Source organism: Arachis stenosperma, chromosome 4 (assembly GCF_014773155.1).
Source record: "Arachis stenosperma cultivar V10309 chromosome 4, arast.V10309.gnm1.PFL2, whole genome shotgun sequence".
NCBI classification, from domain to species: Eukaryota; Viridiplantae; Streptophyta; class Magnoliopsida; order Fabales; family Fabaceae; genus Arachis; species Arachis stenosperma.
Genome location: NC_080380.1, coordinates 146,266,831 through 146,335,312, shown reverse-complemented (window position 1 = coordinate 146,335,312; position 68,482 = coordinate 146,266,831). Strand labels below are relative to the sequence as shown.

At 37.0% G+C, this 68,482-nt stretch overlaps 12 protein-coding genes across 23 annotated transcripts; 4 read left to right on the top strand and 8 right to left on the bottom strand.

Moving 5' to 3' along the window:
* The first annotated feature begins 9,746 nt into the window (after window positions 1-9,746).
* On the top strand, window positions 9,747-11,652 carry LOC130976200 (uncharacterized). The gene is made up of 2 exons (XM_057900985.1): window positions 9,747-10,169; window positions 10,428-11,652. The coding sequence occupies exons 1-2, from the start codon at window positions 9,813-9,815 to the stop codon at window positions 11,226-11,228; spliced, it is 1,158 nt and encodes a 385-aa protein (XP_057756968.1). The 5' UTR covers window positions 9,747-9,812; the 3' UTR covers window positions 11,229-11,652.
* Window positions 11,653-11,842: 190 nt separating this feature from the next.
* On the bottom strand, window positions 11,843-15,805 carry LOC130976199 (uncharacterized). 4 transcript variants are annotated; one of them, XR_009084631.1, is made up of 6 exons: window positions 15,620-15,805; window positions 14,793-15,458; window positions 13,699-14,727; window positions 13,073-13,601; window positions 12,205-12,689; window positions 11,845-12,102 (listed from the first exon to the last, which is right to left on the bottom strand). XR_009084631.1 is itself a non-coding variant. In XM_057900984.1 (4 exons), exons 2-4 carry the CDS (start codon window positions 15,430-15,432, stop codon window positions 13,243-13,245), a joined length of 2,028 nt encoding a protein of 675 aa, XP_057756967.1. In that variant the 5' UTR covers window positions 15,433-15,458; window positions 15,620-15,805; the 3' UTR covers window positions 12,924-13,242. The 4 variants fall into 4 exon arrangements, 1 of the variants encoding a protein (XP_057756967.1); XR_009084632.1 differs by having other exon boundaries at window positions 11,843-12,689; window positions 13,699-14,676; XR_009084630.1 differs by having other exon boundaries at window positions 11,844-12,689.
* A 504-nt stretch (window positions 15,806-16,309) lies between these two features.
* On the bottom strand, window positions 16,310-17,315 carry LOC130975848 (receptor-like protein kinase FERONIA). Its single transcript, XM_057900576.1, has 2 exons — window positions 16,904-17,315; window positions 16,310-16,761 (listed from the first exon to the last, which is right to left on the bottom strand). Exons 1-2 carry the CDS (start codon window positions 17,313-17,315, stop codon window positions 16,310-16,312), a joined length of 864 nt encoding a protein of 287 aa, XP_057756559.1.
* Window positions 17,316-27,621: 10,306 nt separating this feature from the next.
* On the bottom strand, window positions 27,622-28,743 carry LOC130973734 (receptor-like protein kinase ANXUR2). Its single transcript, XM_057898380.1, has 2 exons — window positions 28,332-28,743; window positions 27,622-28,207 (listed from the first exon to the last, which is right to left on the bottom strand). The coding sequence occupies exons 1-2, from the start codon at window positions 28,741-28,743 to the stop codon at window positions 27,846-27,848; spliced, it is 774 nt and encodes a 257-aa protein (XP_057754363.1). The 3' UTR covers window positions 27,622-27,845.
* Window positions 28,744-28,765: 22 nt separating this feature from the next.
* On the bottom strand, window positions 28,766-31,350 carry LOC130973733 (receptor-like protein kinase FERONIA). 4 transcript variants are annotated; one of them, XM_057898377.1, is made up of 3 exons: window positions 31,238-31,350; window positions 30,322-31,003; window positions 28,766-29,415 (listed from the first exon to the last, which is right to left on the bottom strand). In XM_057898377.1, the coding sequence occupies exons 2-3, from the start codon at window positions 30,983-30,985 to the stop codon at window positions 28,802-28,804; spliced, it is 1,278 nt and encodes a 425-aa protein (XP_057754360.1). In that variant the 5' UTR covers window positions 30,986-31,003; window positions 31,238-31,350; the 3' UTR covers window positions 28,766-28,801. The 4 variants fall into 4 exon arrangements, with proteins under 4 accessions (XP_057754360.1, XP_057754362.1, XP_057754361.1 ...); XM_057898379.1 differs by having other exon boundaries at window positions 30,322-30,946; window positions 31,238-31,329; XM_057898378.1 differs by lacking the exon at window positions 31,238-31,350 and having other exon boundaries at window positions 28,766-29,325; window positions 30,322-31,226.
* Window positions 31,351-31,933: 583 nt separating this feature from the next.
* LOC130976879 (putative disease resistance protein At1g50180) lies at window positions 31,934-36,001 on the top strand. Of its 4 annotated transcripts, XM_057901832.1 has the most exons (4): window positions 31,940-32,072; window positions 32,460-33,519; window positions 33,915-35,728; window positions 35,864-36,001. In XM_057901832.1, exons 2-3 carry the CDS (start codon window positions 32,520-32,522, stop codon window positions 35,690-35,692), a joined length of 2,778 nt encoding a protein of 925 aa, XP_057757815.1. In that variant the 5' UTR covers window positions 31,940-32,072; window positions 32,460-32,519; the 3' UTR covers window positions 35,693-35,728; window positions 35,864-36,001. The 4 variants fall into 4 exon arrangements, with proteins under 4 accessions (XP_057757817.1, XP_057757815.1, XP_057757816.1 ...); XM_057901834.1 differs by having other exon boundaries at window positions 31,934-32,072; window positions 32,503-33,519; window positions 33,915-36,001; XM_057901833.1 differs by having other exon boundaries at window positions 32,510-33,519; window positions 33,915-36,001.
* Window positions 36,002-36,090: 89 nt separating this feature from the next.
* On the bottom strand, window positions 36,091-37,314 carry LOC130976885 (receptor-like protein kinase FERONIA). The gene has a single exon (XM_057901842.1). It carries the CDS (start codon window positions 37,296-37,298, stop codon window positions 36,285-36,287), a length of 1,014 nt encoding a protein of 337 aa, XP_057757825.1. The 5' UTR covers window positions 37,299-37,314; the 3' UTR covers window positions 36,091-36,284.
* Window positions 37,315-37,525: 211 nt separating this feature from the next.
* Window positions 37,526-38,760, bottom strand: LOC130976884 (receptor-like protein kinase FERONIA). The gene has a single exon (XM_057901841.1). The coding sequence runs from the start codon at window positions 38,632-38,634 to the stop codon at window positions 37,555-37,557; it is 1,080 nt and encodes a 359-aa protein (XP_057757824.1). The 5' UTR covers window positions 38,635-38,760; the 3' UTR covers window positions 37,526-37,554.
* Window positions 38,761-38,774: 14 nt separating this feature from the next.
* Window positions 38,775-40,399, bottom strand: LOC130976886 (receptor-like protein kinase FERONIA). Its single transcript, XM_057901843.1, has one exon. The coding sequence runs from the start codon at window positions 40,121-40,123 to the stop codon at window positions 39,152-39,154; it is 972 nt and encodes a 323-aa protein (XP_057757826.1). The 5' UTR covers window positions 40,124-40,399; the 3' UTR covers window positions 38,775-39,151.
* Window positions 40,400-40,496: 97 nt separating this feature from the next.
* On the top strand, window positions 40,497-43,380 carry LOC130976882 (receptor-like protein kinase ANXUR2). The gene is made up of 4 exons (XM_057901836.1): window positions 40,497-40,858; window positions 41,593-41,629; window positions 41,772-42,371; window positions 42,455-43,380. The coding sequence occupies exons 1-4, from the start codon at window positions 40,784-40,786 to the stop codon at window positions 42,877-42,879; spliced, it is 1,137 nt and encodes a 378-aa protein (XP_057757819.1). The 5' UTR covers window positions 40,497-40,783; the 3' UTR covers window positions 42,880-43,380.
* Window positions 42,764-46,409, top strand: LOC130976883 (PI-PLC X domain-containing protein At5g67130). Of its 3 annotated transcripts, none has more exons than XM_057901839.1 (8): window positions 42,764-42,916; window positions 43,991-44,113; window positions 44,889-45,026; window positions 45,118-45,216; window positions 45,340-45,643; window positions 45,729-45,952; window positions 46,045-46,131; window positions 46,217-46,409. In XM_057901839.1, the coding sequence occupies exons 1-8, from the start codon at window positions 42,851-42,853 to the stop codon at window positions 46,250-46,252; spliced, it is 1,077 nt and encodes a 358-aa protein (XP_057757822.1). In that variant the 5' UTR covers window positions 42,764-42,850; the 3' UTR covers window positions 46,253-46,409. The 3 variants fall into 3 exon arrangements, with proteins under 3 accessions (XP_057757822.1, XP_057757823.1, XP_057757820.1); XM_057901840.1 differs by lacking the exon at window positions 42,764-42,916 and adding an exon at window positions 43,448-43,472 and having other exon boundaries at window positions 44,067-44,113; XM_057901837.1 differs by lacking the exon at window positions 42,764-42,916 and adding an exon at window positions 43,483-43,882.
* Window positions 46,368-48,540, bottom strand: LOC130976881 (receptor-like protein kinase FERONIA). Its single transcript, XM_057901835.1, has 2 exons — window positions 48,159-48,540; window positions 46,368-48,062 (listed from the first exon to the last, which is right to left on the bottom strand). The coding sequence occupies exons 1-2, from the start codon at window positions 48,502-48,504 to the stop codon at window positions 46,612-46,614; spliced, it is 1,797 nt and encodes a 598-aa protein (XP_057757818.1). The 5' UTR covers window positions 48,505-48,540; the 3' UTR covers window positions 46,368-46,611.
* Window positions 48,541-68,482: the final 19,942 nt, after the last annotated feature.

Here is a 68,482-nt window from a genome sequence, read left to right as displayed (position 1 = left end):
GTCCATCGAAACGAAGCTAATTAGATTCTAGTAGTAGCACTGATTGCCACTGATGCCTTCTTAGCCGTGTCGTGAAAGTCCTTTGCTCAAGTGCTCAAGGAAAGCCTTGAAGGCTTGGGTCAAATATTTGCTTTCTTTCTTAGGCGCCTGCTTTCCGATAGACGAGTTCATTGAGCAATGGCGCACAAATCAATAAGAGTTGATGCTTTAACTAGACTACTCCTTTTCTGGAAACCCTATTTTGATTTTGTATCGTCCATGGAACGCTTTCCTCTTTTTTCGTCCGGCGGCGAAAGCAATAGCAGGAGTTCCGGCAGAGGGTTAGGACCCGGATAGAGAGGGATCTAGGGCATCCGTTTTAAGTCGGCCCAGTGCTTAAGCTTAAGATCAGCAGCAAAGGAAAGTTGAAGAATGATCTTCCATCGGCCTTTCTTTTCCCCTGATCTTAAGCTTAAGCACTGCCCAGTCGCTCGTTTGATGCCAGCAAACCACTTAATCTTGTCACGGGAAACAGGGGCCTTCGTCTGGTAGGACTCTAGACCTACCAAGGGTTACTGGTTTCCAATCTTCATAACGGGTACCGACTTATCCATGCTCAAATCCCTAGAGGAACCCAATACTCATTTTGCAGGCATGGATGGTTCCTCACCACGTGCGTGATGCCGATCGAGAAAGGTTTCGCTCTTTTAGAAAGAAAAAAAATGGACCGCCCTTGATCTGATCTGGGCGGGATCTAAAGCAGCATTCCTACCAAGGGTTACTGGTTTCCAACCTTCATAACAGGTACCGACTTATCCATGCTCAAATCCCTAGAGGAACCCAATACTCATTTTGCAGGCATGGATGGTTCCTCACCCAGTTACATGCCATTTTTCATGTAAAAAAGGCCAAGAACAGAGGAGAAGATACCCTCGCTGGACCAGGACGAGGCTGCTACTCTATCGACGCCTGTATGCGGACACAACTCTTCTTTTGGTGGTTGCTCATGAAGATGAGACAAAGCTTGCTGTCAATATCAGAAATGACCTCTTTGAGATGTGAGGTCCCTTTCTTTTAGACCAAGACATACCCGATGATAAGCAATGAATTAAGGATCCACAATGCCATGATAGAGTCTTCGCGTTCATACAAGAGAGACTCCGTAGGCGGATGAAGAGCCAGGAGCGGGAGCCCCAACTAGAATAGGTGAATTATTAACCAACTATTCAGACAAAGAACCCGTGGTCGCTTAGGTCACGAACCGCAAGCAAGACTATTTCGAAGCAAACAGTTGCCTTTCCACTACGGGTTTCCTTCAGCCGGTCAGTTGTTTCGGAGTAGGGAGGGAAGGAGTGTCGAGTATTTGATTCGTCCCTCAATCGGTCAAGCCAGTTCCTTTCCTTTAGCTACTTTTTCTTGCCATCATTGTGATGGACTTGTAGCTTGTCCTCTCCTTGCTTTGGTAGCTCCATATTGCTTTCATGGAAGCCATTGTTTCCTGTGTATTAACCGAAGAGAGGAGGAAAGAGATGAGAGAGAAGAGAGAGGATGAAGAAAAGCAATAAAGTGAGTTTGAATAAATTAATCAAAATGAGTTGCTTTTACTTCCCTTTGCTTTGAGTAGTGTATAATCATAATGATTCCCATCAAATCAAAGTCAATTTCTCTCTCATAGTTCCAAAGCTAGCATATTAAATTTGAAATCCATTCTTAGCAAGCAATGGAATCCGTTGGAAGCTTCATGGATTCGGGTAATGCATGGAAGCATTAATAATTTTGGGCTTGGTTGCAATAAGAATTATTCTTGGCCCAAATAAAAGCATTTGCTTTCCTGATGCATATTGGATTCGGATCACACAAGTTGGTTATACACCAACAATACATTTTTTGGGCTTGCAAGTATAAGACTGGCCCAAACCAAATCAGCTTTAATAAAAACCATTTGTATTAATGCTGAATAATCTTTAATCAAACTGGGCTTGCTGCATGTTTTTTATTTTTGGCCCAATTAATATCCTGCATTACAAAATTATTAGTTAGCATATAATTTATGAAGATTGAACTAATAATTTTGCAATTAAATATTTTTTAATAATGTTTGTTCATCACAAAAATTAATTTGGAGTTTTCCAAACTCATCAATCTTTACTCTTCTAATTTTACTTGTTGATTTCTGATTTTGCTCTCTTTTACTTTCATGAACCCTTGTTGGATGTTAATTTTCTTTTAATGAAATTTCATGTTTCCATGTCCTTTTTATGTTTATCTTAATTGCTATTGTTGATTTCTTGCTTGTGTTAGTTATAAGTTTCATTAATTCTTGCATTTTGTGATGTTTACTTTTATTGCACACTAGGTGTTTGATAGAATGTTTTCACTAGTTTTTGGGTAGTTTTCTTGACTCTTGGCATAGGCTAAGGGAATTGAGTGACCTTGAGTCATTGGGTCTCATTGAATTGGTGATTTGAGAACCCTATGTGGTCAATTTGATAACCATTGACTCTAGCCTACTACTAAGTTAATTAGTAGCTAGGTTAGGACTTATGGATTGATGTTGATCAAGCCTATTTGACGTACTTAATGTATTGAGGTAGACATTATACTTACTTCAAGCATAGGAGTAGACTAAATGGGTTGGTCCCTCATAATTATCAATGTATGGTTTGTAGACAAGGATGGTGATCTCAATTACCTATGTCTAGTCAAGAATTCTTTCCTTTATTTTATTAGTTCTTGTTATTTACTTTCTTGTTATTATATTTTCTTGCCAATTGAAAATCAAACTCCCTTGTTCTTCATAGCCAATAATTGATCACTTTATTGCAATTCCTTGTGAGACGATCCGAGATTTAAATATTTCGGTTAAATTTTCATTGGGATTTGTACTTGTGACAACCAAAAACAAATTAAAATTTGATTTGAGCATTACTAGTTGGTTGGAACTATACTATCAACGGAATTATTTTGAATGAATTTTCTAACCATACAAAAATACTCTTTCACTCACCTTCCTTACTTTTAGCATTAGCATCACTCTCATTTACAGCATCTTTGACAGCTTTTGCAATAGCTGCTAACTCATCAGCCTTTTATTTTTTTACTATTTTACAACCTCGTGTTGTGTGACCAACATCTCCACATGTTCTACAAGTGAATTTGTCATATTTTCTCTTCAATTTAGTTGCAGTGCGCTCTTGACTTCCCCGAACAGGTGCCTCACGTGCATATTTTTTTCTTGCATAATGTGATGGCCTTCCATGGGGTTTGCTCCTTACGGGTGGTAAGCAATGGAGGTATTGTAAAGTTTCCCACAACTCTTGGCCTCTTACCGTTGATATGGTACTCATAAGTCTTGTTGTATGTTCTCATTGTTAGCCATGCATGGACATAATTTTCGGGCCTACCATTCATGACTGAAATTGTAGCCATTATATGATGATAAGGTAGCCCTAACAAATAACAAAATTGAGTAATTAAGTGTTTAGGATAGGTATGCTACCATGCAATTACACACAAGAAAACAAAATATTACTTACCCGATAACTGCCAAGACCTGCAGCTACATATTTGGTTTCCCAAATCAACCACCACGTTATATGGTTCATCATGCACTTCAAACATGACCTCAGCTGCATCTTCAGACCACATTGGTGTATGATACCTGCTGTAATACTTTTCCTTCGCAAGTCTATTTTGTTGAATCGGAGGTAAGTGTCCCACATCGCTCGAGAGTTTCAATTTGTTCCTTGCCATACTAGTCATGGCATACCTTCTAACTTCCTCCAGTAAAGTCAAGACAGGCTTGCATCTGTATGGTTTGATGGTAGCATTGAACACCTCACACATGTTGTTACACACATTGTCAACCTTTGGAAAGTTCTTGTAGTGAGTCCTGGTCCATGCCTGCTTTGAAAATTTGTCTAAATACACCTACGCCTTCTCATTCACCCTCTTTATTGACTGCATATGTCCATTGAATGCCTGGACAGTCATTGCTCTAACACACTTCCATAGCAAGCTCTTCAAGTGTGAGTTCTTCCATTGTTTCTACAAGTTTTGCCACAGGTGCCACACACAAAAGCGGTGATGCGCGCGTGGCATAACCTCATGCAATGCCGGGATCAGACTCTACAAGTTAACAAAATAGTCATTTAATATATGTTACATTCACTGATAACACAGACAACTTAATTTAGAATAGTCCTTCAATTTTTTGTTATTATTACAAAATAGTCCTTCGAATTGTGTTCATTAATTCAAAATGGTCCTTAAATTCATATATCGTGCTTCTAATTGAACCATATAGATTACCTTCTACATGTCAAAGATGAAGCACCAACCATGCTTTGTCTAGTCTCCAATATCTTCATGCAAGAGCTCCAAGAACCACTTCTAGTTGTCTTTGTTATCAACATGAACAATAGCTCATGCAATTGGGTATACATGATTCACGTCTTGACCCATGACGCACAACAGCCAACCTCCATAATAGAATAGGTCTTCAAAAAAGCACCATCTAGTCCTACCAAGAGTCTACAGCCACCTACAAAACCTTTCTTGCATCGATCCAAACAGACATAAAACCTTTCAAATACACCGTCTCCATTAGGCATCGTACTAATACCTAACTTGATAGTTGAACCCAGATTAGATCTCAACTGCTCCTCTGTATAATCTCTGAGTTTAGCATATTCTGCAGCTTTATCACCCCTCACTATCTTCTTTGCATCACCCAAAGCTCTTGTAATTGTAGTCCTAGACAATTGTATTCCAGTTTTTGCCTTTAAGTAATTAAAAATCTCACAGTGTCTAAATGTGGAGAGCTTCTTAACATTATTAACAAGTATATCAGTTACCCAAGACCTAGTTGCACATCTATTCTTGAAAGTTCTCCATATGTATGGTCATAAAGTCTTAATTTTCCAACATTCATTCTTTTTGTTATAAGAACAAAACATCATTCAGGGACAATCTTCATTCTTGCATATCATCCTACATCTAGTAGTATCATTTTTCTTGTACCTAACACTCCTACCCTCTTGCAATGTATAATTTCTAACCCCTTTCTTAAAAGCACCCCTAGTGGTAATTCCATACCTAGCTCTAACCTTACATGTCCAAATTTGGTAGCATCATTGAAAATGGGATTCACAACTGGGTCTACATCGTCTTTAGAGTCTAATGGAGTCCTTCAGTTCATCAGATTTTTAACTATCATAAAAAAAGATACTGCCATACAGATTCATGCATTACATCATCGAAAAAAAAAAGAATAAAATTAGTAATTATATTTAAATGGAATTAATTATAATAAAAAATATAATTTACATACATTACAAGTTTTCTTCTTCTTCATCATCATCTACCTCCTTTTCATAATCAGATGCATCCATTGAAGAGGGACGGAGAACATCTTCATCACCAGAAGCCTTTTTCTTACCTTTATCATTGTCATTGTCAGCCTTCTTTTTTCTCCTATTGCTGGAAGGACCAACATCATCATTGTTGTCATTGCTTGAGTCCACACACCCAAGTGGCATGTGTGGTTTATATAAACTTTCCTCTACAGACTCATAAGAATCAAATGAGCTATCAACATTCAAGTGAACTGACTCCTTGTTTATTTGTTTTCTCCAGCCTTGTGATCATGTGATATACCTTCTAGAAATTTTTGTAGATGTGTTAAATTTAAAGTTAATAGCCTTGGCTTACTTCTTTGATGTACTATATTTTTTGGTTTGTGCATTGTTGTTGGGGGGTTGGGTTGAGAGAGAATTTTGTGAGATATGACTTTGGAAGTAATGGGATTTGGTTGGGATAGAGATTTATGAGACTTGGCCTATGAACAAGGTTTGGAGACATTTATCTTGAGGGCAGTGGATTTTGGTGGAGTGGACTTGGAGGCAATGGGTTGGGAGGCAGTGGGCTTTAGGGCAGTGGGCTGAGAGGCAGTGGGCTTGGGGTAGTGAGCATGGGGCAGTGAGCAGTGGATAGTGGGCTTAGGGCAGTGGATTTCAGTTCAACTGGATAAAGGTAATTGGTTCTTCAAGTTGGCTTAATATTATGCTGGTTTCTTTTGCAGCTTCAACACCTACTACTCTAACTTCTTCCATTCCTTCCATTCCAACCTTCTGGCTTATAGCATGATCATCATCATCATCTTCAGTCTCAGACAACTCCATTATATCAATTATATCAGGAACCGAATGTCCGTGCTCAAAATAGATGTGGATGACATTGTTATTCTCATGGTAGTGCCTAATCATATTAACATGGCCCTGGTCCACTTGCAATCTCCCAAGAACAAATTACAACCCATCTTTAGGGTCCAAAAACCAATATGCTTCAGCCTTGTCATATCCCAATTCCCTATAATAACTTGTTACCGCAAACACGTCAACATAGTCTTCATCGACTCCAACTCATTCATCATACAAGTCAGATGTGTAGATAACACTTCCACCAGGATATGTCTCAAACTTTCCACCATGGTGGAAAACAAGTTTCAATTGATCAGGCATATGAAGTTTACAGCACAATACAAAAACAGAGAGCATTAGTCATTTTGTAGCAAAACAACCATGTTGCATAGAACAAGAAATCAACACTATATTTATAATAAGAACGCATACATTTACTTCCTAATGATTATAACTTAAACCACACTATGATTACAAGGTTCATATTAAAAACCCTAAACCCTAACATTTGCGCCACTAACAACCACAGCATTCTAAACCACTCATTTACGTATACAGTGACTCATTCACATATAAGTACCAAAAACCCTCAACGGAATACAAAAAATGGAAGAGAAGGATCAACATGAATCCTTACCTCTCATCGTCGACAGTGTGCGAAGTTGATACTTCGTCAATAAGTCCTCCACAGACCGGAGAAAATAGATTTCAAGGATGATCGTCGGCGAAAAATGTGAGTGGGAAGTATGGGAGAACGAATGGACAGAGATGAAGAGAATGCTTTTTTGAGGTTTTGGTGGGAAACGTTGAAAATGAAGGGGACCAGTGGGAATTGTTTATTCAAAGGGGAGAAGATGTTGAACGACGTCGTTTCACACACTTAGAACATCCCTTTCCCTCAACGACGTCGTTAAATGGAATGCCCACATGGTAGTTCACACTCCACATCATCAATATTTAGACGTCAGTTCTCCGAAGAACTAACGGAGATGCACTTTTTTAAATTTTAGAGATTTAATTGGTCATTTTTAAAAGTTAAGGACTAAATTGAGTAGCGATTTAAATTTCAGGAACCATTTTGAACATTTATTCTATCTCTAGATTTTCTGCCATAATAGTAGTTTCTTGTCCCTATTGTAAATTTTATTATTATTATTATTATTATTATTATTATTATTATTATTATTATTGCAACTTTCTACTTAGTTGTTTCTATGAATTTATTTTTGAATGGATTATTTAACTATAAATTAATCTTATACAAATGTGATAGTGTAAAAGATTTATTAAATGATTATAATCTAAAGAAAGGCTCTCAAATACTATGAGAAAAACATTTGTTTCACAAAGTAATGTCTAATCAGAAATATCCTTAAAATAAATCAAACAAGTATTAATATTAAATCATAACATTAAACTCTATGTTACAAATAAATACTCTTATTTAATATTTACATATTTTTTGACACTTACTAACAAAATTATATCCTTAAAAAAAATCAGACTCACCAACATTAGTATCATCTGATAAACATCTATTATCAATAAATACACTGGAAAGGAAAAAACCAAAACACATCCAACAACCAACAATGAAAACAAATGGATCAACAAATTGCAGCAACAAAGAAAAAGAAGAACTAACACAATCAACAGTACAAATTAAATGACAAGCATATTTTACTTTAATCATTTAAGCAGAGGAAAACAAAATAAACATCATCAACAAGTAGCAACTCAACAAAAAAAATATATAAAAATAAAAAATAAAAAATAAAAAGCTATATTCAATAATTTTTTTAAATTTACTACTTAATATATTACAACCTTTGACAATTTCAAATATATTTATACATGATTAAATAAAAAATTCAATACTACATTATTTATTGCAATTACTTGATTAAATTCTTCATATGAATATATAATATTTTATTTATAAAATTTCATAAAATCTAATAAAAAATAATATATAAAAATTATAATTCAAATTCTTTGCGCATGGCTTGCGGCTCAAAATCTAATTCCTTAATTAGGGTTCGTTTGGAAAGCTTTAAAAGTAATTTTTTTGAGCTTTTAACTTATAAAAAGTAGTAGTATTGATGTCTGGTGCAATTTTCAAAATTAAATTGCGGCTTTTTAAGAAGCTATTTAAAAACTTATAGAGAAGTTAAAAAAATGACTTCTCTTATAATACTACTATTTTTTACCATATTTTTATAAAATAAGTATTTTTAGAATTAAAAATCAAAAAACAAAATAACTTATTTATAAGTTACTTTTAATATAGTCATTTATTATTTAAACTATTTTTTTAAAAAGAATTTAATTAAGTTGTTTATTCAAACTGGACATTAGTCATTTAGATTGCAATAAAATTAGCATTTATTTTGCAATTGGGATAACAATATCTATAACAATGTGCCCACCATGTTTTGTAACGATAATTGTGTTGTATATTGTTGTTATAATCATTATTATTATTATCATAAAAAATTTTCTAATGACTTAAAAAATTTAAATCTTTTAAAGTAAAAAAATAATAAAATAATAAAATAATAAAATAAAAATTAACCACTATTAATTTTATAATTTTAATAAAATATATATTTTATTTATTATTTTAATTTAGAAATAATTAACATTTTATTTTATTATTTTATTAATTTTGTCACTATAAAAAATTTTATTCAATTTTAAAAAGAAAGATTGAATAAATAAACATTTTTAATAGTTATAAAAACACTTTAAATTCTATTTTTTTTAATTCTAATTTCTCTCCACTTTTACTCTCATTTAGGTTAAAAACACTCGAAAATTAAAATAAGTATTTTTTTCTCCAGTCATTTAATTTTAGAGCTTCATTTTCTTATTTTGGTGGTCAATTATGAGTTTTTTTTTTAATTGACAAAGTGAGAAAATAAATATTTAATTATATTTAAATGAAAATAATAGGACTCACATAGTTATATATAATAAAAATTATAAATTTAATAATAATAAACTTTTTATTTTATTATTTTACTAAATTTTTTTATTTTATAAAATCCAAATTTATATATTCTTTCAAAATTTTTTACGTTTAGCATCATTTTAATTTAGACCAAACATACTTTTCAAAGCTCAATTCTACATTTCTGCTAGTAGCATATTTTTCAAGTACATTTTTTTTCTTTTTAGATTAGTTTTAGAGCATTATTTTTTTTATGGTCGATTATGAGTTTTGTTTTAATTGTAGATTTTTTTTTCTTTCCTTATTTCAATCACAATTGTAATAAGTTTCTTTTAGTTATGTATAATTGCAATAAATATATTGTATTTTTGTAAAATTATGAATATAGTTTGAAAGCTTTTTAGGAATAAAAATCATACAGATTTTATTTTTGGACATGTCTTTTATGTAACTAACAAATATTTTTTTTATCTAAATAAAATTAAAAATATTTTTAATATCTAGAAAAAAATATTACTTTTTTAAAAAATAAAAAATTAAGGTTTTTTTTTTTTTTCAATAGTCCATTCAAAACTGACTCTTCCCTTCCCTTCTGTGGAGAAAATCACAAAAGTGACAAAACCTCTGGCCCTAGCACTCCTCAATTTCAAAGCACTGCATTCCATTCCAAGCAATCAAGCATGGATAAGAAGAAGGAGCAGAAGCACACGGGGAACAAACTAAAACAGCAATCGACCATGGAGAAGAAGAAGAAGCAACAGCAGAATGAGAATAGCAAGAGCATTCACGACATTCTTCCTCTTGAGCTGATTCACAGAATCCTACTGAGGGTTCCGCTCAAACATCTTGCTCGTCTGAAGTGCGTCTCGAAGTTTTGGAACACTCTCATTTCCGATCCCGACTTTGCGAAATCGCATGTTCACCTCTCTGCCGCACCCACCCATGTATGCCTCTTCATAGATGACTACTCCAAGGCTTGCTCCGTTGACATTGACGCAGTATTTCACGACTACAATTCTGCTACTGCAGTAAAAGAGGTATCTCTCCCTTTCAAGATGAAAACACGTTATGATTTTGAAGTTATGTGCTCCTGCAGAGGGCTTGTTCTCTTACACCGAGCCCCGCAATTTTTTGTCGTATGGAATCCAGTGACTGGATCCAGCAAAAGAGTATCCTACTCTCACATTGTTTCTCGTAGTCATCGCAAGTGGTTTATGTTTCCCTATAGTGCGATTTTGTATGGTTTTGGTTACGATGCCTCACAGGATGACTACTTAGTTGTTGTAGCTTCTCAGGATAAGAATGGCCATGAGCACTTTGATTGCCTGTCTTTGAGAACCAATTCATGGATTAATCTTGATTTTGCACTCTCCAAACCCTTGGGTAGGAGCAACTGGAAATCTCGTGGGTTCTTCTTGAATGGCGCTATTCATTGGTCGTCCTGCACTCTTAATGTTGGAGTTTATAGTATTCTTATATTTGATTTGAAGGAAAGGAGTTTCTCAACTATATCTATGCCTGAACAAGTGATGGGTTATCTCAATCCCACTCATCTTGTCCTACTAGGAGGGTGCCTGGCCTTGTATTCTTATGATCGCGATAAAACTAACATATGGGTGATGAAAGAATACAAAGTGCATTCATCTTGGACTTTCTATCAGATTTCTCGGGGACGGTCTGCGCCTCTATGCTTATCCAATGGTAGTGACATTGTTGCACTAGATTCTATTTTGAAATCTATAGATCTCTACTTAAGGTTTGCCAAATATAATGTCAGAGGAGAGCTCCTCCGACTCAAATGTTTTGATTATAGTGATCTGGAACATTTTAAAGATCGTTCTCGTCGGTTGTCTCAGTATGGCACAAACTACATTGTATACACAGAGAGTCTCGTGCCAGTCCCTAGTGAGAATGTAAGGAATAAAGATGAAAAACGGTACGTGAATGAAGGTCATGCAGAATCAGCACTAACAAGTGAGAGGGAAAAGGTTGTTATTGGGAATGGACAGCTGTCAAACGATCCTTCAATTCAAGAAATCAGGAGAAGCACGAGAGGGAGGGTCATTAATAGAACCCTGGATGACTTTGCGTGGTAACTATGCAGTGGTAACCTCACTCCCTTCTGAAATTCCCCCTCTGCTCTCCTTTCTTCTTCTCAAATTCTTCCCTCTCTTTAGTCTAATTTTCTCTCTAAAGCCAACTCTATTACTGTTACACTGAATTTGCTTTCTAAATTACTACGGAATATTTGTGTTTGCCACCTGAATTCTTCATTGTTCATAGAGCATGTGCTCCTAGGTCTTTCTTTCATGGTAGGTTAATTGAACCACGTTAAATTTTCTATTATCACCTTATCTTTTGTTCTATCTGGTAATGAAACCTTGTAGCATGTTGATATAATTGCTATAGTGGTGTAAATTTTACATTTATATATATGTATGGCTTTCAACTTTATTTTATTAAGGTACTTCCTAGTTTATTTAATTTCTGATGCTAATATTGCAGTACTTTTAATGTAAATCACTGTACAATTGCAATTATAAATTCACAAACGAAAGTGGATAATTCATTGAACTAAGACCTGATTAAACTTTATTCTAAGCAGAGCTTTAGTTTGCGTTGATTTCTGGGACATTGATCGTTGAAGCAAAATGCAGGTTAACGTTGCAAAGCAAAAGTTAATAACCTGTACTAGCAATAAGTTCTTCGTATTCTTTCTTTGCTTAATCTATTTGATATGTTACATATTGATCGATAGATCACCACAAATCAAGTGCAACAGGATACGCCTCATTTAGTGCAAACCTATGTTAGATCTATAAGTACTGTGTTTTTAGAGCGAGAATAAAGAAAAGAAAACAGAGCAGCCATAAAACCTATTGATTTGGTGAGTGTAGCTGTTGAAGTCTAATGATTGGAGTAAAAAAATATCCAGCACTATCTGGGTAGTGATTCATGATCATTATATGGCTGTTGACAATAACAAGGGGTAATGGATGATAAGGTATAGCGAGCAGCATTCGTTATAATATCAGCTTGTTGCTGCAACGAGAGAGCATGCTCAAGCAATACCTCTACTTCCCCCATTGTTGGTCGCTCATCTGCTTCGTACTCCAAGCAACATTGTATGACACTAGTGAATACTTGCCAACATTCTGGCGCAATCTTTCCTTTCAGAATTGGATCTAGTGTCTCCTCAAGAATGTGCTCTTCATGTTGAATTAAGTAGTTCAACACATTATGGCAAGTTTTGGCATCATATTCTTATCCAAAAGAATATTAATTGGATTTATGTCACGATGAAAGATAGCCAGCTTAACTCCAGAGTGAAGGTAGTGTAGAGCATGTGCTACTCCGATGCAGATGTCTAGTCTTTTCTTCCATTATTAGTTTCTGGTCAAAGTTGTTGGTTGACTTTCTAAGATCATGAAAGGAAAAGGGATGGCATAGCTCTTCTATAACTGTTGGATATTGTTTCTTAGATGAACAACTTGCATTCCCCTTCTTCCAATCACCAAAGCATAAACATTTCAGAACCATTATGACAATTTGAGACACTGTCAATCATGTACAGATAGATTAGACTAATGGTTATTTCTGTTCTATTGGGACTCACACACATGTCAATTTTCTAAAATCTAATATAGATTCTGCTTTGTGAAATCAGTTATAGAAATAATAAGGGAATAAAGCTTTAGTTTCACTGAGATTCCACAAACACCTTGCTTTTTATTCTATTATTCATCTTTCAAATAAAATATTATCAAATCATTGATCATTAAAGTGGTGCCCAGAACATTACTATTATCTTTTACCTTCATTAATGAAGCATAAGAGAAAGGGGATTCTTTTTAAGCTCAGAATTCATTAATGGTTAAAAAGATTCAACATAAATGAACTTAATTTGATGAATAAATAACTTGTGAAAATGGAAAATAACCTGAAGGTGGTGGCAGAAATATCAAAGAAGGGTGTTCTTCTGTGAGAGGTGAAATTACCAAAAAGGATAGAACCATATAAGCGGTTCACATTATTCATATTATTATATACTATTTAGCTTATAAAATTTACTTTTTCAATTCTCAATCCCTTCTCACACTTGCAATGTTCTTAATAATATATGCTTCCACCAACCGGAGGATCAAAGATCACAGATAACAAGTTGTAATCACCACTTGTGCTGGAATCTGCCTCCTCTTGCAGTGCCAGAGCTTGTTGAAGTTGAGTTTTCACTTCATTCATTGTTGGTCTCTCATTTGCTTCATACTTCAAACAGCATTTTGTGATATTCAAGAATACTTCCAAACACTGTGGTGCAATCTTTCCCTCTAGATTGAGATAAATAACCCCTTCAACAATTGGTAGCTTGTTTGTTAATACAACTTTTAAGAGAACTATACCAAACGAATAAACATCACATTTATCTGTGAAATCATGTCCTTGTAACAACTCCGGAGCAGCATAATCTTCTGTAATAAGCCATAGAATTGGTGAGTGGTTAACAACAACAAATGATTAAATAAGTATTTTTGCTTTGAGAAGATAAAAATGAAAATAGAAAGTCACCTGCATGAATTTTCTTGGACCAGGGGAGCCCAAAATCTGAGAGTTTGGGCAACATATCATAATCCAAAAGGATGTTGCTGAGTTTTATGTTATGGTGAAAAATAGATGCTGTGTGAAGGTAGCTCAATCCTTCTGCTACTCCAATGCATATTTCTAGTCTTTTCTTCCATGTTAGAGCTTCTTCATTCCAATTTAAGTGATAATGGAGAGATCCATTGGGAATATACATGTATACAAGAATCTTCTCATCAAGTTCATCACAGAATCCAAAAAGAGAGACCAAATTAGGATGGCGAAGTTGGGAAATATTCTCAATATCTTTTAAATTCCACTGTATATCACTATCACATATAGATAACCAATCCAACTTCTTAATTGCAATTGAATGATAAGTAGCTCCATTTAGTAAGATACGACCTCTGTATACTGTACCAAAGCTTCCTCTACCGATGACTCTGCGTTCAAAGTCGAAGGTTGTTCGCCTAAGATCGGCAAGCAAAAACTGATGGAATATCAGCTCTTCTAAATGAATATCATGCATACAAATGACTTCACCTAAGTTTATAATGGTGGTGGATGATAAAGAATAACAACCATTGTTCTTTTTGATATCTGCTTGTGCCTGCAATAACAAAGCATACTCAAGCAACACCTCTACTTCACCCATTGTTGGTCGTTCATCAGGTTCATGCATCAAACATCTTTTTGTAACATCCATGAATACTTCCCAGCACTCTGGTACAATCTTTCCCCTGAGGGTTGGATCAATGATCTCTTCGATTGGGAATCGCTGCATAAAGGCTATTACATTCCATGGTTGAACTTGATCATCAATGAACTTTTCTAAGTATTTGATTTCACTCTTCCCCTCCAAATGTTGGTTACCTAACATGTTGGCCTTGTTAAGAAACAAATCCTTCTCCTTCATGCATACCATTACAAGTAGAACCATACCAAAGGAGTAAACGTCACATTTATCTGTAACGGTCAGGCGTTGGAAACACTCAGGAGCTAAGTATCCAAATGTACCTATAAATAAGAGTATTAGTTGAATTATTTAATTACATGTTTGCAGTAAGCTATTAATGAATTACCTGCAACATAATCTACTGCAATTGGTTTTGGCTTGGAAGTAGATAGTGGTCCCTGCAATGAAAGCCCAAAGTCTGAGACCTTAGGCACCATATTGCTATCCAAAAGGATGTTACTAGGTTTTATGTCACAATGAAAGATAGAGCGCTTGGCTCCAGCGTGAAGGTAGTGTAGTCCACGCGCCACTCCTATACATATCTCTAGCCTTGTCTGCCATGATAGTGGTTTCTTGTCCCTATTGTATAGGTGATCATGAAGAGAGCCATTGCACATGAACTCATACACAATAATCTTTTTCTTTTCATGGTTGCAAAATCCTACAAGAGAGATCAAATTAGGATGATGAAACTGGCATAGCAACTCAATTTCCTTCATGAACTCAAGGAAATGCTGGTTGGAGTTGCAACACTTGAGCTTTAATGCAATTGTATGGTCTGATCCACCATTGTGTTTGAGACATCCTTTGTATACGGTGCTAAAACCTCCTTTTCCAACTATTAATTTCTGGTTGAAGTTGTCGGTTGATCTTTTAAGATCTTCCAGGGAAAATTGATGGCATAACAATTCTATAACCGTTGAAGAGTGCTTCTTGGATGAGCTTGTCTTCTTTGAAACAGGAAAGCTTATACACTTGAGAAGCATGATTCCAATTTGAGATACCTGTTTGGCTATCAAACACAAAAAAAGATCCTACTGACATTTTATCCCGATTTTCACAGCTAATCACCTCTATGGAATGAATTATGAAGCAAAGACCAAAATTTGTGAACCAATATCATAAGTTACCAATTTTTTCTATTTTTTTTTTGAAATAGGAAAAGTCAAATACCTGAATACTGATCTGCTGAAGATGAAAGCAGAGACAAAATTTCAGAACTTTCTCAATTGTTGTAATCAGTAATCTACTACTCCATCTCAATGGTTCTTCTAAGGTAGTTCCTTATCTTGTTAGATTCTCATTCAATAAGAGAGCTAAAAAGTTGAGTTCTTTTGTTTGGTTTCCAATTCCATTATGATTCCCTTGATTGACTGCAATTGTGCTACTGTCATTTTCTTCACTTATTATGGGTTGGGTGTTGACCTTGTCATGATGAACTCTCCTAATAAAAAATGAGAATGAAACAGGACCTTCCGAATTACAAGTTTTCTTGTATTTACTTTTTTATTTATCTATTTACTTTTCCAAAATCCACTTAAACTGTTGCTGTTTTCCTTAGACATATATACCCAAGTAACTTTCACCTTAAATCTTCATTGGTTTACATTTGCAAGTATTTACTTGGAAAAAATGAAATTATGGGATAAGATAAGAGCACATACAGTTACATGAAACTAACATAAGCACAAACTTTAACTCTTGTTTTCTGTTTCTTAATCTGCTACATGAACAGCCACTTCAGTGACCATGGGATTGAAACAAGTTATTGATTTTAGAACTACATCTGCCAAACATATCTTCTGAAAATTCAGACAAACCACTCAACTAAGGAAATCATATTTTTTACCAGAATTATAGCAGTTAATTCTTGGCATCAGCTTCCTCTTGCAATTTTAGTGCATGTTCAAGTTCCATCTCCACTTCTCCCATGTCTGGCCTCTCCCTTCCATCCATAAGCAAGCATCTCTTAGTGATGTCAACAAATGTTTTCCAACAATCTGGATCAATCTTAGACTTAAAAATTGCATCAACAATTTCATTTGCAGATGACCTCAGTGACTGACTAAAGCCTTGAAAGTGAAAGTATTCTCTGTTAATCTCGCGTTCCGACTTTGCACTCACAACTTCTAATAGAACTATGCCGAATGAAAATACATCTGATTTTTCAGTGAACATATTTGTTGCTGCATAATCCGGATCAAGATACCCTATTGTTCCCTTCACATCTGACTCCACCCTTGTCAAATGACTTTGAAGTACTAAGTGCTCCCCTTTTGGATAATAATAGGCTTGAAACTTTTGGTTCCCAATTACTATCCAAAAGAATGAGACGTGTATTAATGTTCCGGTGGATAATAGTGTACTTGGCTCCTGTGTGAAGATAGTGCAGTGCACGCGCCACTCCTATGCAAATTTAAAGCCTCCCCTTCCATGTAAGTGGATCGATGTTCCCACGATGAAGATGATCACGAATGGAACCATTAGACATGTAATCATATACAAGAACCAACTCGGTTCCTTCAATGCAGAATCCACATAAGGAGATGAGATTGGGGTGTTGCAGCTGAGAAAGCTGGACAACCTCATTCTTCAAGCTGGAAAGACCAAAAACTGAATCCTTCTTGCACCGTTTGATGGCAACTGGTGTAGAACTGTTTTCCAGATAACCTTTGTAGACATTGCCAAAGGAGCCTTCTCCAACTTTAAAAGAATTATGGAAGTTATTTGTTGCTGATTGCATCTCTGAAAGTGAAAACTGACGGCAGAGTTCACTTATAATGGATGATGGTTGTTCTTCTAAGATACGTGTTCCTCTATCACCAGAAGAAGATTGGAAGCAGCAAGAAAAACCAGATAGAAAACCCATTTGTGCTGTGTTTGAGTGATATTGAAATGCCTTCTGTACTGTATAGGCAGTAACTTAGTTTGCACCAACAGACAGAAAGTAACAAAGTTTATTGAAACAATGTTAAGTAATTAATTAGAATGGAGTTGATAGAATTATATATGCAGAAAATTTTGATGATGATGTCAATAGAATATAGCTATGATATCAAAATATAACAGGAATTTTTCTGATCTCCTCCTTTTCATGGTTCACATGCGCATACATGTAGGTTGTTCATATGTTTCAACTGATGTGAGAGTGAGACAAGTCTATATAATAATAATAATAATAATATAAAGGAGTAGAAGTAACTATATGTGAAGATGTAGGTTTTCTATATTTGAAGATGAATGCAGAAGCAATTCAGACCTTTCTACTTTGGCTGAGTGCAGAATACTTGAGCTAAAAAAAATTAAAGATCAGCTTTGTGCTAATAATTGAGTCAAATAGTTGTTTTAATTGTAGTGGCAATTGCAGGTTTGCAACCTCCATTTTGTTAACTTTAGTCTTTCAATCTCTCTTAGCCGCTAGTTATGTTATTATACCATAGATGAAGTTGTATAATACGTTGAAATAGGTGTATTCTAAATTACAAATTTTAAAATTTAAAATTAAAATCGTGACTTACGATTTTGTATTTTTTTATCCTATATGAAATTGTGATTTACGATTTCCGTTTATCTTCTATTATTTTTTTATCTTATTTAAAATCGTTATTAATAATTTCTTTTTATCTTATATCATTGTATTATATCAAAATATCATAATATTAACAAAAACACCAATAACAATCCAATATAAATTTTTTTTACCTCTTTTAGTAAACAAATATTTACGCATTTAATTTCAGTAAATATAGATATTCTGGTAAAAGTCGGTTAATATATTTAACATCTCCCTCACACTAAAATTTGCAAATTCAGTTTCATATAGGTTTGAGTTTTGTTTAACTCCAAAACTATATTTATAAATTATAACATAAAAACCAGTACATATCTATTTATAACATATAAACCAAAACTATATTCATAACATGTAAAAATTCAAGATAATAGAAAAAAAATAAAAATCCAACGAGTATCCAATATCTATTTATTTATAACATATAAACCAATTTACTCTACATATAAGTTATCTTTTCCTTATTAATAATGTCACATTAGTAGTTTTAATAACTTGACAAAAGATAAGAATTAACCAATCATTTTTTTGTAAAAATTTTTAAAAAATAAAAAAAGCTCTTATCTATATTATTTAATTAAAACATAAAGTACTAATTAAATGCAATAAACATGTACATTAAAAATGTCATAATAATAATTATAAAAAATTTTATTTATAAATATTTAAATTCTATAATTTATACATGTTATAATTTTTTATTATTCTTCATTTTTTAATCTCTCATACCAATATATCATGATTATGAAATTAATTCATAATTTTATATTATATTTTTTATGTTTTCCATTTTTATTTATTTTTTTTTAACTTTTTCTTAAATTATTTGCAAACCAAAAACACCATAAAAGAAGATAAAATATGACAACTAAAACAAATATAAAAATAAAATAAAAAATAAAAATATAATTTTGTACAACTCTAATATAAAAAATTTAGGTCTTTGTTAAAAAAAATTCAAATTCTCAAAACAATAAATTATATTCAAATTTCTCAAATATATACTCTCCCAAGAAAAAAGTTTTGTAATAATTTAAAAAAATAATTAAAAAATAAGTATTTTTTTTCCAATATCCAATTCAAAAGTGACTCTTCCCTTCCCTTGGACCTTGGTATTCTGTTTTGAACGCAATTTCAAATCGCGGGGCTGAGTGAATTGCGGAAAGCACTGCGTTCCATTCAAGCATGGATAAGAAGAAGCAGAAGCACACAACAGGGAACAAACCAAAACAGCAATCGACCATGGAGAAGAAGAAGCAACAGCAGCAGAATGAGAATCACAAGAGCAAGAGCATTCACGATATTCTCCCTCTTAATCTGATTCACAGAATCTTATTTAGGGTTCCGCTCAAACAACTCGGTCGCCTCAAGTGCGTTTCGAAGTTTTGGAACACTCTCATTTCCGATCCACACTTTGAGGAATCGCATCTTCACCTCCCTGCTGTACCCACCCATGTATGGCTTGTGGGTGTTCCACCGAGGTGAACTGATGTTTGATTTTCATACTGGCTACCAGGCTTCTGAAGGTAGCATCGGTGAATTGGGTTCCATTATCCGTGGTGATGGAATAAGGTATCCCATATCTTGTGATGATATTTTTGTAGAGGAACCTCCGACTTCTTTGAGCGGTGATGGTGGCCAATGGTTCTGCTTCTATCCACTTTGTGAAATAATCTATTCCCACGATCAGGTATTTGACTTGTCCTGGCGCTTAGGGAAAAGGACCCAACAAGTCCATTCCCCATTTTGCAAAAGGCCATGGAGAAGTGATACTGATAAGCTCTTCTGGTGGAGCCACGTGAAAATTTGCATGCATCTGGCATGGTTGACACTTTTTCACGAATTCTGTGGCATCTTTCTGCAAGGTTGGCCAATAGAATCCAGCTCGGATTACTTTCCTGGCTAGTGACCTTGCTTCGAGATGGTTTTCGCAAATTCCACTATGTACTTCCTCCAACACCTCGGCAGTTCTCGAGGTCGGTACACACTTTAATAGTGGTGTTGATATCCCCCTTCTGTAGAGAATATGTCTTACCAAGGTGTAGTGTTGTGCTTCCCTTCGGATCTTTTTAGCCTCTTTCTCCTCTTCAGGGAGGATGTCGAATTTCATGTATTCGACTAAGGGGTTCATCCATCCGAGGTTTAAACCGACTACTTCAAGTACTTCTTGTTTGTCTTCTACTTTTACTACTGAGGGTTCCTGGAGGGTTTCTTGGATCAGGCTTCTGTTGTTCCCTCCTGGTTTGGTACTTGCTAACTTGGATAGGGCATCCGCTCTGCTGTTTAGATCCCGAGTTATGTGTTTGACCTCGGTTTCTGCAAAGCGCCCAAGGTGTTCCAAAGTTTTCTCCAAGTACCTCTTCATATTAGGGTCTTTTGCCTGATATTCTCCACTTATTTGGGAGGTCACCACTTGTGAGTCGCTGTATATCATCACCTTTGTAGCACCGACTTCTTCTGCTAGCTTCAATCCAGCAATCAAGGCTTCATATTCTGCCTGATTATTTGAAGCTGGGAATTCAAATTTTAAGGAAACTTCTATCTGGGTTCCTCTTTCATCTACCAATATTATGCCTACGCCGCTTCCTGTTTTGTTGGAGGATCCGTCTACATAGAGTTCCCATGTAGTTGGTTTTTCCTCTTGATCCCCTGCGTATTCTGCAACGAAGTCGGCGAGGCATTGGGCTTTGATCGCGGTCCGAGTTTCATATCTTAAGTCGAACTCGGAGAGCTCTATTGCCCATTGGACCATTCTCCCTGCAACATCCGTCTTTTGGAGGATTTGCTTCATGGGTTGGTTTGTACGGACTCTTATTGTATGAGCCTGAAAGTAGGGTCATAGCCTTCGTGAGGCTATTACTAAGGAGTAGGCAAACTTTTCTAGTTTGTGGTACCTTAGTTCAGGGCCTTGTAGAACTTTACTGATGAAGTAAACTGGATGTTGTCCGACCTCGTCTTCTCTTATTAAGGCCGATGAGACAGCCTTGTCCGCCACGGATAAGTACAGGATGAGGTCTTTTCCAGATACTGGTCGGGTTAGAATAGGAGGTTGGCTTAAAAACTTTTTGAACTCCTGGAACGCCTCCTCGCATTCAGGAGTCCATTCGAATTGGCATCCCTTTCTTAGTAAGGAGAATAGTGGGAGGGATTTCAGTGCCGACCCTGCCAAAAATCTGGAGAGGGCTGCAAGTCGGCCATTCAGCTGCTGGACTTCTCTCAAACAAGTCGGACTTTTCATTTCTAGGATGGCTCTACACTTGTCGGGATTGGCTTCGATCCCTCTTTGTGTTAGCATAAACCCTAGAAATTTCCCTGCTTCCACTACGAAGGCGCACTTTGCGGGATTTAGTCTCATCCCGTGCAGCCTTATGGTGTCAAAGACTTGAGAGAGGTCTGTCAAGAGGTTGACTTTTTTCTTGGTCTTTACCAGCATGTCGTCGACGTGTACTTCCATCAGACTCCCCAGGTGAGGGGAAAACACTCTATTCATCAACCTTTGATATGTGGCTCCTGCATTCTTCAATCCGAATGGCATGACCACGTAGCAGAAATTAGCTCTGGGTGTGATGAATGATGTTTTCTCCTGGTCGGGCTTATACATCGGGATTTGATTATATCCCGAGTAGGCGTCCATATTGGTACCCCGAGCTGGAGTCCACTAGGGTATCAATACTTGGTAGGGGATAAGGGTCCTTGGGACATGCTTTATTTAAGTCGGTATAGTCGACACACATTCTCCATTTGCCATTCTGTTTTTTGAGTAGCACTACATTGGCTAGCCATGTTGGGTACTTGACTTCTCTGATGAAGCCAGCTTCCAGGAGTGCCTGTACTTGTTCTTCTACTATTAGGGCTCGTTCTGGGCCGAGCTTGCGTCTTCTTTGCTGTATAGGTCGGGATCTCGGATAAACCGAGAGTTTGTGGGACATGAGCTCGGGGTCTATCCCAGGCATGTCTGAGGCTTTCCAGGCAAAGAGGTCGGAGTTATCTCTTAGGAGCTTAGTCAATCCTTGTTTTAGGGTTTCCCCTAGGTTGGCTCCTATATGAGTATTTTTCCCTTCCTCTTTACCGACCTGTATCTCCTCGGTTTTTCCTCCCGGTTGTGGTCGTAGCTCTTCTCTGGCCCTTGCGCCACTGAGCTCTATCGTATGAACTTCTCTGCCCTTTCCTCTCAGATTTAGGCTTTCATTGTAGCATTTCCTCGCCAATTTCTGGTCTCCCTTTACCGTAGCTATTCCCGCTGAGGTCGGGAATTTCATGCAGAGGTGGGGAGTGGATACCACTGCTCCGAGTCGATTGAGGGTAGCTCTGCCGATTAAGGCATTATATGCTGACCCCACATCAATGACTATGAAGTCTATACTCAGAGTCTTCGATTTTTCCCCTTTCCCAAAAGTGGTGTGAAGGGGCAAAAATCCTAGCGGTTTTATTGGCGTGTCCCCTAATCCGTATAGGGTGTCGGGGTAGGCTCTTAATTCTTTCTCATCCAACCCTAGTTTATCAAAAGCGGGCTTAAAAAGGATGTCCGCTGAGCTTCCTTGGTCTACTAGGGTTCTGTGGAGATGGGCATTGGCTAGGATCATAGTTATTACCACTGGATCATCATGTCCAGGGATTATTCCTTGCCCATCTTCTTTAGTAAACGAAATGGTAGGGAGGTCGGATGACTCTTCCCCGACCTGGTAGACTCTTTTGAGATGTCTTTTGCGAGAGGATTTGGTAAGTCCCCCTCCCGCGAACCCTCCTGAGATCATATGGATATGTCTCTCTGGTGTCTGCAGTGGTGGGTCTCTTCTATCCATATCGTCTCGCTTTCTCTTCCCATGACCGTCCGACCTTTCTATGAGATATCTATCAAGCCGACCTTCTCTAGCCAGCTTTTCTATCACATTTTTAAGGTCGTAACAGTCGTTTGTGGAGTGACCATATATTTTATGGTACTCGCAATAATCGTTGCGGCTTCCCCCTTTTTTATTTTTAATGGGTCTAGGGGGTGGTAGTCTTTCAGTGTTACAAATCTCTCTGTATACATCCACTATAGAGACTTTTAGGGGAGTATAAGAGTGATATTTTCTTGGCCTCTCGAGACCGAGTTCTTCCTTTTTCTTGGTTTCCCTTTCCCTCTCTTTTGTTGAGGGAGGGGGCCCAGGTCGCCAACTCAGGTCTCTTAATTTGGCGTTTTCCTCCATGTTGATGTACTTTTCAGCTCTTTCCTGTACATCACTTAGAGAAACGGGGTGTCTTTTAGATATGGATTGCGAGAAGGGACCTTCTCTGAGTCCATTGACTAACCCCATTATGACTGCCTCTGTGGGCAGGTCTTGAATTTCCAAACATGCTTTATTGAACCTTTCCATATAGGCTCGTAAAGATTTTCCGACCTCCTGTTTTATTCCCAGAGGCTCGGTGCATGTTTCACCTTGTCCTTCTGGATCGAGAACCCCATCAAAAACTTCCTTGAGAGGTCTTCAAAGCTAGTAACCGACCTCGGGGGGAGGCTATCGAACCACTTCATCGCTGCTTTCGATAAAGTGGTCGGGAAGGCTTTGCATCGCGTAGCGTCGGAAGCGTCAGCTAAGTACATCCGACTTTTGAAGTTGCTTAGGTGATGCTTTGGGTCCGTGGTTCCGTCATAAAGGTCCATATCAGGGCTTTTGAAGTTCCTTGGAACCTTTGCCCTCATTATGTCCTCGCTGAAAGGATCCTCCCCACCTAAGGGTGGCTCTTCTTGTTCGTCCCGGGAGTTGCGACCTTTGAGGGAGGATTCTAACTTTAAGAGTTTTCTTTCTAACTCTTTTCGTCGTTTCATCTCCTCTTTCAGGCTCTTTTCAGTTTTCTTTTGTCGCTCCCGCTCTTGTTCTAACTGTTCCAGGCGGCTGTGGACTAATCCCATGAGTTCAGCTACATGGGGTGGTCCTTCTTTTTCGAACTCGCGCCCTTCTGAGGAGTTCACCTTCGGGTTCTTTACTCCGGAGGTGCCTTCCCTGTGCTGATTATCAATTTCTTGGTGGAGGGTGAAGTCCACATCATTATTGCCTGTGTCCAGATTCTCTTGCTCAGAATCTGTCTCCACATGGCCTTCTTCGTGGGATCTGTCCGTCATCGATGGATGATCTCTCGGGTCCCCGGCAACGGCGCCAATGTTACGGTAGGTAACCGGAGATTAATAGAATGGATGGCGCTAGTTAGCCCAATCGCCTGTGGATGGTAGTCTCCGAGCTGGTTTGCACGCTGGAGCCTCCTTCCGACTTGTGTACGTGAGTGAATGGGGGGTGGTACCTGCAAAGACACTCCGATGCCTAAGTTAGCAAGGATGTGAGCAGGTCTAGAGAGTATTGGGCTTAGAGATACCTGAGGGGAGTCAGTGTATTTATAGTGGTGAGCCAATAACCACTGTTGGAGTAGTGCCATATTTTTAGGATACTAACCGTCCCACTATCTTAGGGAGGTTAAGATATGGCTCGATGAAGTAGTTAGAGAGATTTTAGGGGCAGTTACTCATTTGAATGAGTGCTTATCTGCCAGCTATCCTCTGTTCCGACTTCTTTGGAGTAGGTCGGGTTTAACACCAACTTCTTAGTACGAAGGTTGGCGTTCAGCAAGGCTCAATCCTCTGGACTAGGCCTTTTATTTGGACCTGGGCCTTTATTATTGGGCCAGGGTATGAACAATACTATTTTTTTAGAACGTAGTTTTTTTACTTGGCGATCAGTTATAGTCAATGGTTCCTCTTCAAATGATAAATCCTCCTTAGCTTTAACTCTATGGCTTGTGGTGCAAACACATAAAATGAGTCAGGAAGATATTTGTGCAACATTGATATGTGAAATACTGGATGGATCATGCACAACTTAAGCGGCAATGTCAAGTGATAAACAACTGTACCTATTCTATCCAATATCTCAAATAAACCCATGTGATGAAGATTAAGCTTGCCTCTTTTTCCAAACCTCATCATTCCTTTCATATAGACAACACCTTAAGAAATACTTGATTACCCACTGAAAACTCTAAGTTACGCCTTCCATTATTAACATAAGCCTTCTGCCTACTTTGAACTGCTAATAAACATTCTTTCATTAAGCGAACCTTCTCAATTGCATCTCGTACCAAATTTGGCCCCAAAAGTTTAACCTCACCAATCTTAAACTACCCAATAGGTGACCTACATCTTCTTTTATAAAGAGTTTCAAATGGTGCTATCTGAATGCTGGCTTGATAACTATTACTATAAGAGAATTCAATAAAAGGTAGATAGCTATTCCAATTCCTACTAAAATTTAGAACACAACGTCTTAACATGTCTTCCAATATTTGAATCGTTCTCTCTGATTGTCCATCGGTTTGAGGGTAAAAAGTTGTGCTAAGATCCAGACGAGTTCCTAAGGTTCTCTGAAATAATGGACACTGGAATTTCATGTAGCTTAACTATCTCATTAACATAAAGTTGAGCATACCGAGCTGTACTAAAAGTTGTTTTTACGGGAAGAAAGTTGACTGGTTTCGTCATTCTATCCACAATTACTGAAATTGAATCAAAACTCTTAAAGCTATGAGATAAACATGTTACAAAATCTATCGTAATTCTTTTCCACTTCCATTCAAGTATTTCAATTTATTGTAATAACCCAACAGGCTTTTGATGTTCACCTTTAACCTGTTGGCAAGTTAAGTAATAAGAAACAAAAACTCCCATATCTTTCTTCATGCCTTCCCACTAAAACAGTTGTTTCAAATCTTGATATATCTTGTTGGAGTCTAATGTGTACTTAGAATTGTGAGCCTCCTCCAAAATAACTTTCTTCAAGTCGTAGTTATCTAGCAGACATAAGCGGCGACCACAACATAAAACATCTTGATCAAGAGAAAGTATGAGTTCTTTTCACTACGAACATCTTCTATAGGCTTTCTTAACTTCGAGCCATCACTTTGTGCATCTTTGATCTATTTTATCAGGGAAGATTGAGCTCGAACATGTGCTAAGAAAACTCTTAATTCTCCAAGGTTAAATTAGATTCTACCAGCCTTCGATTGGTGGACTTCTTCAACAATTGGTCTCTTTGCAAGAGTGATATGAACTATGTTATCCATAGATTTTCTACTAAGGGTATCTGCTACAACATTTGTCTTTCCAGGATAATATAAAATGGTACAATCATAATCTTTTAGCAACTCTATCCATCTCTGTTGCATCAAATTCAAATCTTTGTTGGAATATATACTTCAAACTCTTGTGGTCGATATAGATCTCACAGGTCTCACTATAAAGGTAGTGTCTCCAAATTTTCAAAGCAAAAACGACTGCTTCCATTTTCAAGGCATGAGTTGGATAATTCTGCTCATGCTTCTTAAGTTGTCGCGAGGTATCGGCAATAGCTTGCCCATGCTACATAAATACGCAACCAAGTCCTATCCGATATGTATCACAATAGTCTGAGAATCTCCCAGACCCGGAAGGTAAAACAAGAACAGGCAATGAGATTAAACAAGCCTTAAGCGTCTGGAAACTTTTCTTACAAGATTCTGATCATTGAAACTATACAGTCTTCTGGGTTAACTTAGTTAATGGTGTAGAAATTTTTGAGAATTTCTGGATGAATCGCCAATAATAGCCGGCCAACCCCTAGAAAGCTATGGATTTCCGTCACTGTAGTAGGCTTTGGCCACTTCTAAATAGTTTCAACCTTCTTCGAATCTACCATGATTCCATCTTTCGACATGACATGTCCTAGAAATGTCACTTAATCAAGACAAAACTCACATTTAGAAAATTTAGTATAGAGCTTATGGTCTCTTAAAATTTGCAACACAATTCTCAAATGATACCCATATTCCGTAGCACTTTTCGAATACACCAATATATCGTCGACGAAGACAATAACAAAACGATCTAAGAAAGGTTCGAAGACTCGGTTCATCAAATCCATGAAAATTGCTGGCGCATTTGTCAAACTAAAGGACATTACTAAAAATTTATAGTATCTATAGAGAGTACGAAAGGCAATTTTTAAAATGTCTTCCTCTTTTATCTTCGAATGATAGTACCCTAAACGCAGGTCAATCTCAGAGATATATATAACTCCTTGAAATTGATCAAACAAATCATCAATTCTTGACAATGGATATTTGTTGCGAACAGTTATGTTATTAAAATGCCTTCTGTACTGTATAGGCAGTAACTTAGTTTGCACTAACAGATAGAAAGCAACAAAGTTTATTGAAACAATATTAAGTAATTAATTAGAATGGAATTGATAGAATTATACGTACAGAAAATTTTGATGATGATGTCAATAGAATATAGCTATGATCTCTATATAGAACAGGAATTTTGCTGATCTCCTCCTTTTCATGGTTCATATGCACTGATGCACATGTAGGTTTTCTATATGTTTTAAGTGATGTAAGACAAGTCTAAATAATAATAAGAATAATAATAATAACAATAATAATAATAGTAATAATAATAATAATAATAATATTGAGGAAAAGTGAAGTACCTGTGACAGTGGAGATGAATGCAGAAGCAACTATTCAAACCTTTCTACTTTGATGCTATAATATTATATAGAAACTCAGAACACTGATATGCTTTGTGGTCACCAGATTTTTTTATCTTTCCTACTTATATCTCACTTCTCATGTTTGTTCAATGTTTGACATCTTTTTCAACAATCATACCAGCTACTTATTTTCAAAACAAAGATAACAGGTCATATGTGAGCTAGTATTCATGCCTTTTTTCATTATTCAACAAGTTTATATAAGAATCTTGAATAAAAACACTAAATACATGAACCAACAAAATACAATATCCAAAAAATGATGCTAGCATAAGCGTCTTCCTAATAAGGCATCATCATCAAAGGTCATTGATAATAAGTTGTATTCATCACTAGTGTTGGCATCTGCTTCCTCTTGTAGTGCCAGAGCATGCTCAAGTTGACTTATAACTTCATTCATGCTTGGTCTCTCATTTGCTTCAAATTTCAAACACCGTCGTGTGATGTCTAAGAAAACTTCCCAGCACTGTGGTGCAATCATACCCTTGAGAATGGGATCACTTTCCCCCTCAATAAGCGGTAGCTTGCTCGTGAATACCACTTGTAGGAGAACTATACCAAAAGAGTAAACATCACACTTATCTGTGAAGTCATGGCCTTCAGACCATTCAGGAGCAGCATAACACCCTGTGTAAGTCCTTGCATTGGTGAGAATTATTTGGTTTCTCTTACAAGTAGAACCTAAATAATGCATTAACCATAATCACGCAATACATTTAGGCGCCAAATGTAAAATGCAAAGAAAAATTACCTGCATGTATTGGGTTTGACCAGGGAAACCCAAAATCAGAGAGTTTAGGCACCATAGCGCGATCCAAAAGGATGTTAGTAAGTTTAATGTTACGGTGAAAAATGGATGCTGTGTGAAGGTAGTGTAGTCCTTGTGTTACTCCAATGCATATTTGCAGTCGTTTCTTCCATGTCAGAGCTTTCTTATTCCGATGACTCTCATGCAGATTAGAAAGTAGACTTCCATTCTGTATGAACTCGGATACAAGTATCTTGGCATCATCATCATTATCATCATCAACAGAATAAAAATCATCATCATCATCAGTAGCAGCAGCATCACCACCATCATCGCAGAATCCTAAAAGAGACACCAAATTTGGATGGCGACTCACACAGATTTTCTCAATTTCTTCCCTGAACTTGAATTGCATCTCAGAATAACAAATTGATGGCCAATGCATCTTCTTGATTGCGATAAGATAGTAGTAATTATCTGTTAGACCTTTTAAGTCTGACACGACCTTGGTACAATTCCCCAAAACTACCTTTTCCAATTATTTTTCTCTCATCGAAATTTCCGGTCATTAGTGCAAGATCAGCTCGGGAAAATTGATGGCTTAGTATATCCTCTATGTTATTGGCATCAATACAAATTGATGGTCCCTCATAAATATAGGTGGTGGAGGATAAGGTGTAATGAGCAGCATTGGTGTTTGTAATATCATCAGCTTGTTGCTGCAATGAGAGAGCACGCTCAAGCAACAACTCTACTTCACCCATTGTTGGTCGCTCATCTGCTTCATATTCTATGCATCTTTGAGCAATATTCATTACTGCATCCCAACACTCGGGAGCAATCTTTCCGTTAAGATCTGGATCAACCATCTCTTCTATAGGGATCCTCTTACGTGAGAGCACCCTTAACCAGAATTCACTCGTCCTCTCGAAGTGTAGGCTTGCAAATATATTGGCCTTCTTGACCAACAAATCCTTGTCCTTTCTGCCGCATACATCTAGTAGAACGTTACCAAAAGAGTAAACATCACATTTATCAGTGTAGATGCCACAAGAAAAAAGTTCAGGGGAGATGTATCCAATTCTACCTGTAAGTGAAGAAACCATTCTTAGTTTAATTATTTAGATTAATCATACACTAAAATCAGCTACTAATATAAAATATATGTTAGAATATAAATAAATATTGAAAATAGATTAAACCATGTATTTATGCATAAATATATTTACTGACTGATTTTAATAGCTAATTTTGGTGTACAAATAATATTTTTATATTTTGATATAAGATATAAAAACAACACATTTTATCAATATTAATCAACATTTAATGAATACTTTATTTTTATATCATTAAAATTTATAATTAGAATTTAATAATTAAAATTTACAATATTAGTTAAATAATATTAATAAAAATAATAAATTTTATTAGTTATATAATATTAATCTACTTTAATATCACCTTATAATAATTAATAAGAGTAATCACAAGTGCAAAATATTAGGTCAATCGTTTTGAAATAAGTATTAATATTACTTTTCAATTTTTTTTGTTCTATTTGATTATTTGTGTTATAAATATTTTAAAATTATTTAACCTTATCCTTCACATGACTTGTGCTGATGAATTTAAAAAAAAATTACAAAAAAATTGAGGATATTATGTTTTTTTTGTTCACTCACCACCGCTCATTTATGTTTTTATATTATATAAGACTAAGTTATTTTAATTTGTATTATATGTTCTATTAGACTATTAGTTATTTTTTACCGAATTAACAGTGGCGACAATATTTAGTTACTTTAAAATAGTTTCTTAGGGAAAAAATGAAAAAAAAAAACATTAAAAATTATATTAATACTTACTTCAAAACATTTGGAATAAAAATTTGATACTTTATCATAATAACTACTACTACTACTACTAATAATAATAATAATAATAATAATAATAATAATAATAATAATATAAAAAAGATAAATTAAATTACCCTGAAGAACATCTATAATTGGTTTTGGCTTGGAGGTAGAGAGTGGTCCTTGCAAGGAATGTCCAAAATATGCAAGTTTGGGCATCATATTGTTATCCAAAAGAATATAACTTGAATTTATAAGACGATGAATGATAACGCGCTTGACTCCTGAGTGAAGATAGTGTAGAGCACGTGCTACTCCGATGCAGATCTCTAGTCTTTTCTTCCATGAAAGTGGTTGGTTATTCCTATTTGTCAAGTAATCATCAAGTGATCCATTGGCCATGTATTCGTACACAGCAATGATTTCATTTTCATTGTCGCAGAAGCCTATAAGTGAGATTATATTTGGGTGACGAAGCTGACATAGCACCTCAATTTCCTTCACCATATATGAACGGGTGCTATCCTCCTCATTTTTCTTTTTAGTAGGGTTCCCGCGTTTTATTGTAATTGTATAATCACTTGTACCGTTATACTTGACACAACCTTTGTACAACCAAAAATTATTGGTGGCTTCTACAAGGAGAAGTTTCTTGTCCAAGTTGTTGGTTGCTTTTCTAATATCTTCCATGCAAAATTGATGGCATAGCTCTTCTATTACTGTTTTATACTCCCTCTTTGATGATGAACTTTCATTCGTCTTCCAACCACAAAACCCCAAAGATTTCAATATCATCATTATTTCAATTTCATACACCTATGCAGTTGTCAAAGCATCATCACCATGTGTGGGTCGTAAAGGCTCCAGGAGAATGTAAAACTAGTCTAAATATAATTAAGCTAAAAGTAGATATATACTGGCCAATTTCTGTGTTGGCAGTAATGTATGTAAAACAAGTCTAAACTAAATAAAATGATACTAATTTACAAAATTTATATATAAATGCTCATAACATAATCTGATAAATGCAATAGAAGGAGAGTGAAGTACCTGAAGATTAAATGCAGAAACAAATCTTCACACACCTTGATGCTGTAGTCTCTTACTCCGATCCAGCTCAGAGAAGCCCTTCTAATAATGCCTAAACTTACTTTTTTCTCCCGTACACATGTTCAATAATTGAGTCAATAAAGTAGTTTAGTTCAATAGTGCTCTATAATTCAGCCAAAAAAGTTCAATAATTGAGTAAAAAGAGTTCAGATATTTTCATTGCAACAGGACTGCAACTTTGCTGTACGAAAGAGTATAGCGACGGAATTTGAGAAAGAAATATATCACACTGTTTTCCAAATATAATTGGATAAAAATAAGTAATTTGACGTGGATAAATTTACGTTACTTAATTAAAAAATAGAGATATAAATGTACATGCAAAATCACCAACATAGTAATAGTAATAAAAAAATAAATAAATATGGATGAAAAGCAAAATACGATTATATATAAATCAATATGAGAAACAAGTGTACAGGTTCATTAGCAATTTTGAAGTTCCTAAACATCAATTGTTAAGACTTATATCTAGATAAGAATCTATACAAACAAAAAGTATGTAATATAATAATAATAATAATAATAATAATAATAATAATAATAATAATAATAATAATAATAATAATAATAATAATAATAATAATAATAATAATAATTTATAACTGAGACTAATGAAGCAGCAATCAATGAGCATGCACCAAAGTCAACTAACAAGTCTTACACGCAGCTCAGAGAGTTTGGAAGAGGAAACTTACATGCTCAACCCCCATCACTGGTGATTGGTGAACCACTGCCTTCACAATCACTGCTCCATATTCTCAACAAAACCAAGGTCATCTCTAAATCTACTTGTACTGTATATCATGCTTTCTGAATCGGCTTCTCTATTTATTATTTCACTATTTTTGTTGTTCCTGGAACAAGCATAGGATAGGATGAACATATTAGACATATAACTATATAAGTCTTTGTAAATCTGGTAATAACTAGTTCACAAACCCCTTTCATTTTTAGCCTTCCTTTTGCTCTCTTAGTTTGAAAATTTCCATCTGCATAGTTATTTATTTATTTATTTATTCGATAATGTTAGTTAGGTAAATAACTAGGATATGTTTTCTAGGTAACCAGAAATTTGTGTAATTGAATCACAACTATTTGTTCTTCAAAATCTAATTGACAGACAGTTAAGGCCTAATTATGTTTTATGCCTCCAATTCAGATCTGATTTGTGGCTAATGAGAAGTATTTGTCTGTAACTGAAGGAAACAGAGTTGTTATAATGGTTGAGGCGGTTGTGTCCTTCACAATTGAAAGGCTTAGCGACCTACTTGTTGAAGAGGCCAACTTGTTGCGTGGTGTGAAAAGCAATGTCGAAAAATTGCAGACTGAACTGAGGAGGATGCAATGCTTCCTAAAAGATGCTGAGAGAAGGCAAGACCAAGATGAGAGAATCCAGGATCGGATATTAGAGATCAGAAGACTAGCTTATGATGCCGAGGATGTGATTGAGAATTATGCAATCAATGTTGGAACAAAGAATCCTCTCTACAAAGGCACCTATCTTCACAAGGTTGGGTCTGAGATTATGTCCATTAACTCTAAAATATCTGACCTCACAAGAAGCCTGCAAACTTATGGTTTAGAGGAAAGAGACAGAGAAAAATTGCGCATCGAATTTGAGAATCAAAAGGAACTAAGATGGTCTTATTCTCACATAGTTGAAGAGTTCATTGTTGGATTGGATGAGGACATAGCACAGGTGGTTGAATGGTTGTTGAATCAAGATCAGCATTCTAGAACAGTTTTCATTTGTGGGATGGGTGGTCTTGGTAAAACAACACTTGCCAAAAAAGTTTACTATCATAATGCCATTAGGCGCCACTTTGATGGTTTTGCATGGATTTATATATCTCAGCAATGCAAGAAAAGAGAAGTTTGGGAGGGAATTTTGATTAAGCTTACTTCTCCTACCAAAGAGGAGAGGGATGAGATCATGAAATTGAGGGATGAGGAATTAGCAAAGAAGCTGTACAAAGTTCAGCAAGATAAGAAATGTTTGATCATCCTTGATGACATATGGAGCAACGGGGATTGGGACAAAATGAAGCATGCCTTTCCTTTAGAAAACACAAGGAGTAAGATAGTTTTCACATCGCGCAATAAAGCCATTGCTCTGCATGTAGATAGTAAAGGCTTGCTTCATGAGCCAAAGTGCCTGAATGAAGAAGCAAGTTGGGCATTGTTTCAAAAGAAAGCTTTTCCACGAAACGACGATCCAGGTACCTAATAGGATAATATTTATCCTCTTACTCTTGTCCATTTTGCTTGTTTCATTACTCCTCACATGCTTTATCAGGACTTAGGACTTAATCTGCACTTGCCACTAAACTTATGCAGAATTTCTGAATTTATTTTGTTCAATTGTTGACATTAGACCATTGTTTTTTTTTATCATAATTAGATGTATCAAAGGGTATGGCCCGTTTTACTTTTGAGAATATGTCTTAACAATGAACTATTTTATGCTTCAGCACTGTGGGTTCTGCATACCTTTTATGTTGAAAGATGGCATGTGTAGGAACTTTACATGTACCTTTTTAAGTAGAAGTATCAAGTATGCATGTTTTAAGTAGCATCCTCATGTTTATTGAATGTAAGAGTATGAATTTTGCAGAGTTCACAGTCTACAATGACTTCAAGAGATTAGGCAAGGAAATGGTTGTGAAATGTGCTGGTCTGCCTTTAGCAATCATTGTGCTTGGAGGGCTCTTGGCGACGAAAGACACAGTCAGCGAGTGGGAAACAATACATAAATATATATTTTCCTACCTGATAAAAGGAGAGGAACTTGAAAGGCAATCAAGATTAGCTGAGGTGTTGGATTTAAGTTACTATGACTTACCTTATCACCTGAAACCATGTTTTCTCTACTTAAGCCAATTCCCTGAAGACTCTGAGATACCCACAAACAAGCTAATTCAGTTGTGGGTAGCAGAAGGTGTTGTCTCATCTCAGTATGAGAATGAAAGGGGTGAGACGATGGAGGATGTCGCGGAACGCTACCTTGGTAACTTAATCAGTCGTTGCATGGTTCAAGTTGGTCAGATGGGGTCTACAGGGACAATTAAAACCTGTCGGCTACATGATTTAATGCGTGATTTGTGTTTGTCAAAGGCCACCAAGGAACAATTTCTCTACATCATTGGTGGAGTGCAACAAAATAGTACCACTAATTCTGCTTCTTCATCTAGTCTTTCTGATGCAAGAAAAACTGGTGGAGTTCGAAGACTTGCAGTGTTCTTGGATCAGCAAGTTGATCAGTTGATTCCACATGATGAGCTAGTGAATTATCGCCTCAGATCTCTTCTCTACTTTCATGAAAAGAAATGTAGATTGAATGATTGGCCTATAATCAAAGTTCTGTTTGCTAAGTTCAAATTTCTCAGAGTTTTAGACCTTGAAGGTATTAAGGGGCAAAAGGGACAGTCCTTGCCTAAAGAAGTGGGAAACTTGATTTGGCTGAAGTTTCTGAGCCTAAAAAGAACTCGCATACAGATACTGCCGTCTTCGTTGGGAAATTTGGAGAATTTGCAGACCCTGAATTTGCAAACTGTCAGCAAAGTGAGCTGGGATTCAACTGTAGAAATTCCAAATGTTATATCGAAGTTGAAGAGGTTGAGACATTTATATCTTCCCAGCTGGTGTGGCAATGATGATAACCAACTGCAGCTGGAACATCTGACCAACTTACAGACATTAGTCAATTTTCCTGCTAGCAAATGCAATGTAAAAGATCTGTTAAAGTTGAAAAAACTTAGAAAATTGGTACTAAATGATCCAAGGTACTTTGAGCAGTTCTGTGAGATTTTCAATCCCCCTAATGACAGATTGGAATGCCTTGAATCATTGTCCTTGAGGACTGATATGCTGTCGTTCCCAGATAAGGCAGTTAATCTTGAAAAGTTGGTGCTAGGATGTCCTTCCCTCCGGAAACTGAAGATAGAAGGACGTGTCGAGAGGCTGCCGGAAGCAAGCCTATTTCCTCCACACCTTGCAAAGTTAACTCTGTGGGGTTCTAGACTTATGGAAGATCCAATGGTAACACTGGAGAAGCTTCCTAACCTCAAGTTCCTGAATGGATGGGAAATGTTCATTGGAAAGAAAATGGCATGCTCACAAAATGGTTTTCCTCAACTGAAATCTTTAGTATTTCGCGGCTTGCCTAATTTGGAGGAGTGGACAGTGGAGAATCAAGCCATGCCAAATCTTTATCGATTAGGCATATCCGACTGTAACAAGTTAAAGACTGTTCCTGATGGACTGAAATTTGTTTCTGGTCTCCGGGAGATAGAGATCAGGTGGATGCCTAAATCATTCAAGACTAGGCTTGCCACTGATGGAGAGGACTACCATAAGGTTCAGCATGTGCCATCCATTGTATTTTTGAACTGAGCTTATAAGCCTGAACTCTAAACGAATAAATATAATGTAAGATTGTCTCTCTCAAAATATCTTTTCTTTTAGCTTTTCCTTAACTATATTAATTTAAAATAAAAAAATTGGAGTTATTTTGCTATTACATTATATTCATGATATTTACAACTTTTTGGATTCCATTTCCAGTCAAGTGATGAAAGAGGGTCATCCATTGCTCCTTTGCTTCAGAAATTCAAGTTCTAAACCAAAATTTGTTGTATTCTATCTGTATCTTATGATTGATGACTGTTGTATTGATGAATAAAAATTTTACTATTGGTTCCATGTGTTGTGGCTTGCTTCTGGAATGTACTACAAAAATTGTGGCAGAAAGACTGCACTGATATGTATGTTTCATGCAAAATTTGCTTCTGCTTTGTGTGCATTCTTGTTTCTATTTCCTTTCAATCATGGATCAAAGAGAAACAGGTTCTGGAAATAGAAGAACTGAGAAATGTTCAACACTCACCATGAATTGATTAAATGACAATCAAAATTCAGATAAAAACAGTCTCACTACATCCAAAACTACAAGTATGCATACATGAAATAAACCCAACTAAGCAAATCATATTCTATCAGCTTCCTCCTGAAATTGCAGTGCATGTTGAAGCTCCACCTCTACTTCCCCCATGTCTGGCCTCTCCCTCCCCTCTGCAAGCAAGCATCTCTCAGTGATGTCAACAAATATTTTCCAACAATCTGGTTCAATCTTTGACTTAAGAAATCGATCAACATTTCTCTCTGCATATGACTCGAGAGACTGATTGCAGTCTTCCAAGTATTCCCTGTAAATCTCCCGCGGCGGCTTTGCACTTACAACTTCTAACAGAACTACCCCAAAAGAATATACATCTGATTTTTCAGTCAGCACTCCAGTTCTTTCATATTCTGGATCTTTATATCCATATGTTCCTTTTATATCTGACTCAGTCCTTTTCAATGACTTTGAGCTCTTAAGAGATACTCTTTTGGACAGTGTTAAACCTGAAATTTTAGGCTCCCAGTTATCATCCAAAAGAATGTTATTTGTCTTAATGTCGCGGTGAATGATAGTATACTTGGCTCCAGTGTGAAGATAATGAAGTCCACGCGCCACGCCTATGCAAATCTGTAGCCTCCTCTTCCATGGAAGTGGATGAATGTTTCGACCATGAAGATGATGATAAAGATTACCCTTAGGAAGCAACTCATTTACAAGAATTAACTCATTTCTTTCTACGCAAAACCCAACCAAAGAGATGAGGTTGGGGTGGTGCAGCTGCGAAAGCAAGACAACCTCATTCTTGAACTCCAAGAAACCAAAGCCTGAGTCCTTCTTATACTGCTTGACTGCAACCGGTTTAGAAGTATTTCCTACATAGCCTCTGTGAACAATACCAAACCTGCTTTCTCCCAAAGACTTTTCGAAGTTTCTTGTCACTGATTGTATCTCTGCAAGTGTAAACTGATGGCAGAGTTCAGTTATGATAGATGAAGGTGGTTCTGTTGAGATGAGTGTGGGATCAGAAGAAGATGGATTTGTCACCCTTTGACTTGAGTCACCGAAACAAGACAAGCTTGAAAAGAAGGGAAAACCCATCTGTGTTGTGTTTTGATGGAGATTGAGGAGTTATGGCATAGAAACACCAAGTCTTGATCTTCTTGTACTAATGAGGTAGTTCACACGTCTTTTGTCAAATCATAATCAGAAGCCTCCTTATTTGACTTTGAAGGGATCAACTTAATTTTCCACAAAGTTATTGAAATAATGTTAGCTTTTTTTTTTATATTCTGATTATAGAACTCCAAAGAAGTGGAGAAAGAGCCAAGGCAGGATTCAACTCAGAAAAAGAAAATCATATTCTATCAAAATTTTCTGAACCAATAATCTTGGCATCAGCTTCCTCTTGCAATTGCAGTGCATGTTCAAGCTCCAACTCCACTTCCCCCATGTCTGGCCTCTCCCTTCCATCTTCAGCCAAACATCTCTCAGTGATGTCAACAAAAGTTCTCCAACAATCTGGATCAATCTTTGACTTGAGAAATGGATCAACAATTTCCTCTGCATATGATTTCATTGAATGAATCTGGTTATACAAACGTTCCTTTTGTATTGTTCTTGTACTCACAACCTCTAACAAAACTACACCGAATGAAAATACATCTGATTTTTCGGTAAGCATTCCGGTTCTTACATATTCTGGATCAAGATATCCAAATGTTCCTTTTACATCTGACTCCACTCTGATCAATGACTTTGAGATACTAAGAGGAACCCTTTTGGACAGTGACAAACCTGAAACTTTAGGCTCCCAGTTATCATCCAAAAGAATGTTACTTGTCTTAATGTGGCGGTGGACGATAACATGCTTGGCTCCAGTGTGAAGATAGTGAAGTCCACGAGCCACACCTATGCAAATTTGAAGCCTCCTCTTCCATGAAAGTGGATCATGGTTTATATGATGAAGATGATCAACAAGGGAGCCATTAGACATGTATTCATACACGATAATCAACTTGTTTCTTTCGATACAGAATCCGGTTAGAGGCATGAGATTAGGATGGTGCAGCTGACAAAGCAAGACAATCTCATTCTTGAACTCTGAGAACAGCTGCTGTGAAAATGATCCAATGCTGCACCTCTTGATGGCAATTGGGATATTACTATTCTGCAGATAACCTTTGAAAACATTCTTTAATCCACGGGGTTGTCCTAGTTTCGAAAACTCGTTGGAATTTCTTGCTATTGCTGCTTGTATCTCTGCAAGAGAAAACTGATGGCAAAGTTCATTTACAATGGATGAAGGTGGTTTTGCTGACATGAGTGTTGGATTAGAATCAGAAGATGGTTTAATGAAACAAGACAAAACTGAAAGAACACCCATTTTTTGTGCTGTGTTTTGGAACAAGATTGAATATTGGTCTTGGACTAACATATGAATGCATGATATGCTTGGTAGCTTAAAACGCAAGTCTTTGTCTTTGTATGACTACAAAGTCAAACGAAAGCCACATTAGTTGACTTTGTGATTCTGCTTCAGCTATAACAACCTATAAGTAAATATTCATTGTGTTCATACCAATATCCCCTAAATAGTTATCGTGTTGCATTAAATGCAACTTCATCCAACATATTTATTCAACCTCCTACAACTATCAACTTTAATTTCCTTAGAGCTCCACAGAAAGAGAAGAGAAATTTCTTCCTTCCCTTTTTGACTTTTGCAACACACGACTCATTAGTGATTGACTAATCGAGTATCTTCTATGTATTTGGCTTGCTTGTGGAATGGAATAACTTTTTGAACCTTAGAAATTTTATGGATTTATAAACTTAGTATGAATTGAATTACAAATTACAATCAAATTACATATTCAGTTCATTTGAAACCCAACGTGAAATGCATCCTAGTTATTGTTAGATCATATTCTATCATCAGAAAACTTTAGTTATCAAATCTTGGCATCAGCTTCCTCTTGAGATTTTAGTGCATGTTCAAGTTGGAGTTCCACTTCCCCCATGTCTGGCCTCTCCCTTCCCTCTTTGAGCAAACATCTCTCAGTGATGTCAAGAAATGTTTTCCAACAATCTGGAGCAATCTTTGACTTAAGAAAAGGATCAACAATTTCCTCTGCATATGACTTGAGTGATTGATTGCAGTTTTCCAAGTGTTCCTTGTGAATGTCTTGTGCCAGCTTTTCACTCAAAACTTCTAACAAAACTACTCCAAATGAATATGTATCTGATTTTTCAGTCAAAAAACCAGTTGCCAGATATTCTGGATCAGCATATCCCCATGTTCCTATCAACCTGGACTCCACCCTTGTCAATGTCTTTGAGATACTAAGAGATCCCCTTTTGGAAAATGTTAAACCGGAAACTTTAGGCTCCATACTACTATCCAAAAGAATGTTACTTGTCTTAACATCGCGGTGAATGATAACATATTTGGCTCCAGTATGAAGATAGTGCAGTGAACGCGCCACCCCAATGCAAATTTGAAGCCTCCTCTTCCATGAAAGTGGATTAAAGTTTCTACCATGAATGTGATCATAAAGGGAGCCATTGGACATGTACTCATACACAAGAATGAGCTCATTCCTTTCGATGCAAAATCCAACTAGAGGAATCAGATTAGGATGGTGAAGCTGACAAAGCAAAACAGCCTCATGCTTAAACTCTAAGAGACTATTAATATATTCCTTATTGCAGCGTTTGATGGCAACTTGGGTAGAACTTTTCTTTATAAAACCTTTGTAAACATTGCTAATTTCACCTTGTGCAATTACCAAAGACTCATTGAAGTTACATGTTGCTGATTGTATCTCAGCAAAAGAAAATTGATGACAAAGTTCTTGTAGGGTGGTTGAAGGTTGTTTTGTTTCCCTTGGCCTTGGATTACACCACAAACAAAACAAACCCATTATTTGTGCTGTGTTTTGGTGAAGACTCAAGAGTTAAGTGAGAAGAGAGCACAGACTACCTAATAAGAGACCAAGCCTTTAGGTTCCAAATTCCAAATAAGGTGTGCAGGTTTCAAAATTGAGTATAGAAAACTTTCTATTCCTGTTCTTTGTCCTCTGTAGTCTGTATGAATTGTCAGAAAACCACCTCAATTCACTTGCTCAATAATCCTCATATTAGATTGAAAGGTTTGGAGAATTGGGTGTTGTCCTTTATCTTTACCTTTATCTCTAATGATTGTGTATATTTTTTTGGTCATGATGATTATAAAATTGTTTTTTTATTCCTTTGGCTGTCATATTGGACTTTTCTACTCCAAAGAAATATCTAGCCAGCAGGTTCTTCAATTTTGTTTTGGGCCTCAGCTTTCTTGGCTCACTGTTTCCCAATCTGCATAATTACATCATTAACACACCACACCAAACACTTTCTATAATTTGGGCCTTATTCTTATGAACTTAACCATATTTTTCATCACATATTATCAACTTTTTACCTCCAAGACCAAAAGAAAAAATGTAGTTATAGTCGAAGTTAGGTACACAGAAAACGCCAAGATATTAAAGACAATACCGACCATGATAAATTTACAACGGAATTAAGCTTGTAAGGGACCTTGGATGAGCCACTGCATTCTTGGACTGCAGCATCAAGCTAGGATCTACATGAAGCTTTGTCTCTGCAATAATCTTCTGGTTCTTTTCTATTCATAAGCTATATAGATATTTCATAAACTTAAGTTCATTTATGTGGAAGTGTTGCTCAATAATCAATTTAGAGTTTATGAATTAGTTCCTTCATCCCCTTCCCTTATTCCCTGTTAAGGAAGAAAACAAGATGATTCAGCCAAGATAAAATTAATATTCTATAGACTATATACCACTTAATGAACAATGGTTTCAGAAGTTACTTGAAAGATGAGTCTGGAAAAAATAGCAAGGTGTTTATAGATTCTCAATGAAACTAAATTCTATCCTATTTTAATTCATCTGCATATCCCAAGAGACAGAGAAATCAAATTTGCATCTGTTTCTGCATTTTTGGTCCCAACTTTGCTGAGAAAATGAAGCTTTTATTTATTTCTTTCTTAAAAATCTATGATATGATAAGATGCATATGCAAATAAGTGTGTCACCTCTTGGATTGTAAAAAGTAAATCTTGTATAACATTGGATCAAGCTGAGTCAACTTAAATTGCTGCATAAATCTGACTCAGAAATTCCATAATGTTTATTTTGAGGACTTAAATCCAACCAAAATGATTTTAGACTTAAGTCTGTGTTGTTGACCATGTTGGACTTTTCTGCCTTATCAACTACAAGCAATGTTGAAAGCACCAATTCCAATTCTATCCTCGGTATCAAGAACTAATTTCTGTTATATTCATTCACATCTATATACTAATTTATGAAACTTTCTTTTGCCACAGAGAAAGATTTCACCTGCACATCTACCAGATTTGCTAGGTTGGAGACTTTCCTCATTCATGTTATTATAAATTATATGCCTTGTATCTTCAAGAAAATGGATAATTAGATGCATAGAAATAGAAATGCAAGTCAGATATGGGGATAATGTTTGGTAAATATTTGAGTTTCTGCCATTCAGAGCATGCAAGTCCATCTAAGAAGCCGTATCCATCAATAATTGAAGAGCTATGTCCTCAGTTTTCTCTTGAAGATCTTAGGAAATCAACCAACAACTTTGATGCAAACCATTTAACTGAAATATCAGCATATAATAGAGTATACAAATGTTGTATCAAACATAATGGTGCAAGTGATTTCACAGTGGCATTGAAGAGGTTGAATCGCGAAACCGACCTATGGAAGTTCAAGAAGGAAATCGAGTTCCACTTCCAACTTCACCATCCAAATTTAGTCTCCCTTATAGGATTCTGCAACCACAAAGATGAGAAGATTCTTGTGTACGAACACATGTCCAATGGCTCTCTCTATGATTACCTATATTCCAAGAATATAGAAGATTTGTCATGGAAGAAATTGTTAGAAATATGCATTGGAGCAGCAAAAGGACTACACTATCTTCACACAGGAACCAAGTGCCCCATCTTTCACTGTGACATGAAGCCTCATAACATTCTTTTGGACAAGAACATGGTACCTAAAATCTCACATCTTGGATTTTCCTTGCAGGGGCCACCTTTGAATTCAAAACCAAAACCAGTAAAAGTTGACAAGGTTATGGGTAACTATATTTACTTTATGCTCAAAATTGTTTGCTAATAACTTCATCAAATGAATAACTTAATGCTTCCATTGATGCTATAGGTTCAGCTGGTTACATAGCACCTGAGCATGTCCTAACCAGAATCTTCACAGATAAATGTGATGTTTATTCATTTGGTATGGTCCTAATAGAAGTTGTATCCACTACTTACAAGCACACCATCTTTGACAAAATCATCATGTTGGAGAGCTCATCAGATTTCTCCTTCGATCCATTTGATTTAATGAATCCATTTGTGGATATATCTGAAATGTTGGAGAGATTCTCAGTTGATGAGATTATTGATCCAATTCTGATGAGAAAGATAGCACCAGAATGTTTGGCAGTATTCATAGATGTTACAAAAAGATGCTTGAGCAGAGAAGCAAATGAAAGACCAAATATAGGTGAAGTAGAGGTTGAACTGGAGCTAGCACTAGCACTGCAAGCGGAGGCCGATGACCGGAATCATGATGGTGGCTGGTGAATATAATTTTCTGTCCACTTTTCTGCAGAAAACCTTTGTAAGCAGTACTGCCAAACACACCTTGTCCAATTATCAAAGACTCATTGAAGTTGCATGTTGCTGATTGTTTCTCAGCAAATGAAAATTGGTGACAAAGTTCTTGTATGGTGGTTGAAGGCTGTTTTGTTCCCTTTGGCCTTGGATTACACCACAGGGAAAACAAACCCATTATTTGTGCAGTGTTTTTCCAAAAGCTTAAGCTGATAGAAGGAGATACGTATGTTTATATTTCTAACACATAAAACTACCTTTAGGTATTCCAGTTAAGGTGTGCAATGCAAGCTTCAAAATTGAGTGTAGGAAACTTTTTAGTCCTGTTCTTTCCCTGTGGAGACTCAAGAGTCAAGACTGACTATAGCCTACTTTTTAAACCATACATTGATAAGAGTCAAGGAAACCGTTTTCAGATATTTATGTATTATTTAACCATGAAGATGAACCGTGAGATTTTGTGATTTGTCATTCAAATTTTGCCACCATTAAACAACACCCTTACGTTTTATTCTGCAGATAATATTCCAAAGAAACACGCAAAATTCTGCCTATGTTACACGGTAGATTTCTACAAAATAATATTTATTTTGATAAAACAATTTCTTCCTCGCATAATCTCGTATTAGTATCCGAATCATACCAAATATTAAAGGTTCAAAGACCATTCCCATGATGAAGAATAATAATTTGAAGTTTTGCCATGTCAATAGGCCTATGTGGCAAGGCTTTAATGAACATTAGGCGTATATGGAAGAATATCCCAATGTCCAAATAAAGTTTCCTATATAAGATTTTTATAAACATGACAATCCCATGAATTTCGTTTTCTCAGCCAACTCAATAAAACCCCATCATTGATATTATCAGTGTTATTTTTCACAATATGGGTTCTCTTCTCTGCTTGCTTATGGTTATTCTCCCATCATTGTTTTACAATATTTCAGCTGCTTGTTCTAATGGAACTTGCAGGGTTTGTATTTGTATCCCTCTCACTATATATGCTGCTTTAATTTTAATTTATGAAATCTATCGTGAAGTTATTTATTCAATTATTATTGCTTTGTATTGATTTTATTAGCTACTTGATGAGTGTTCATCTGATAAAGATTGTGGAAGTGGACTGTATTGTTTCTCATGTCCATTTGGGTTCACAGGCTCAAGGTGTGTCAGATCATCAATCACTAATCAATTCAAGCTCATAGTAAGTTATCTATTATTCTATATTATATCTTCACTGTTCTGGATTCATTTTAATTGTTTTTTTATTAAAAAATTAGCACCGGCACACTTTTATTTATGATAAACATATACAAGGTGGTTGGCATGCATCAATGCCAACCATGGTGGTTGTGTCACTAGGGTATTGTTCTTGTGCCCGGAAATCCAGACCCTATTTTGATTTGTGTTTTTATTTTCATAATTTTTTGTTTTTAAAATTGTGACAAAAAAAAATAGTCAAAATAATGAAATTATATTTTTATCTTTTACAAAATTTTAAAAACGGAAAACATTAAAAATAAAAAGAAAAAAGAAAAACACAAACCATACCATCCATTTCTCTCATGTTACATTATCCTACATTCTCTTATATTTTTGTTTTGCTGAGTTTTTAGTCAATTTTAATTTTGTATTAAGAAATGAAGAGTCATGATAAACATCTGAATCTGTTAGTGTATGGTTATCAAATCAGTCCAATTTGTTGGAAGGTTATTATGAAAAAGTCATATGTTTTTGTTTTTTTTTTTAATTTATAATATTTTGGTGCCTAAGAAAAAGTCTTGTGTAGCTATGTTCATGGCCGGCTAAGCAACACAGAAACAAAACAGTAAATTCTTGAATATTCTGACCAGGAAAAAAGAAAGTAAATCTAGTGAAAGATTAATAAACAATTTATTTTATTTGCTTTTAGTCAAATAGACAAGAAAATTTGATATTATTCCATACTTAATTTTTCTTCCTTGTGTATGGATATATAGAACAATTCTCTACCGTTCAACAAATATGCATTCTTGACAACACACAATTCATATGCAATCGAAGGGGAGCCATCTCACACAGGCGTGCCACGGGTCACAGTCACCAACCAAGAAGACAATGTTACACAACAACTTAATGTGAGATATTATTGTTCACAACCATATATGTGTTATAAGCAATGTTTATAACCCTTCATTTTGTTTCATCAATATAATGATTAATTTGCAGAATGGAGTTAGAGCACTAATGCTGGATACATATGATTTTAAGGGGGATGTTTGGTTATGCCATTCATTTGGAGGCAATTGCTATGACTTCACTGCTTTTGTATGTAAATAATTCCATTTTTTTCATTTGGTCTATGCTTTCCTACCTACTTTGTTGAAGAACTTTTTAACATTCTTAATCACTACATTTGCAGCAAGATTCTAATATGTAGTTAACTAGCAGGAACCTGCTATAGACACACTGAAGGAAATTGAAGCTTTTCTTTCAGCAAATCCATCAGAAATTGTCACAATTATATTGGAAGATTATGTTCATACCCCAAATGGTTTGACAAAGGTTTTCACTGATGCTGGACTAATGAAGTATTGGTTCCCTCTGAGTAGAATGCCCAAGAATGGTGGAGATTGGCCTCTTGTTAGTGACATGGTTGCCAAAAACCAAAGATTACTAGTCTTCACTTCTATCAAGTCTAAGGAACAAAGTGAAGGCATTGCATACCAGTGGAATTACATGGTTGAAAATCAGTGTAAGGGAACACAACAATATATTATATTCAAAACTCAATGTATCTTGATATAAATTATATACAAATGTTAATTTAAATTGTGCAGATGGAGATGGTGGAATGAAAAATGGAAGCTGTCCAAACAGGGCAGAGTCATCTCCTCTTAATGACAAAAGCAAATCATTGGTGTTGGTAAACTATTTCCAAACTACTCCAATTAAGCTAATCACATGTAAAGAGAACTCTGGAGCACTAATTGGTATGCTAAAAACTTGTTATGGTGATTCTGGTAACCGTTGGGCTAATTTTGTTGCTGTTGATTTCTACAAGGTTGGTTTTTGTTTTTCAAATGTATTGGCAGCTAAATCATCAAATCATCATCAAGAGAATAATACTCATAATCTCATATTGTTATTATGCAGAGAAGTGAGGGAGGAGGTTCTTTTCAAGCAGTGGACACTCTCAATGGGAAGCTATTGTGTGGATGTGATGATGTTCATTCATGTCAGGTAAAGCTTTTCTTTGACTTATTATAAGAAATAGAAAAATATTAATATGGAGCTAGTAAAACTAATTCTGATTCTTCGTTTGCAGGCTGGATCAACTTCACAAGCTTGTTCATCAACATAGAAAGCAGAATGATTGTTGGCTAGTGCATAGTGTTGTCAATTTACATTTAATTCATTTTAAATCATTATTGCTTGCAACTGTAATTGGATATTTGTATCACACACTACAACTTTGGAGAAAAGTTATACATACCAATACTTGTTTTGCTATGCTGAGTTATCTGAAAATTTTTCATCTAGCTACTATGATCTTGGTGAAAAATCTCAACAGTCAACAGTATCATCAACATAATTATTTACAAGCACATAAATAAATTAACCATAAGGTACAAAAATGCATGTCACTGTAGGACATTCTTGCTGATATATATAACAAAACATATTAACATGTGGTCAAAAGATGACACAAGCATCACTGCATCAGTGTTCTGATCTCAGTTGAAGCTGCAAGGCAAGTTCAAGTCCCTCCACCACTTGTCCCATTGATGGTCTCTGATTTCCTTCATGAACAACACAATTCAGTGCCATTTCAACAAACTTGCTCAAACATTCTTGGACAATCTTGCCCCTAATAAACGGATCAACCATTTGGTCAATGGCATGGGGTCCCTCATTTTGGCATGACCTTGCCCATTCCACAAGGCACCTCTTTGGTCCCTCAACTTTTCTAAGCAAAGGTGCCCTACCACACAACACTTCAAGCAACACCACACCAAAAGAATACACATCAGATTTATGAGTCAACCTCTTAGTCTTTGAGTATTCAGGGTCTAAATACCCAAGACTACCCTTAACCTCTGTGCTAACATGGAACTTTGACTCCCCATTTGGTCCAATTTTGGACAACCCAAAATCAGAAACCTTAGCCACCCATTCCTCATCCAACAAGATATTTGATGTCTTCACATCACGATGAATGATCTTGAATTTTGCTCCACTGTGGAGATATTCCAATCCTAGCCCTGCCCCTATGCATATCTTAAGTCTTTGCTTCCATGAAAGAGGTGCATTACAAGTCCCATACAGATGATCCCGGAGGGTCCCATTCGCCATGAAATCATAGACGATTATCATGTCGTCTTCGTCGTTGCAATAACCAATCAAAGGCACCAAATGAGGGTGGCTAAGTTGAGACAACATCTCAACCTCGTTCTTGAACTCTTGAACACCTTGCACACCATTTTCAGGGATGAAGCGCTTGATGGCGATAGGCTTCGTGCCATCATCGATATAGCCTTTGTAAACTTTGCCAAAACCTCCAACACCAACAACAAAGATGTCATCGAAGTTGATGGTGGCTGCACTTATCTCAATGATTGAGAAGCAACGACATGAGTTCCCTGAGGCCAGTGTTATTGATGATTTTCTTGAATTTGTTGTCTCTTCATAGATCAATTCCATCTTGGCCTTGTGCTTCATTCTAGAGTTTCTCCAAACCCAGATACATAAGAGGAAAATAGAAGACATCGAAATGAAAACAGAAACTGCAATGACACAGTAAAGAACACCACCAGATATTGATGCAGGCTTTTGTGTCTGCGATGGTGGTGGTTGTGCTGATGGTGAACAATTCATGCATGACTCTTCATGATGAACTACCTCAGAAAATCTGAACCTCGATTTCTTTTGCTTGTTGCATTGATCATGGTACTTGAACAAAGACATGACCTCAATCCCATTAATAAAGGCATAAGAATCTTTATGAGTGGTGTTTGGGATGAAGGTCAAGGTTAGATTCTGACCTGGTTCAACTTTTATGCAGTGCTTATACTCAATAAGCAGAATCTTGTTTGGATCACTATTATGATGATGATCTTGTTGTTCTTGAGCAGCACTTGAAGCGTTGAAGTCCTTGAGAAGAGTATAAGGTCCTGCTTTCACAGAAAACATGGACTTAGAAGGATGGAAATTGGGGTATGAAGCAGGGTTGAAGTGAAGCTTAATGAACTTGTGACCAGGAGTGACACCATGAAATGAATATGTGAATTCATAGCGAGAGATTCTTGCTGTGCTATGAGGATGATCATGATGAGGAGTAGTAACAGATATTGAAGATTGATTCTTCTGTGGTGATGATTCTAAGACAGAAAAATGTTTCGAATTGGCAGTGTCTCCAATCCAAATTCGGTTATTAGCTACAATAGAATTTGATGATTCAGAGGAAGAGCCACAGTTGATTGCTAAATCTTCTATACGAGAGTAGGAGTATATAGGTTTGATGAAATAGTATTGTTGGTGAAGAATTAATAAGAATAACAATAATATCATGTTTGATGATCTATAAACATGGAAATGGCTGAAAAAATAGTTCATGATTATTGAGTAGTACACCAACAAAAATGCAGAAAAAGTTAAATCATTGTATTGTATTTATGGCAAGACGACAACATGCACAACACGTAAGAAAGGTAACGGTGACATCAACCAACGATCAACGGTTACTGGTTTGTACTACTATTATTGCCGTGTATGTTTAATGCGACTATTTCAATGTATAATATTCCAAAGCTTGGAACATTTTCCACATTCACACTTCACACCAGACCTTTTCTTCTAAGAAATGTCAGTGTAAGTGTGTGTAACATATAATCAACCATATGTCTCCCAAGGTTATGCATGATAGAAGTTGATTAATATTATATATAGGGCCAAATTTATATCAATTTCAGAGTTCTGTGTGGAAGATCATGAACTATATTATACTTATTAATCAAGGCCGTTCTTATTAAAATGACACATATATGAGAGTACGTGATCGTTGTTTCCCTTGTTAAACTAGAAATTTTCTTTTCAAATTAAATTTATAAGAATTAGAGAAAAAAAATTACTTTGCCCATTAATTAACGTTTCAGGAAGGAGTTCGTTGTTTATCTAAACAAACAACAACGACAACTTCGTTACAGGGAGACAAAAACTTAGAATAATCTGAGGGGGTAATAAGAGCACTAGAGGTGGATTCAACGTAGAAATTAGAAAAAAAAAACGTAAAGCTCCAAAAGACTAAAATATCACTTTCATTGAATTGTTGGATTTTCCATTTAGTGATTCAAAAAATTAAATGTTTCATATTTTTTATTTTCTATTTTTTATTTTTATTTCGACGACTCGCGGGTTTGGAGTCCACCAAAATCAGTTTAGAAATTATAAATGACTTTAGAATTGAAGGGGACTTGATACTTCTATATATATTGTTCATTTAAAAGAATGTTATACTTTTATATGAGAACTTAATTTTGATGCACAGTTAGTTAATGTAAAATTATTTTATACGTGTATCCAATTATATACATTATATTAGTAAAAATAATCATTTTTTATATTAACCACGTAAATGATCATCTAAGAGAACGATTGTAATTGCACAAATGTATAAAACGTTTTACACTGTCAGTATATTAAAATTAAACTCTAATTACTATTTTAATTATAAATCTTTTAAGATAACAGTCAATCCATAGTTAAATTAGATACTTTAGTATGATAATTAGGATTAATAGTTAAATTAATTTCTGAAAGATGAGATATTCTGTAAATTCATTTTTAAAAAATTTTATTAATTAAATTGATCTTTTAAAACTACGAATTGATATTTGTCTTTCAATTATTCAATTAACAATTTCTGTCATGACTATGTGAAATGTTAATCGATCATGTGAAGCCTAACGAACTTATAGCCAGTGACCCCATGAAATGAATGTGAATTTATAGCGAGAGATTCTTGCTGACTTGCTGTCCTATAAAGGGCATGATGAGGAGTAGCAACAGGGATTGAAGATTGATTCTTCTGTGGTGATGATTCTAAGACAGAAAAGTGTTTCGAATTGGTAGTGTCTCCAATCCAAATTCGGTTATTAGTTACGATAGAATTTGATTCAGAGGAAGAGCCACAGTTGATTGCTAAATCTTCTACACGAGAGTAGGAATATACAGGTTTGATGAAATAGTGTTGTTGGTGAAGAACAATAATAATATCATGTTTGATGATTTATAAACTTGGAAATGGCTGAAAAATAGTTCCTGGTTATGGAGTAGTACACCAACAAAAATGTAGAAAAATTTAATCATTGTATTGTATTTATGGCAAGACGACAACATGCCCAACGCGTAAGAAAGGTAACGGTGACATCAACCAACGATCACAATTACTGGTTTGTACTACTATTATTGCTGTGTACGTTCAATGCGACTATTTTTATACGGTGAAATTGATAATTGAGAGTAATTACAACAGTGCGTTTCTCAAGCTAATGATAGAAGTTGAATAGGCTCTACTTATTATATTATTATACTTATTAATCAGAGGTTCTATTTCTCAATAGGGGTGTTTAAGACCGCCTCGGCTCCGACCTCGGCCCCGGCCCGGACCATGGTATATATTTGTCCGATTCAAATTTGTAATTTTTATTGATTTCATTTTTCGATCCGATTCGCGTTAAGCTTTGAATTGCTTTATTTTATTTGAAATTAAATTTTAGTTTAATTATTTTATTAGTTCTTATAATTTTTGTAACATTTTTAATTATATCTCTATATTTTTTTTTAATTGAGTCATTGCACTAAATTTTGTTTTTAATTGGATCTTTATATTTTTTTTTTACAGAAAAGCTCTGCATACAAGCCATTAGGGCTTGTATGCTTTACAAGTTCATTAAGCAATAAAACAAAAAAACGCGCTGCTCCACATACGTTGTATACACGCGCTATATAAGATCCCGCGTATATCTAACAACCAAATTTAAAAGATTTGTTTCCTTCTTCATTTTCGTTATTTTGAGATTTAGTTGTTCTTCTTCTCGCGCGTCTTCCCTCCTTCTTCTCCATCGTTCTTTTCTTCTCCTTTTCTCACTGGTATGTTCTTCGTTTACGTTACTTTTCTCTCTCTGTGCAACTCGAGCTTCGTTTTCTATTTTGATTTGTTGTTTTCTGAAATCAAAGTTTGATCTCGTTTTGAAGATAATGGATCATTCAACCTCGGATTGTCAGCTGAATCCAGGCGAGGTGGATTATGAATTTGAATCTAACGAAGTTCCTGAGGTTTGATTTACATAGGATTAATATGAATTTTCTTGCAGTAATTTGTATAGCATTGTGTAATTGAAAAATTGCTGAACATTGACTGTGAAACTAACACGTTAACATGAATCTGTCGATTCAATGTATTAGTTGTGATTAATTATCTGGAATTTATAGCAGACGCTCGGGTGTAGATCATGTCTTTTTTGGGTGTATTTTTGCTAGAAGTGTGGGTGTATTTATACTTTACTGGTTTTTTGTTATTTTAATTGAGTTGTTGTTGTTCAGGTATATTATATCAGACATGACTGGGTGTATTTTTGCTAGAAGTGTGGGTGTATTTACACTTTACTGGTTTTTTGTTATTTTAATTAAGTTGTTGTTGTTCAGGTGTATTATATCAGACATGATTGGGTGTATTTACACTTTACTGGTTTTTTGTTATTTTAATTGAGTTGTTGTTGTTCAGGTGTATTATATCAGACATGATTGGGTGTGTTTTTAGTTTTTGACATGGTGTATTCTTCAGCCTGTGTATCAGTAGTTTATGGCTTTTATTGTCATTTTAGTTGAGTTGTTGCAGTTCGGGTGTATCATATTAGACATGATTGGGTGTATTTGAATCATATCTATGGGTGTATTCACAGTTTTTGACATGGTGTATTGTGCAGCCTCTCTCGGTTGTTGATGACGAGCTTGTTCCGAAGGTTGGAATGACCTTTACCACCCTTGAAGATGCTGGAAAATTTTACAGGAACTACGCCAAGGCTGCAGGTTTCTCTACAAGAGTTCAGTGCACAAATAGGAAGGGAAACGAGATTAAGAATCAACTGATTACATGTAGCAGAGAGGGAAAATGGAAATCTAAAATATCTCCGACCGAGAAGACCAATCCGACAGCCGGTCTAAACTGTCCTGCAAGAATTTATATACACACATTGAAGGATGTCGGTGCTTGGATCATTTCAAAGGTTGTGCTGGATCATTCACACCCCTGCTGTCCAAGTAAAGCAGAGATGCTCAAATAGCACAGGGAACTAAGCATGTCCATTCGTCGTACAATAGAGAATAACGAGGAGGCCGGTATCAGACCAAGCAAAACCCACCAATCATTTGTTGCGGCTGCCGGGGGTCACCGCGAGTTAAAATTTATCGAAAAGGACGTGAGGAATTACATTACTAGGGAAGTGCGGAATGTTTCCGAACAAGAAGATGCAAAGGAATTCGGGAAATATTTGTTAAGGATGAAAGAGAAGAATTCAAATTTCTTTTTTGAGCTCGAACTCGAGGAGGATCAATCGATTAAGCTGGCTTTTTGGGCCGATGCAAGAAGCAGAGCTGCCTTTGAGTATTTCGGAGACGTCATTTCATTCGACACCACCTACAATACAAACAGGTAACAAACTGCCCCTGTTTATGATGCTAAATTAATGTATTTTTATGAATCCGCAGCAGACGTATATATTGGCTGTTTCTTTGGGTGTATACGAAGCTTTTGTTGGGGTGTACGTAATGAGTTTGCATACTGCACTATGGTAATTTGTTTCAGGTATAATTTGGTCTGTGGTTCTTTTGTCGGGGTGAATCACCACGGTCAGTCAACACTTCTCGGATGCTCTTTGATGAAGAACGAAGAAATTGAATCATTCAAATGGTTATTTCAATGCTGGCTTCGTTGCATGGGAGGAAACGCTCCGAAAGGGTTTCTCACCGATCAGTGCGCATCAATGAAAAGGGCTTTAGAGGCCTGTATGCCAACAACAATTCACCGTTGGTGTATTTGGCACATCATGAAGAAGATTCCAAGCAAATTAAACGGGTACAAGGGACATGCCGATATTGAACAAGAAATGAGCCAAGTTGTTTGGAACTCTCATAGCAAAGACTCATTCGATAGGAATTGGAATGATTTTCTGCTGAATTTTGGTCTTGCGGACAACAAGTGGCTTTCAGGTAATGTTTGTTTAAAATCTGCAACAGAGGTGTAAATTGCATGTGTTTATCGGGTATATTCACAGTCTGTGTTTGGGTGTATTCTACAAATCTGTATGAAGACCGTCATATATGGGTTCCTATCTATCTGGATCACCACTTTTGGGCAGGGATGAGAAGCACACAAAGGAGCGAGAGCATGCATTCATTTTTTAACAAGTTTATCACCCGGAACAGCTCGCTTATTCAGTTCGTCAAACAATACGATAATTGCCTCGGAAGCAGGGAGCAAGCAGAGAGAGAATCAGATGCTGCAGATTTTCATACGGTCATACCGTGTGCAACCAAATCCTCCATTGAAGCTCAGTTTCAAGATGCGTACACTCATGCAAAGTTTAGGGAAGTCCAAGGGCAATTCAAAGGAAAGGCGAATTGCATCACCAGATTAAAGAATTCCGCTCTAGGTTATTCAGTATACGAAGTCGGAGAACAAGTTTTCAGCTCAATATTCAACAAGTTCGTGGTTACTTACGACTCAGTTGCAGCCGAGGTAAAATGCCGATGCTTATTATTCGAGTCGAGAGGGATACTGTGCCGTCACGCACTAAGCGTGTTAAGCTTCGAACAAGTAAGCCAAGTGTCACCTAGATATATACTGGAACGATGGAGCAAGAAGGTAAAGAGGTGACACACACACATCAAGAGCAGCCACGACAAGCCACTGATGGAGCCAAGAAGCAAGAGGTTCGACCAATTGGTTTTTCGTTCGCAAAATATTTGCGAATTTGCATCCGAATCGGAGGAGCTGACTGCAATTCTGCACCGTGCGTATGATAACGTCATGGCCGAGATGGAATCATTAAAAGCCAAAAGGAAGGGGACATCTTCTTTATCCCACGAAGACGCCAACTTGGAATCCGTTAACGAGCTTCAAAGCCCGCCAAGGATTCGAACAAGAGGACGTCCAAAAAATAAGCTAGGTTCAAAGTTGGACAAACAGATTGCAAATGCCACAAAAAAGAAGAAAACGAAAGTTTTAAGCGAGGTAAAAGTAATGTTCTTTAAATTTGTGGCGATTGAGTTTATTTTTCTCGTTAATAGTTTAGCTAATGTGTGAGTGTTATATTCAGATAAACCTGTTTGATGCTGCATCAGCGGTGCATTCAAATTCCACCCAATATCAAGGATACGTTATGAATAATCAGTTCAGGGTACTAGCAGCAGGGGATAACTCTTTGGGTGTATAGTTTTATAGAATATGGGTGTAAAAGCACTGTTCTTTTGGGTGTATTTTTGTTAATTCACAATTTACATATAGATACATATATAGATACATATAGAACAAAAGCTGTAAAAATTCGCAGGTTATGGGTGTATATTTGATTTGATGTTTTTTTTCATATTTTAGTACTTGTAATTCATACATTTTGAATACAGCCCAGACAGCTTGGGTGTATATTTTATGCAATCTTGGGTGTATTATTAGACTTGCGTTGGGTGTAACAGTTTATAATTTGCGTTTATATATGCCTTGATTTTTTCCTTCATATTTTACCACCTGTAATACAGCTTTTGAATACAGCCCAGACAGTTTAACAGCACAGATAATTTAACTATGGAAAAAAATATACATGAAATAGAAGTTGTTAATAAATGGCAAATATTTACAGCATTTGTTCAATTTACAAACTACCCAGCAGTTGGATTACACAGTTTCTATATCAGCAGAATTTATCTGACAAAACGGACTCAATAATACAGAGGATGGCTTTGACAGCCTTATAGCATCACTCTCTCTAATTGCCTGATCTCTTTCTTTATTCATCTCACTCAATAGTATCCGCGAAGCATACTCCACTCTATAGTGGTCCACCTCCTCCTACAATTAAAAAGTATATTCTGTTTAAACAGCAATATTAATTCAGTAAAGTAATACAGAGTTATATAGTTCTAAAGACAGTTACCTGTGGCCAATTATCCCATTCATACTTCCCCTTTTTAATGTTTTCCGGCTCAATTAACTCAAGTCACTTCATTACGTAGATAGCGCAGTCATAGCTGAAAACGAAGAAAATAAATTACAAATCTCATTTACGAAAGTTTAATGTTCAGAGTCACAAATTTATACATTGTTTTTTGGCCTGATATTTTAACATATGATGCTTTAATTTCCTTCTCCTTCTCGCCTTTCTTCAGAGGTTCTCCGCCGGCATATGTTATCAATTTTGAAAATACATATCCCTTAAATACCAAAATAAATCAGTAATACACCCGAATGAATGCACAAGATACACCCAACTGAATGAACAATATACACCCAACACAACTAACGAAATAGACCTATCTATTAAAGTAATGAAGACAGAGGCAACTTACAGTGAATTTATTAAGCTGCTTTTTCTCTTCGCTTGGAGCTTTTTTATGTAGCGGGTCAAGTATATGACATCTCCGCTTCGTTGTATCTATTAGCCATAACCACCAATGGCCCGAGTAGCAAACATGTGCAAAAATCTGAAGGATTGCCACATTTCAACAGTGTGTTATTTTATTTGGCATATAAGTAAAGAAGCGTACTAACAAATTTAGCAAATGAAAACTTACATATGGATGCGAAGTTAATTTTTTTGCATCTATGAAGGGAATAAAACTCGGGTAGTTTTCCACCCTGAATTCTTTATTTGTTTTCGGTGATATGAATTCCCCGTTTGGGTGATTCTAAAGGGCCATGTTCTGCAACAATCGCGAAACAAGAAATGAAATACTGAAAATACACCCAAATAAATACTTTAAATACACCCAAATGACTACACAACTTACACCCAATCGAACGTAAAAAATACACCCAAGTCAATACAAAAAATACACCCAAAATTTGTAGAAGTAACACTTACCACAATATCGGAGGGAAGAGACAGTATATTTGTTCTTGAAACTTTTTTTCATTTTTCTGGTTGAGGATCAGGCAGATGGCAGTGTAAGTGTGTGTAACATATAACCAACCATATGTCTCCCAAGGTGATGCATGACAGAAGTTGAGTAGTATTATATCACCAAATTTATATAAATTTCAGAGTTCTATGTGGAAGATCATGAACTGTTATGCTTATTAATCACAGGCCCTACTTATTAAAATGAAGTCATGTATGAAAGTACGTGATCGTTGTTTCCCTTGTTAAACTAGAAATTTTCTTTTCAAATTAAATTTATGAGTAAGAGAAAAAAAATTATTTTGCCCATTAATTAACGTTTCAGGAAGGAGTTTCGTCGTTTATCTTAACAAACAACAACGACAACTTCGTTCCAGGGAGACAAAAACTTAGAATAACCTGAGGGGGTAATAAGAGCACCGGAGGATTCAACGTAGAAATTAGAAAAACAAGCGTAAAGCTCCAAAACATCACTTTCATTGAATTGTGTTGGATTTTCCATTTTGTGATTCAAAAATGAGGTGCTTCACTGTTTCATATTTTTTAATTTTTTAAAAAATTGTGAATACTAAAAGATAAAAATTCCTGCACGGTTATTTTCATATAAAATTAATGAGTAAAAATTATTAAATAATAATTTAATTAAATATATTAAATTATTTAATAATTCTTAATTAACATTCACATAAATATAATTGTACGCGAGTTCTTAACATATCGAAATGTTAAAAAATATATATATTCTGGATCTTCAAATAACGCATAGGAGCGAAAAGGCTAAAAAAAATACAACCTCAAAAAGCACCCAAACAAATGAAAGAAGACCACACCGTTTTTTTTTTTTCACTCTCTCTGGTCCATTTCGTTAGAAAACCTAATGAAAATTGATCCATTTCGTTAGAATGCAAGTATGTCTCGTACCACTTCGGTCATAGCTTTCTATACACCTTAAATACAGTCTCTTCAAAATTCAAATAACGCTCAGGATCAGAGCGGAACAAACAAATAAATTGACGGGAAAAAAGAAGATGATACATCTTTAACAGGATAAATCGGGATATTTCAAATTAGCATGTACATGGGTCGGGCTATATCGGGTTTGACTTAACTCAGACCCAATCCAAAATATAGATCGGACCTAATTTTTAGATCCTAATTCGATTTTAAATTCGATAAAACCTATGCACTTTTAGGCCGGGTGAAAATCGGATAAAACCGTATAAAAACCGGATCTTTAGCATGTAAAAATCACTTAATTTTCAATCATGATTTTACAATTTACATAGTAAAATTCACTTTAAAAAATATAACAAGAACCAACCATTTTCTAAAATTAAAGCATAACCATAATCAGTACTAATATTGTCTAATAACACCAAATATTTAAATCAATACAAATAACATAATATTTTGCATTAGTCTAAAGTCTTATGCATTTTAAACATAAAACACTAACTTATAATCTGATAATGACTAATAACACAAATATTAAGGTTTACAATATTTAAATTTCACATAAAAATAGCCATCATCCATCACTAATAACACAAAATATTAATTGTGTATGATGACCGGGTCACCGGACCGAGTTCGGGTGACTCGAGTTATGGTCCGGATCCGACCCAAAATAATGACTGAGTTTATTTTTAAGACCCTTACCTGTCTCTAGATCCGATAAAATCACACTAAATTAACTCCTAAAGCGTTTAGAGCCGGGCCAGATTTTCGGGTCGGACTGGCCGGACCATGTACACCCTACTTCAAATAACGCTTATGACTCGTTTAAAAGAATTTTTCACCTTTATCCAGCTACTATTTTAGTTATAAAAACTCTTTTTTAGTTGTTATGTTACAGTATTTTTTTAACTGGATAAATTAAAAATTAATTTACCAAAAATTTAAATTTTACTTAAAAATTTATTATTATTTTATAAATTATTATATACATGAAGTGAAATTAAAATTTCTATTAATTAAATAAACGAATGAAATAATTACTTGAACAACTCTAGTTAGTTTAATTTAATTATAAACCTTTTAAAAGCAATAGCTAATGGATAATTTAATTGGACATTTTAGTATGATAATTAATTAAAAATATTTGTATAATTTTTTGTATTTATATTACATTCAAATTAATTCTTAATTTTTTTATATTTTTAAATTTTAAATATGTTGTTGAATGATAAGATTAAGTTAAATTACATTGCTAAAGAAAAATATTCATGGTTCCTATATATGTGCAAAAATGTAAAATATTTACTTATTAAAAAAATATACAAAAAAATCTTAAAAAATGTATTATGCACATAAAAAGTATGGGGAAAAGACTTGGAAAAGTCCTTGCCTAACATATATAATTGTTACTTAGATTATTTTTTTAATCAATTTTAGATGTATGTTTACTTGTTATAATATTTTTTATAGTGGGAGTTAGAAGTGTATTAACAATTTTTGGGCAGCACCAAACACTAACAATATATAGAGTTAATTTGTAACAATGGAGTAATTTTCAATGGTATAAAATTAGGGTGTAAAATTTTCAATTACTAATGTCTATCAAACTGTGTAACATAACATCTCTTTTTCATTGCTGCATTTCCGCGACCCATATCTCTTCAAGAGCTTTGAGTGCGGTTTGAGGATACGAGTCAAAACTCCAGCAGGAACCACATTAGCCATCTGGACACCACTTAGTTGAGTTATTACACCTTAAATATGAGTCAAAATATTTGTATAATTTTTAGTATTCATATTATATTCAAATTAATTCTTAATTTTTCATATTTTTAAATTAAATATGTTGTTGAATGATAAGATTAAGTTAAATTACATTGCTAAAGAAAAATATTCATGGTTCTTATATGTGCAAAAATGTAAAATAATTACTTGTTAAAAAAATATACAAAACATATCTTAAAAAATGTATTATGCGCATGGAAAGTGTTCATACCCTGGCCCAATAGTAAAGGTTCAGGTCCAAACAAAAGGCCTAATCTCACGGGTTGAGCCTCACCCGACACCGACCTTCGTCTTACGAAGTCGGCACTCACCACGACTTGTTCTAAAGAAGTCGGGAACGAGGGTTAACTGGCAGATAAGCACTCATTCAGATGAGTAACTGCCCCCAAAATCTCTCTAACCACTTCCAGTATCCATATCTTAACCTCCCCAAGATAAAGGGACGGTTAACATCCTAAAAAAAGTGGCACTACTCCAACGGTGGTTATTGGTTCACCACTATAAATACACTGACATTCCTCAGGTATCTCTAAGTCCCAATACTCTCTAGACCTGCTCACACTCTTGCTGACTTAGGCATTGGAGTGTCTTTGCAGGTACCACCCCCCATTCTTTCACATACACAACTCGGAGGCGGCTCCCAGACGTAAACCAAGTCGTAGACCACACTCCTCCAACGCTTGGGCCTCACAAACAAGCCCAACCACCGTCCGGTTCTAGGTAAGCCCCGGAACATTGGCGCCGTTGTCGGGGACCCGAGAGATCAACCAGTGATAGCGGACAGATCCCCCGAAGAGGGTCATGTGGAATCAGATTCTGAACAAGAGAATCTGGACACCGAAAACAATGACGCAGACTTGACCCTTCACCAGGAAACCAACGATCAGCATAGAGAAAGTACCTCCTGAGTCAAAAATCCGAAGGCGAATTCTTCAGAAGGGCGCGAATCGGAGAAAGATGGACCATCCCATGCAACTGAACTCATGGGATTAGTCCACGTCCACCAAAGTCGCCTGGAACAGTTAGAACAGGAACGGGAGCGACAAAGGGAGACTGAGAAGAACCTAAAAGAGGAGATGGAACGACGAAAAGAGTTAGAAAGAAAACTCTTGAAGTTAGAATCCTTCCTCAAAGGTCGGAACTCCCGTGACGAACGAGAAGAACCGCCCCTAGAAGGGGAGGATCCTTTCAGCGAAGACATAATGAGGGCAAAAGTTCCGAGGAACTTCAAAAGCCCCGATATGGACCTCTATGACGGAACCACGGATCCGAAGCATCACTTAAGCAATTTCAAAAGTCGGATGTACCTGGATGATGCTTCCGATGCTACGCGATGCAAAGCTTTCCCGACCACCCTATCGAAAGCGGCGATGAAGTGGTTCGACAGCCTCCCTCCGAGGTCGGTCACCAGTTTTGAAGACCTCTCAAGAAAGTTTTTGATGAGGTTCTCTATCCAGAAAGACAAAGTGAAACATGCGCCAAGCCTCCTGGGAATAAAGCAGGAGGTCGGAGAATCCTTACGAGCCTATATGGAAAGGTTCAACAAAGCATGTTTAGAGATCCAAGACCTGCCCAACCGAGGCAGTCATAATGGGGTTAGTCAATGGGCTTAGAGAAGGTCCCTTCTCATAGTCCATATCCAAAAGACACTCCATCTCCTTAAGTGATGTGCAGGAAAGAGCTGAAAAGTACATCAACATGGAGGAAAATGCTAAGCTGAGAGATCTGAGTTGGCGACCTGGGCACCTTCCCTCAACAAAAGAGAGGGAGAGGGAAACCAAGAAAAAGGAAGAACTCGGCCTCGATAGACCAAGGAAATATCACTCTTATACTCCTCTAAAGGTTCCTATAGTGGATGTATACAGAGAAATTTGCAATACCAAAAGGCTGCCACCTCCCAGACCCATTAAAAATAAAAAAGGGGGGAGCCGCAGCGACTACTGCGAGTACCATAAAATATATGGTCACTCCACAAATGACTGTTACGACCTTAAAAATGTGATAGAAAAGCTGGCTAGAGAAGGTCGGCTTGACAGATATCTCATAGAAAGGTCGGACAGTCATGGGAAGAGAAAGCGAGACAATATGGATAGAAGAGACCCACCATCGCAGACTCCGGAGAGACATATCCATATGATCTCAGGAGGGTTCGCGGGAGGGGGACTCACCAAATCCTCTCGTAAAAGGCATCTCAAGAGAGTCTACCAGGTCGGAGAAGAATCATCCGACCTCCCTACCATTTCATTCACAAAAGAAGATGGACAAGGAATAATCCCTGGACACGATGATCCAGTGGTAATAACTATGATCCTAGCAAATGCCCATCTCCACAGAACCCTAGTAGACCAAGGAAGCTCAGCGGACATCCTTTTTAAGCCCGCTTTTGACAAACTAGGGTTGGATGAGAAAGAATTAAGAGCTTACCCCGACACCTTATACGGATTAGGCGACACGCCAATAAAGCCACTGGGATTTTTGCCCCTCCACACCACTTTTGGAAAAGGGGAAAAATCAAAAACTCTGAGTGTAGACTTCATAGTCATCGATGTAGGGTCAGCATATAATGCTTTAATCGGCAGAGCTACCCTTAATCGACTCGGAGCGGTGGTATCCACTCCCCACCTTTGTATGAAATTCCCGACCCCAGCGGGGATAGCAACGGTAAGGGGAGATCAGAAATTGGCAAGGAAATGCTACAATGAAAGCCTAAACCTGAGAGGAAAAGGCAGAGAGATTCACACAATAGAACTCGGTGGTGCAAGGGCTAGAGAAGAGCTGCGACCACAGCCGGGAGGAAAAACCGAGGAGATACAGGTAGGCGAAGAGGAAGGAAAAAATACTCACATAGAAGCCAACCTAGGGGAAATCCTAAAACCAGGGTTGACTAAGCTCCTAAGAGACAACTCCGATCTCTTTGCCTGGAAGGCCTCCGACATGCCCGAGATAGACCCCGAGCTCATGTCTCACAAGTTCTCGGTCTACCCGGGGTCCCGACCCATACAACAAAGAAGGCGCAAGCTCGGCCCAGAACGAGCCCTAGTAGTAGAAGAACAAGTACAGGCGCTCCTAGAAGCTGGCTTCATCAGAGAAGTCAAGTACCCAACATGGCTAGCCAATATAGTGCTAGTCAAAAAACAAAATGGCAAATGGAGAATGTGTGTCGACTATACCGACTTAAATAAGGCCTGTCCCAAGGACCCTTATCCACTGCCAAGTATTGATACCCTAGTAGACTCCAGCTCGGGGTATCAATACTTGTCGTTCATGGACGCCTACTCGGGGTATAACCAAATCCCGATGTATGAGCCAGACCAGGAAAAGACATCCTTCATCACGCCCAGAGCAAATTTTTGCTATGTGGTCATGTCATTTGGATTAAAAAATGCAGGGGCCACATACCAAAGGCTGATGAACAAAGTGTTTGCTCCCCACCTTGGGAGCCTAATGGAAGTATACGTCAACGACATGCTGGTGAAAACCAAGAAAGAAGTCGACCTCTTGTTAGACCTCTCGCGAGTCTTTGACACCATAAGGTTACACGGGATGAGACTAAATCCCGCAAAGTGTGCCTTCGCGGTAGAGGCGGGAAAATTTCTAGGGTTCATGCTGACACAAAGAGGGATTGAAGCCAATCCCGATAAATGTAGAGCTATCCTGGAAATGAAAAGCCCGACCTGTTTAAGAGAGGTCCAGCAGCTAAATGGCCGACTTGCAGCCCTCTCTAGATTCTTGGCAGGATCAGCACTAAAATCCCTTCCACTATTCTTCTTATTGAGAAAGGGATGTTAGTTCGAATGGACTCCTGAATGCAAGGAGGCATTCCAGGAGTTCAAAAGATTCTTGAGCCAACCTCCGATTCTGACCCGACCTGTAGCTGGAGAAGACCTCGTCCTATATTTATCTGTAGCAGACAAGGCTGTCGCGTCAGCCCTGATAAGAGAAGACGAGGTCGGCTAGCATCCAATGTATTTCATCAGCAAAGTTCTACAAGGACCCGAGCTAAGATACCACAAACTAGAGAAGTTTGCCTACTCCTTAGTAGTAGCCTCACGAAGGCTACGGCCTTACTTTCAAGCTCATACAGTAAGAGTCCGCACGAACTAACCCATGAAGCAAATCCTCCAAAAAACGGATGTCGCAGGGAGAATGGTTCAATGGGCAATAGAGCTCTCCGAGTTCGACTTGAGGTATGAAACTCGGACGGCGATTAAAGCCCAGTGCCTCACCGACTTCATCGCAGAATACGCAGGAGATCAAGAGAAAAAGCCAACTACATGGGAACTCTATGTAGATGGATCCTCAAATAAGACAGGAAGTGGTGCAGGCATAATATTGGTGGATGAAAGAGGAACCCAAATAGAGGTTTCCCTCAAATTTGAATTCCCAGCTTCAAATAATCAGGCAGAGTATGAAGCTCTGATTGCTGGATTGAAGCTGGCAGAAGTAGTCGGTGCTACAAAGGTGATGATATACAGCGACTTACAAGTGGTGACCTCCCAGATAAGTGGAGAGTATCAGGCAAAGGACCCAAATATGAAGAGGTACTTGGAAAAAACTCTGGAACACCTTGGGCGCTTTGCAGAAACCGAGGTCAAACACATAACTCGGGATCTGAATAGCAGAGCAGACGCTCTATCCAAGTTAGCAAGTACCAAGCCAGGAGGGAATAACAGAAGCCTGATCCAGGAAACTCTCCAAGAACCCTCCATGGTAAAAGTAGAAGACAAACAAGAGGTCCTTGAGGTAGCCGGTTTAAACCTCGGATGGATGAACCCCTTGGTCGAATACATAAAATTCGACATCCTTCCCAAAGAGGAAAAAGAGGCCAAGAAAATCCGGAGGGAAGCACAACATTACACTTTGGTGAGAAATATTCTTTACAGAAGGGGGATATCAACACCATTGTTAAAGTGCGTACCGACCTCAAGAACCACCGAGGTGTTAGAGGAAGTTCACAGTGGGATCTGCGGAAATCATCTCGGAGCAAGGTCACTAGCCAGGAAAGTGATCCGAACTGGATTCTACTGGCCAACCTTGCAGAAAGATGCCACAGAATTTGTGAAAAAGTGTCAACCATGTCAGATGCATGCAAATTTCCATGTGGCTCCCCCGGAAGAGCTCATCGGTATCACTTCTCCATGGCCCTTTGCAAAATGGGGAATGAATTTGTTAGGTCCTTTTCCCCAAGCGCCAGGACAAGTCAAATACCTGATCGTGGGAATAGATTACTTCACAAAGTGGATAGAAGCAGAACCATTGGCCACCATCACCGCTCAAAGAAGTCGGAGGTTCCTCTACAAAAATATCATCACAAGATATGGGATACCTTATTCCATTACTACAGATAATGGAACACAGTTCACCGACTCTACCTTTAGAAGCCTAGTAGCCAGTATGAAAATCAAACACCAGTTCACCTCGGTAGAACATCCGCAAGCCAATGGACAAGCCGAGGTAGCTAACAAAGTCATACTGGCAGGACTGAAGAAAAGATTACAAGATGCAAAAGGAGCTTGGGCTGAGGAGCTCCCACAAGTGCTATGGGCTTACAGGACAACCCCCCAATCCGCCACTGGAGAAACGCCCTTCCGACTAGTCTATGGCGTAGAAGTCATGATACCAATAGAAATCAATGAACAAAGCCCAAGAGTGACTCTCTATGAGGAGATCGGGAACATACAGGGGCACAAAGAGGAGCTCGACCTGCTCCCCGAAGTTCGAGAGCAAGCCCAGATAAGAGAAGCAGCGTTGAAGCAAAGGATGACTAGAAGATACAACAAAAAAGTCATTCGAAGAACATTCACCCCAAATGACTTAATCTTGATCAGAAACGACATTGGAGTCAACAAATCGGGGGAAGGAAAGCTCGCTGCTAATTGGAAGGGACCATACAAAGTCAATGAGGCCTTAGGAAAAGGTTATTATAAAGTGACCGACTTGAACGGCACCGAGTTACCGAGGTCGTGGCATGCTTGTAATATGAAAAGGTACTACAGTTAAAAGCGAACTCTACTCCCTGATGTACTCTTTTCCCAACTTCATGATTTTTTTCCAAAATCAAAGGGTTTTTTCTGGAGAAGGGTTTTTAACGAGGCATCATAGTAGGGGCTAAGGGAAATAGATTGGCAAAAACCCTTAGTAGCAATAAAGTACCTCCCCAATAAATAAAGATCTTTTCATTTTACAAATATCTCTTATAAATTCCTTTTTGTTTTCTCTTTCTTTCGACGAAACGCGCCGACTTAAGCTCGACAAAACGTGAAAATCCCATGAACCGACCTAGATGGTCATCAGGATAAAACGACGAGGTACAAGTCGGTGTAAAGAGGTTATAGAAGTTGATCGTGATAAACTCGGAAACATACCGACTCATAAATCGAAATGAGAAACCGAGTAAAACAAAAACGAATCACAAAAGTAGCCTAAGTCATAAGAGCTCAATAAAACAAAGTTGAGTACAAGGAATAACCAAAAAGAGATCAAAAAACCTAGGAGAAAAGCTTAAAAGCTGTCCTAAAAAACCTTGAAAACAAAAAGGCTTAAAAAGACAGACAAGCCAAGAGTTTTCAGAAAAGATCAAGGGAACTTCCGAAAATCAAAACCAGAAAAGTATGCACGCATAAGGTAACTTAAACCCTTATCCAAAAAAGGGTATTTATTTTTTGTTAACTTAAAACCCTTATTAAAAAAGGGTACTATAAAATGTTTTGTTTACAGCCTTAAAAGGCCAAAAAGAAAATTGTTCAGTAAACCACCAACAAACAACAAATAAAAGAGTTTAAAAAAAGGGGGGACCCACAGGCTGGGCCCCCATATAGCCAACAAAATCATTTTTTCAGAGGAGTAGACGGATCACCACCAGAAGGAGTAGTAGGAGCAGCATCAGGACCAGGGAGAGAGGCATCCATAGGAGATGAAGAGGAAGTCGGAGGAACTACGGAAGAGCTCGGAGCGTCCTTTGGGCGAGGAGGGGACTCAATGATCCTCTGCCCCCGAGTCTTCAATTCTGACTCGGAAACGATCATGGGAGCAGGGGGATCCACTATGGCACCGTCGATAACGACTTTGTCAGGATCCAAAGGAGAAAGATCCAAGTCAGGAGCGATAACTCCGACTTGCTCCTTAAAAATCCTCCAAGCCTCCTCGGCCCCGTCAGCAATCGAGTCCTTCAACTCGGCATATGCATTTCGAGAATTCAGCAGATCCTTCCTCACAGACACAAGATCTTCAAATAAACTTTGATAACTCTCCTGTGCTGTTTTTCTCAAGCCCACCTCCATGTTGCATTGGGCTTGCAACTTACTCTCCTTCTCCCGGAGGCTATTTCTCTCCTCCTTCAGCTTGGCGACTTCCTCCTTCAACTCCCTCTCATGCTCTTGATATATAAGAAGCCTTCCTTCCAGCTCTTCAACCTTCGAGGTTAAACCCAAAGAGCTGAGAGGATTCTTCTCAAAAATATCTAAGAGTTTACCACAAACACCCGCCGCCCTGAGACTCTCCTCAGCCAGAGTGGTAAGGTGGTTCCGAACAGAAACATCATCCATACTTATACGAGCATGGGGGTAGATGTACTTTCGGACGAATGCAAGAGCATCCACTTTAACCTCACCTTCAAAAGAAGAGCCAGACTCTAAAGTCTTGCGCTTCTTCTTCTCTGGCTCAGAAAGAGGTCGGGCGGAGGGGGGCGGCCGAGATGAAGCTGAAGAAGAAATCACAATGGGCTGAGAAGGAGTCCCCGTGTTCTGGGGAGGAGGAGGAGGAGGAGAGATAATCGCCTTGGTGCCACCAGTCCTGGCTCGAGACCTTGCCTTGGCCTCCTGGACTCTCTGGTAAGATTCCTGAGCGTTCTTCTTCGCCATCTCTGCAAAAACAAGTAGTAACTAAAAGTCAAACAAGTCGGTACAAGAAATCACGAGTCGGAAGCAAATTAGAAAAACAAAAGCTACCTAGTTGCGCCTGGATAAAAGTCGGAGACCCCTGGAGGAATTTTTTAGTGTCCAGATATGGGGCCCTCCCCCACACTTCTCAGAGGAACCCCACAATAGCCGCCTCCACTTCGTCTAGGTCGTCCAGACCATATTTCTCAAAGGGGGAGGCCTCCAACCAATACACGGGAAAGCGAGGAGAAGAACTCTTGTCCAAGAAAAAGGGGTGGTGACCCTCTACAGTTTGAACTTTGAAAAAATAATTTTTAAAGTCATGGAAGGATTCGTCAAAGAGGGTGAAAACTCTCCGACCTTGTATGGCCCGGAAAGACACCCACTGTTGCTTATTATTTAGCCCACTGAAGGGTTTGGTCATATGAAAAAGAAAAAAATCTTCAGAGAGGTCGGGAACTCCAAAGCCTGGCTGATAAATTGATAAATTTTTAAAAAACTTCAAGAGTTAGGGTGAAGCTGAGTAGGGGCAACTCGGCAGTGACGCAACACAGACATCTCAAAATTTGAAAAAGGAAGAAAAACACCCAAACGGGTGATCATACACTCATACATAAAGAAAAAATGAGGGGCCGCTTCATTGGCCCTCCCAAAGCAAACCCGGTCTTCTGGGCCCGGGACTACCAACTCATACTTCGGCTTATCCTCCTCAGAAGTACAAATTCTGTGGCGAGTACGAAGGTGGGTGATAAACTCAGTATCGACCGAAGGTTCCTCCCCTAAGACTGTAACATCAACCCACTGGGAAAGGATATCTACGGAAGCCATTTCTTTTCTTAAAAAAGTTGACAAAAACCTACAAGGGAAAAAGAAAAGAAAAATAAAAAAACACGGTCTCTAAAGGGAGGGAATACGGAACCAAACAGAAATCTACAAACCAACCTATCTATCTACAAAATAAAGGCATGCAAATAGAAAGCATGTTACAGAAGAAGAAAAAGCTAACCTTTATCTGAAAATCAGGATTGGAGGAAGTAAAAGCCTTCGAACACAAGAATGCAGCACGAACAAATGAAGAAGAAATTTGAAAATCCCAGAAACGAAACAACGAAAGAGAGGAAAAGTATTTATAAACATGCTAGGGGCACAATGGTAAAAGTAGGGCAGTCATTAATGAGAATGCACCGTTACCAAGACCATCAATCCCTACGCACATCCCTAACGGACGCGACACTTGATTAGACGTAACTGTCAGAACCAAAAGGTCACGAAAAGTCACGTCGGCTTCAGACCATCACGTCGGTCCTCCAACAAGTTGGCTACGACCCCGAGTAGAATACTCGAACCCAAATCTTGAAAAGAAAATTGGGCTCAAGTAGGGGCACTGTTCATACCCTGGCCCAATAGTAAAGGCCCAAGTCCAAACAAAAGGCCTAATCCCACGGGTTGAGCCTCACCCGACACCGACCTTCGTATTACGAAGTCGGCACTCACCACGACTTGTTCTAAAGAAGTCGGGAACGAGGGTTAGCTGGCAAATAAGTACTCATTCAGATGAGTAACTGCCCCCAAAATCTCTCTAACCACTTCCAGTATCCATATCTCAACCTCCCCAAGATAAAGGGACGGTTAACATCCTAAAAAAGTGGCACTACTCCAACGGTGGTTATTGGTTCACCACTATAAATACACTGACATTCCTCAGGAATCTCTAAGTTCCAATACTCTCTAGACCTGCTCACACTCTTGCTGACTTAGGCATTGGAGTGTCTTTACAGGTAGCACCCCCCATTCTTTCAC

Bases quoted from the DNA above. Each gene is read 5' to 3' on its own strand.
- LOC130976200 (XM_057900985.1), top strand. From the start codon at position 9,813: ATGGATAAGAAGAAGGAGCAGAAGCACACGGGGAACAAACTAAAACAG. The intron at 10,170-10,427 runs GTATCTCTCCCT...GTAGCTTCTCAG, and splicing joins CTGCTACTGCAGTAAAAGAG to GATAAGAATGGCCATGAGCA.
- LOC130976199 (XM_057900984.1), bottom strand. From the start codon at position 15,432: ATGCTTCTCAAGTGTATAAGCTTTCCTGTTTCAAAGAAGACAAGCTCA. The intron at 14,728-14,792 runs GTAATTCATTAA...TCTTATTTATAG, and splicing joins TGCAGTAGATTATGTTGCAG to GTACATTTGGATACTTAGCT. The intron at 13,602-13,698 runs GTGACTTTCTAT...GGCTTATTACAG, and splicing joins GTCCAAGAAAATTCATGCAG to AAGATTATGCTGCTCCGGAG.
- LOC130975848 (XM_057900576.1), bottom strand. From the start codon at position 17,315: ATGGGTTTTCTATCTGGTTTTTCTTGCTGCTTCCAATCTTCTTCTGGT. The intron at 16,762-16,903 runs GTGGGAACATCG...TCTTTTGGATAG, and splicing joins CATTCGTGATCATCTTCATC to TAATTGGGAACCAAAAGTTT.
- LOC130973734 (XM_057898380.1), bottom strand. From the start codon at position 28,743: ATGCAATTCAAGTTCAGGGAAGAAATTGAGAAAATCTGTGTGAGTCGC. The intron at 28,208-28,331 runs GTAATTTTTCTT...GGACTTACACAG, and splicing joins GTCAAACCCAATACATGCAG to GGTGTTATGCTGCTCCTGAA.
- LOC130973733 (XM_057898377.1), bottom strand. From the start codon at position 30,985: ATGATGATATTGAAATCTTTGGGGTTTTGTGGTTGGAAGACGAATGAA. The intron at 29,416-30,321 runs GTAATTTAATTT...CTTCACTTACAG, and splicing joins AATTATAGATGTTCTTCAGG to GTAGAATTGGATACATCTCC.
- LOC130976879 (XM_057901834.1), top strand. From the start codon at position 32,520: ATGGTTGAGGCGGTTGTGTCCTTCACAATTGAAAGGCTTAGCGACCTA. The intron at 33,520-33,914 runs GTACCTAATAGG...TGAATTTTGCAG, and splicing joins TCCACGAAACGACGATCCAG to AGTTCACAGTCTACAATGAC.
- LOC130976885 (XM_057901842.1), bottom strand. From the start codon at position 37,298: ATGGGTTTTCCCTTCTTTTCAAGCTTGTCTTGTTTCGGTGACTCAAGT.
- LOC130976884 (XM_057901841.1), bottom strand. From the start codon at position 38,634: ATGTTAGTCCAAGACCAATATTCAATCTTGTTCCAAAACACAGCACAA.
- LOC130976886 (XM_057901843.1), bottom strand. From the start codon at position 40,123: ATGGGTTTGTTTTGTTTGTGGTGTAATCCAAGGCCAAGGGAAACAAAA.
- LOC130976882 (XM_057901836.1), top strand. From the start codon at position 40,784: ATGAGCCACTGCATTCTTGGACTGCAGCATCAAGCTAGGATCTACATG. The intron at 41,630-41,771 runs GTTGGAGACTTT...TCTGCCATTCAG, and splicing joins ACATCTACCAGATTTGCTAG to AGCATGCAAGTCCATCTAAG. The intron at 42,372-42,454 runs GTAACTATATTT...TTGATGCTATAG, and splicing joins AAAAGTTGACAAGGTTATGG to GTTCAGCTGGTTACATAGCA.
- LOC130976883 (XM_057901837.1), top strand. From the start codon at position 43,796: ATGGGTTCTCTTCTCTGCTTGCTTATGGTTATTCTCCCATCATTGTTT. The intron at 45,644-45,728 runs GTAAGGGAACAC...TAAATTGTGCAG, and splicing joins TTACATGGTTGAAAATCAGT to ATGGAGATGGTGGAATGAAA. The intron at 45,953-46,044 runs GTTGGTTTTTGT...GTTATTATGCAG, and splicing joins TTGCTGTTGATTTCTACAAG to AGAAGTGAGGGAGGAGGTTC.
- LOC130976881 (XM_057901835.1), bottom strand. From the start codon at position 48,504: ATGAACTATTTTTTCAGCCATTTCCATGTTTATAGATCATCAAACATG. The intron at 48,063-48,158 runs GTGTCACTCCTG...CTGTGAAAGCAG, and splicing joins ATTCACATATTCATTTCATG to GACCTTATACTCTTCTCAAG.